This window comes from Rhizophagus irregularis, chromosome 2, assembly GCF_026210795.1.
Source record: "Rhizophagus irregularis chromosome 2, complete sequence".
NCBI classification, from domain to species: domain Eukaryota; kingdom Fungi; phylum Glomeromycota; class Glomeromycetes; order Glomerales; family Glomeraceae; genus Rhizophagus; species Rhizophagus irregularis.
The window spans coordinates 883,355-955,443 of record NC_089430.1 but is presented as its reverse complement, the minus strand read 5'-3'; the positions used below and the strand labels follow the sequence as shown (position 1 = coordinate 955,443).

At 30.7% G+C, this 72,089-nt stretch overlaps 19 protein-coding genes across 20 annotated transcripts; 8 read left to right on the top strand and 11 right to left on the bottom strand.

Annotated features, from left to right (window-relative positions):
- Window positions 1-660: 660 nt before the first annotated feature.
- OCT59_011653 (uncharacterized protein) lies at window positions 661-978 on the bottom strand (the record flags this gene model as incomplete). The annotated part of the gene is made up of 1 exon (XM_066133910.1): window positions 661-978. The coding sequence occupies one exon, from the start codon at window positions 976-978 to the stop codon at window positions 661-663; it is 318 nt and encodes a 105-aa protein (XP_065989226.1).
- Window positions 979-2,846: 1,868 nt separating this feature from the next.
- On the bottom strand, window positions 2,847-3,637 carry OCT59_011652 (uncharacterized protein; the record flags this gene model as incomplete). Its single annotated transcript, XM_066133909.1, has 2 exons — window positions 2,847-2,854; window positions 2,992-3,637. 2 exons carry the CDS (start codon window positions 3,635-3,637, stop codon window positions 2,847-2,849), a joined length of 654 nt encoding a protein of 217 aa, XP_065989225.1.
- A 1,404-nt stretch (window positions 3,638-5,041) lies between these two features.
- OCT59_011651 (uncharacterized protein) lies at window positions 5,042-6,577 on the top strand (the record flags this gene model as incomplete). The annotated part of the gene is made up of 5 exons (XM_066133908.1): window positions 5,042-5,290; window positions 5,363-5,673; window positions 5,846-5,924; window positions 6,113-6,368; window positions 6,447-6,577. 5 exons carry the CDS (start codon window positions 5,042-5,044, stop codon window positions 6,575-6,577), a joined length of 1,026 nt encoding a protein of 341 aa, XP_065989224.1.
- Window positions 6,578-14,397: 7,820 nt separating this feature from the next.
- OCT59_011650 (uncharacterized protein) lies at window positions 14,398-15,093 on the bottom strand (the record flags this gene model as incomplete). The annotated part of the gene is made up of 2 exons (XM_066133907.1): window positions 14,398-14,747; window positions 14,997-15,093. 2 exons carry the CDS (start codon window positions 15,091-15,093, stop codon window positions 14,398-14,400), a joined length of 447 nt encoding a protein of 148 aa, XP_065989223.1.
- A 502-nt stretch (window positions 15,094-15,595) lies between these two features.
- OCT59_011649 (uncharacterized protein) lies at window positions 15,596-16,009 on the top strand (the record flags this gene model as incomplete). The annotated part of the gene is made up of 1 exon (XM_025332808.2): window positions 15,596-16,009. The coding sequence occupies one exon, from the start codon at window positions 15,596-15,598 to the stop codon at window positions 16,007-16,009; it is 414 nt and encodes a 137-aa protein (XP_025166888.2).
- A 1,091-nt stretch (window positions 16,010-17,100) lies between these two features.
- On the top strand, window positions 17,101-19,220 carry OCT59_011648 (uncharacterized protein; the record flags this gene model as incomplete). The annotated part of the gene is made up of 6 exons (XM_066133906.1): window positions 17,101-17,385; window positions 17,469-17,538; window positions 17,810-18,138; window positions 18,231-18,503; window positions 18,585-18,782; window positions 18,903-19,220. The coding sequence occupies 6 exons, from the start codon at window positions 17,101-17,103 to the stop codon at window positions 19,218-19,220; spliced, it is 1,473 nt and encodes a 490-aa protein (XP_065989222.1).
- Window positions 19,221-30,253: 11,033 nt separating this feature from the next.
- Window positions 30,254-30,508, top strand: OCT59_011647 (uncharacterized protein; the record flags this gene model as incomplete). Its single annotated transcript, XM_066133905.1, has 1 exon — window positions 30,254-30,508. One exon carries the CDS (start codon window positions 30,254-30,256, stop codon window positions 30,506-30,508), a length of 255 nt encoding a protein of 84 aa, XP_065989221.1.
- Window positions 30,509-39,130: 8,622 nt separating this feature from the next.
- On the top strand, window positions 39,131-40,159 carry OCT59_011646 (uncharacterized protein; the record flags this gene model as incomplete). Its single annotated transcript, XM_066133904.1, has 2 exons — window positions 39,131-39,735; window positions 39,925-40,159. 2 exons carry the CDS (start codon window positions 39,131-39,133, stop codon window positions 40,157-40,159), a joined length of 840 nt encoding a protein of 279 aa, XP_065989220.1.
- A 59-nt stretch (window positions 40,160-40,218) lies between these two features.
- OCT59_011645 (uncharacterized protein) lies at window positions 40,219-40,800 on the top strand (the record flags this gene model as incomplete). Its single annotated transcript, XM_066133903.1, has 1 exon — window positions 40,219-40,800. The coding sequence occupies one exon, from the start codon at window positions 40,219-40,221 to the stop codon at window positions 40,798-40,800; it is 582 nt and encodes a 193-aa protein (XP_065989219.1).
- Window positions 40,801-42,890: 2,090 nt separating this feature from the next.
- On the bottom strand, window positions 42,891-43,503 carry OCT59_011644 (uncharacterized protein; the record flags this gene model as incomplete). Its single annotated transcript, XM_025311600.2, has 2 exons — window positions 42,891-43,249; window positions 43,329-43,503. 2 exons carry the CDS (start codon window positions 43,501-43,503, stop codon window positions 42,891-42,893), a joined length of 534 nt encoding a protein of 177 aa, XP_025170005.2.
- Window positions 43,504-47,571: 4,068 nt separating this feature from the next.
- OCT59_011643 (uncharacterized protein) lies at window positions 47,572-48,006 on the bottom strand (the record flags this gene model as incomplete). Its single annotated transcript, XM_066133902.1, has 2 exons — window positions 47,572-47,624; window positions 47,691-48,006. 2 exons carry the CDS (start codon window positions 48,004-48,006, stop codon window positions 47,572-47,574), a joined length of 369 nt encoding a protein of 122 aa, XP_065989218.1.
- A 442-nt stretch (window positions 48,007-48,448) lies between these two features.
- Window positions 48,449-49,474, bottom strand: OCT59_011642 (uncharacterized protein; the record flags this gene model as incomplete). Its single annotated transcript, XM_066133901.1, has 3 exons — window positions 48,449-49,049; window positions 49,115-49,235; window positions 49,312-49,474. The coding sequence occupies 3 exons, from the start codon at window positions 49,472-49,474 to the stop codon at window positions 48,449-48,451; spliced, it is 885 nt and encodes a 294-aa protein (XP_065989217.1).
- A 30-nt stretch (window positions 49,475-49,504) lies between these two features.
- Window positions 49,505-50,914, bottom strand: OCT59_011641 (uncharacterized protein; the record flags this gene model as incomplete). The annotated part of the gene is made up of 4 exons (XM_066133900.1): window positions 49,505-49,811; window positions 49,876-50,120; window positions 50,185-50,643; window positions 50,720-50,914. 4 exons carry the CDS (start codon window positions 50,912-50,914, stop codon window positions 49,505-49,507), a joined length of 1,206 nt encoding a protein of 401 aa, XP_065989216.1.
- Window positions 50,915-51,013: 99 nt separating this feature from the next.
- Window positions 51,014-53,115, bottom strand: OCT59_011640 (uncharacterized protein; the record flags this gene model as incomplete). The annotated part of the gene is made up of 3 exons (XM_066133899.1): window positions 51,014-51,375; window positions 51,724-52,029; window positions 52,095-53,115. The coding sequence occupies 3 exons, from the start codon at window positions 53,113-53,115 to the stop codon at window positions 51,014-51,016; spliced, it is 1,689 nt and encodes a 562-aa protein (XP_065989215.1).
- Window positions 53,116-56,738: 3,623 nt separating this feature from the next.
- OCT59_011639 (uncharacterized protein) lies at window positions 56,739-58,294 on the bottom strand (the record flags this gene model as incomplete). The annotated part of the gene is made up of 6 exons (XM_066133898.1): window positions 56,739-56,846; window positions 56,917-57,279; window positions 57,351-57,521; window positions 57,597-57,713; window positions 57,795-57,927; window positions 58,131-58,294. The coding sequence occupies 6 exons, from the start codon at window positions 58,292-58,294 to the stop codon at window positions 56,739-56,741; spliced, it is 1,056 nt and encodes a 351-aa protein (XP_065989214.1).
- A 1,783-nt stretch (window positions 58,295-60,077) lies between these two features.
- Window positions 60,078-60,987, bottom strand: OCT59_011638 (uncharacterized protein; the record flags this gene model as incomplete). 2 transcript variants are annotated; one of them, XM_066133896.1, is made up of 4 exons in its annotated part: window positions 60,078-60,257; window positions 60,332-60,502; window positions 60,578-60,708; window positions 60,780-60,987. In XM_066133896.1, 4 exons carry the CDS (start codon window positions 60,985-60,987, stop codon window positions 60,078-60,080), a joined length of 690 nt encoding a protein of 229 aa, XP_065989212.1. The 2 variants fall into 2 exon arrangements, with proteins under 2 accessions (XP_065989212.1, XP_065989213.1); XM_066133897.1 differs by lacking the exons at window positions 60,078-60,257; window positions 60,332-60,502; window positions 60,578-60,708 and having other exon boundaries at window positions 60,754-60,987.
- Window positions 60,988-66,409: 5,422 nt separating this feature from the next.
- OCT59_011637 (uncharacterized protein) lies at window positions 66,410-68,019 on the bottom strand (the record flags this gene model as incomplete). Its single annotated transcript, XM_066133895.1, has 5 exons — window positions 66,410-66,643; window positions 66,715-66,987; window positions 67,075-67,347; window positions 67,415-67,647; window positions 67,722-68,019. 5 exons carry the CDS (start codon window positions 68,017-68,019, stop codon window positions 66,410-66,412), a joined length of 1,311 nt encoding a protein of 436 aa, XP_065989211.1.
- A 604-nt stretch (window positions 68,020-68,623) lies between these two features.
- Window positions 68,624-69,477, top strand: OCT59_011636 (uncharacterized protein; the record flags this gene model as incomplete). Its single annotated transcript, XM_066133894.1, has 2 exons — window positions 68,624-69,351; window positions 69,465-69,477. 2 exons carry the CDS (start codon window positions 68,624-68,626, stop codon window positions 69,475-69,477), a joined length of 741 nt encoding a protein of 246 aa, XP_065989210.1.
- Window positions 69,478-71,187: 1,710 nt separating this feature from the next.
- Window positions 71,188-71,627, top strand: OCT59_011635 (uncharacterized protein; the record flags this gene model as incomplete). The annotated part of the gene is made up of 2 exons (XM_066133893.1): window positions 71,188-71,518; window positions 71,596-71,627. 2 exons carry the CDS (start codon window positions 71,188-71,190, stop codon window positions 71,625-71,627), a joined length of 363 nt encoding a protein of 120 aa, XP_065989209.1.
- Between the last annotated feature and the right edge of the window lie 462 nt (window positions 71,628-72,089).

The following is a 72,089-nucleotide window of genomic DNA, read 5'->3' as shown; positions in this document are numbered from 1 at the left end:
CTTTTTTTGCAAAATGTACATTTGTTGACATTTTCTAGAAAGATGTAACATTTTATCGAAAAATTAGATCATTTACTAAAAAAATGCGACATTATTTACTGAATATTGAATAATTTGATATAATAATCGGATAATTTCGCAAAAAAAAAAATTATTTATTATGGTAAATTTAAATGTGAAATCTTCTATTTAACGGTAAAATGGCCAAGTATTCAGTACGTTTGTATTTAAATTTTGCTGGAACAAATCTACCTAATATGTGATGAACCGGAATTATACTATCAACTGAAGAATTAAAAAACTCCTTTTTCCAAAGTTCCGGATCATTCGTAAAATCATCAGAATCTTCGCTGGAAAAAAAAATCTGATGTTTGCGGTCGCAGCGGGTTTATACCAATTCACAAAAGCCAAATAATGTTCTGTCGGACCATTCGGAAGATGAACTGTATGTTTGAAATAGAATTGTACCTGGCCGGGATATGTGTCTATATCATTTCCACGTTGTTCTATAAAATGTGCTAAAATATAAGAGCTTCTAATATACCTTTTGGATAATATTGACCCAAAATATTCTGCACCGATTCGCAATCTGCCACATTGTGTGATATTTCCAGTTACAGCAATGTAATTTTTGGTTGATGAAGAAGGATCTAACCGTGGTCAGCTAAAATTATATTCTTCATAAGCGCGATTGTAGTAATCAACTAGTAAATCCAAAATATCATCCGGTAATATGACATTCAATTTTATCGGACTTAAAAGTTCTTCAGGATATTCCTCCGTTCCTATTGCCCCGCTAGAAACCAGCTTTTCGGATATGTCTAAAAATGCCTGTAATTCCTCACTTTCGAGAGATTCATTTTCATTATCGTCAGTTGTATCATCATTTAAATCAAGTATTTGAAAAATGGCCTGATGATTTAGAGCCAATGTATTGAATCTTCGTTCAATTTGAGAACTCTGCATCATAAATCGCATAATTTCCGGTTCAATTTTTCGTCTACTATTAGGTAAACTCCCTGTATAATTGTAAAATCGTAAGTAATAATTCTGAATAATTTGAATAATATTATTGTAAATACCAACCAAAAATTCCATTCATCCTTTTAAAGGAGAAACACCAAAATAAGTAAAAAGGACCGTAATCTTTACAACATTTGTTCAAGTGTAATGAAAGATGTAAATTTGGTGTTATTGAAACTTCTCCGTAATTCGTTTCGATAAGTTTCAAAATTTCAATTAAATGTTCATGTGCGTCATCTAAATTTTTGATTGTAACAATCCTTCGGACTAATATAGAACAAGCTTGGCTGAAATGTACTAAGATTTTCCGATCTACTTGGTCCAAAAAATCCCAAAGAACGACTCTGGCATAAATCAGGAAAAAATTTTTCCATTCGTTAGCCGTTAAATTAAAAAATCCTTCCCCAATATCTATTTTATGAGGAATTTGACCGATTTCTGATGGTGGATGAATATTGTTCATGTTTTTTTGAATTTTCGTCAGATCATCCATATTTATTTTACCATGTCTTAACCAAAGCCGTTTTACGATAAATGATGCAATTCCTATAAATAAATTATGCATCGGGTCCACAGGTAAAAATCGTATCGGATCAAAATAAGACAAATGGAGCATTTCTGACCATCTCGCGTGATATTGCTTCACATGTCTTTTTCTAGCTTCGTTGCTTTTACATTTTCTCCATTCCAAAGCCATTTTTCGATGACTATTCGCGCTTTTAGCAACAAACCATTCGTCAATATCATCCATGCCACTAAAATTTCTATTTCTTGCAACCTTTAAGCATCTGTGACAGCTTACATTGGCTGAATAATGGCCACATAATTTTCTAGCAGCTGGTATATCGCAGCAACAAGCAATTACTGCGCATTTTATCAATCTTCCGGATAAATGTTCAGAAGTTCTGTCTAATCCCACTCCTTCCCAAAAAGTTTGAAATTGATCAACAATTGGCGCCAAGTAATGATTTATCTGATGTAAGCTTGGTTCATTAGGGCCTGGCATTAATCCTAAAATGAGCATATTTTCAGGTTTAAAGCGCAATTCTCTTGGGATATTGCAAATAGCTCCATATATAGCACCAGAACTATGAATTGTCCTTTCAAATGGCTGAAACCAATCGACGTTAATCATAATACCCAAATGATCATCCGCATGTTCTTTATTAAAAATCTTTGTTTGTCAGATTCATCATCCACTATTATTCCACTATTTGAGAAATTCTTCCAAATTTCACCATCATATACATCACATAAGACTCGGTCGTTGACGCTTCTATCGGCCCATAATTTAAGATTTTTTTCAAAGTTTGGCCTTTGATACATTTGTAAAAGTTGCTCTTTTATACTGGGCATCGGATAAATTAATAATGGTGCATTAACGACTTTACCATCGTCTAGTTCTTTTTGTTCTGATAATGGAGCATTGCATTGTCGAAGTAAACGATGATTTGGAAATTGTACATGACCACATTTTTTTATTGCTTTGTGTTGTTGGATTGTGTGTTGTTTAACATCATCTATATTATGTAATTTGTGACATGAAGGACATACGGAAAATTTGACAAATTGATGCTTCAATCCTAATTTCTTTTTTGCAGTATACAACGAAATAGGAAAATCTTTAAAACGATCGTAATTAAAATTTGTTAAAATATGTTTGATGAATTTAATTAATGTATCGATTGCGGTATCACTGGTAAAAAAATGATTTATCCTACACATATCTTACACATATTGGGTACTCAAAATGTAGAAAATCATACACAAATAATACACATATCATACACATATCGGGTACTAATATATATATCATACATATATCAGGTACCTGATAGGTATACTATATATATAAGTACCCGATATGTATATGATATGTGTATTATTTGTGTATGATTTTCTACATTTTGAGTACCCGATATATATAAGATATGTGTAGGATATGTGTAGAATAGACCATTTTTTTACCAGTGGTATCTGCTAGCCGAAATCTAGTTTGATACCTCAAAATAAACACAATTATCCAATCTTCAATATTTTGCAGATTTTCATTAATATTGTTTGGAAAATCATAATTCGGTCGAGAGTAATCTTCAAAAATGTTGGTTTCTTCGCCATCATCATCCCCATCATTCCCATTATCGCTATTATCCCCATCATCGTTATCATCCCCATCATCGCTATCATCCCCATCATCGTTATCATCCCCATCATCCCCATCATCGTTATCATCACTATCATCCCCATCATCGCTATCACCATAATTATCAGTTTCTTCGTTACTGTCATTGTTATCATCACTGTCATTTATATTTTGCATTTGAGTGTCACGCTCCAAATAAGTATTATACCTGCTTCGTTTTCTCCTTTTCGAAGAAAATGTTGACAAATTTTCTGATGTTGATGTGCTTTCTTGAGGGTCGATAGAGATTTCTTCATTAACGAATGATGATCCAATACTCATTGGGTCATTTGAAGTAGTTGCATCATCAAGACTTAGACTCATTGAATGTTTTTGTTTGGTTCTTGGATCAACATACTTTCTGTTGCATTTATTACAATAACATTTTTTTTTAGTTCTTGTTTTAACGCGTCTTTCATTAACATTCATCATTTTTTCAAATTTTGATTTAATTTTACAAAATGTGAATTTAACCAAAATACCAGCATTTCGCTGTAATAAATAATCAGACGATACATTTTTATTTTTTTCGAACATCAATACATCAATTGTATATACATTTTTATTTTTTTTCGAGTTTCAATACATCAATTGTATATTTTTTTCGAACATCAATACATCAATTGTAGATCAATACATAATCGAAAGTGAATATGTTACATTTTAACAGATCTACAATAAAATTTAACTTTCAGTATACTCCTTGTTTAACTTTTTATAGCCAAATTATTCTTAATTATATACTTAAATATATCAGCAATAACAATAAATTTAACTTTCAGTATACTCCTCGTAACCTTGTTTGACTAAATTTATATATTAAATACCAAATTATTTTTAATTATATTCTTAATATACTTAGCGATTGGCTAACTAATTCCAAAATTAGTGATGACCAAAATAGAACAATTCAAATCATTTAACTATTTAACTACTTTCCAAAATCAGCAATGACCAAAATAGAACAATTCAAAAATTATTAAATTATTTCAACAATTACGCGAAGAAAACATTTAATTGGAATAAATATATAAAGAGTGATTTTTTTTTTTACAATACAAACGTCGATTTTGCAATTTTTGTTCCTTTACATTAAAATCGTCTTTACAATTTTCAAATTATTTTATTTTTGTTACTTTCTAATTTTTTTTTTACTCAACTCTTTTTTTACTTTACGTTTCTTCAATTTTACATTCGTTCCTTCCACATTTCTAGCTTTTACTTCATTTCTTTTCTGATAATGACCAAAAAAAGAAGTTCGTTAACACGTCGTACTCGTACACTACATTCTCCTTTATTCATCGACGCTTCTCATGATGGACAAGGCATTCAGACAGTTCACTCTTTATCACACTTAAATTCAGCCGAATCCATCGACCAAACACTGGTAAAAAAATGGTCTATCCTACACATATCCTACACATATTTTACATATATCAGGTACTCAAAATGTAGAAAATCATACACAAATAATACACATATCATACACATATCGGGTACTTATATATATAGTATACCTATCAGGTACCTGATATATGTATGATATATATATTAGTACCCGATATGTGTATGATATGTGTATTATTTGTGTATGATTTTCTACATTTTGAGTACCCAATATGTGTAAGATATGTGTAGGATAAATCATTTTTTTACCAGTAAAATACACAATCGTAATCGATTAAATAGGTCATCAAGTCTGAATACTGAAGGTATAATTTACGTTTTGACGGATAATTTGGCAGATCATTCAAAATTTTGATTAAATAGCAAACTTAATTTAAAAATTACTATTTTTTTGTACATTAAGAACGTATTTTACGACTTGAACGGGGAATGTCGTCAATTCAAGAACAAATGTCCACTGGGTTCGGGCAAATAACGAGAATGCTAGAGCGTTCTCTGAACTCACAAGAACGTTCACGACAAAATCGACAAATAGAATATATTCAGGTTGATGATGACGATGACGAAGATGAACTTGATAAACAAGACAATGAGGAATATATCCCTGAAAAAGATCTACATTCGTTGCAAGAGACATTACAAAAACAATATAATAAAAAGCATCGAAAAGAAATAAAAGTTTGTTTTGGTATATTTTTATTATTTATGTGACGTTTAAACTCATTAATTTTATCAATTTTCATTTTATAGAACGAAATTAAAATTCTAATTTGTAGCGCAAAAATTGATGAAATTCCCATCAATTATACAAAGAAGTTTGGCGAGATTGCACCACAATTGGAAAAGGATCTGATTCCCCGTATCCAATCACTTCTTGAACAACGTGGTATTCATGCAACATTAAGTATAGTTTGGGATGTGTTCTCAGATTTGCATAAAAATGGCCAACGTAAATGGAAAGAAAGCCAGCTTAATGAGGCAGAAATAAAACAAAAAAAAATAATGAGCCATATAATCAACCGTTTATCAGAAAGTAAGTTAATCAAGTTCCAAATTTTTAGGTAATATTGAAAATTACTAATAGTTATTTTAATTTCAGAAACGAGAACGAAGGATGAAGGGCGCATTAGCCATGAAAAATCACCTCGATTATCGAAAATCTTTTAAAAAACGCGGGATCAAGGATATTAATGAAATAATAAACAAGAACGAATACCACTCTCCTGAATAAAGTGATCTGGAGAATGATCCAAACGCATCCACAGACCACAAAAACCTTTTTGTTTACAAATTATCATGGAGATCTGATGAAGTAAGTCAGACAATTCATTTTGTTTATGCGCAGTAACACTAAAATGTCTTTATCAATACGTGATTGGTGCTTCTAGTTTCGCCAAATCTCAGCATATCAATTTCTTTGCATGCTTTCGAATTTTAGAAAAATGCCAAACCTCAAAAACAACAGAAGTTTATCTATTTCTAATACACGTTTATTTTTAGTTAACGAACCTTCTACATTCAATTGACGAGTACGTAGAAAAATATTTTCCAGAAAATAAGAGAGTACGTCTTCGTATCCTTAAAGATGAATTTTGGAAAAATAAGAAAGCACCACCAAATTTAATTTGGTGGACACTTAAAGACGAAAAGCGAGAATCTCCCTCAGTCCATAAATCTATTGATGAAGAATCAGATGATGAGTCGGAATCAGAGAGCGAAGAGGAGGAACAAAGTCAACAAAGTAAACAAAGTTATGGTAATTGAGTATTACCGTTCTCTTTTTTTTTTTATGAAACGGAATTTTTTAGAAAATTTTTTAAATTTTTCTTTTAAGGTCTCAATGTCGATAAATTAGATATAAATGCTGAATCTGATGAAGAAGAAGAGGGTGAGGATGAGATAAACGAGCTGGAGCAAGAGGAAACGCCATTATCACAGACATCGGGACGACGATCAAACAAATGATCTAAACAATCCTCTAAAACCCCACCATTACCACTGCAAAAACCCCCATCATCACGGAAAACTTCTCAACAAACACGATCATCAAAAAGAATTTCAAAAAATAAAAAATCCACAAACAAAAACAACGAAGCACTTGATGAATTGCAGGAAGTTATTGACAACATACGTGATCAATCGAAAAAAACAAATAAAAAATTATCATCCAAACCATCGTCCCAAAAACAGGAACATATTCATGATAATGTTCCTAAGAGAACCTTAAAAGAAAAAGAAAAAGAACAGTAAGGGTGTAGGAAGAATATGTAGGGATATTAATGGATTATATAATAAATATCAAAATATATGTAATATTTTTGACAATTTTTATTTCAAATTTGGTAAATTTGGCGTCATTACTAAAAATTTACCTAAATTCACCACAATTTGCATTACGTTTGCATAAAATTACTAAAAATTTAACTAAATTCACCACAATTTGCACTTCGTTTACATAACATTTCTAAAAATTTGACTAAATTCACCACAATTTGCATTACATTTGCATAAATTTACTAAAAATTTAACTAAATTCACCACAATTTGCATTACGTTTACATAAAATTACTAAAAATTTAACTAAATTCACCACAATTTGCATTATGTTTACATAACATTACTAAAAATTTAACAAAATTCACCACAATTTTCACTTCGTTTACATAACATTACTAAAAATTTAACAAAATTCACCACAATTTGCACTTCGTTTACATAACATTACTAAAAATTTGACTAAATTCACCATAATTTGCACTTCGTTTACATAACATTACTAAAAATTTGACTAAATTCACCACAATTTGCACTTCGTTTACATAAAATTACTAAAAATTTGACTAAATTCACCACAATTTGCACTTCGTTTACATAACATTACTAAAAATTTGACTAAATTCACCACAATTTGCATTACGTTTACATAAAATTACTAAAAATTTGACTAAATTCACCACAATTTGCATTACGTTTGCATAAAATTACTAAAAATTTGCCTAAAATTCACCACAATTTACATTATGTTTGTATAAAATTACTAAAAATTTAACTAAATTCACTACAATTTGCACTTCGTTTACATAATATTACTAAAAATTTGACTAAATTCACCACAATTTACATTACGTTTGCATAAAATTACTAAAAATTTAACTAAATTCACCACAATTTGCACTTCATTTGCATATCATTACTAAAGATTTGCCTAAAATTTCCCACAATTTAATGATAATATACTGAAAAATTTCTCAACATTTGAATTAGGAATTCTGTAGGAATTCCGCCATTTTGACAAAATTTGCCAAATTGTAAGACCTCCATTATCCCAAAATTGTAACACAATTTACCCTAATTCACCGGGATAATTTTCAATTTGCCAGAAAAATTCCAGGCAAATTTTGCAACAATGACATCTGTTCGACCTGTGGCGTATTATTGTTCGATTTGTCGATGCGCTAATTTTTTCAGACAATGCCGTATTGCAAAGACGTGATCTGCGAACTGAAGAATTGGGAAATTTTATGTGTTGACATTTCATTATAGCAGGATTGTCCTCTTGTTTGAAATCTACCACTTCCTTTTTTTATACAATTTGTGACATTTCGGACAAGGTACAAAACTATGAAATTGGTCGTTTAATCCAAGCTTCTTTCTTGTTAAGTAAAGTGAATCTGGGAAATCATTAAAATCGTCACTACTGAACTTGCACAGGGCCAATTTCATAAATTTTATTAGAGTCTCAGTAGCTGTCTCTGCGATATTGAATCTTGTTCGAAAGTTCATTATCCAAAGTAAAATCCATAAAAATCGATCATAATTCGATTCTAAATATGGTGGGTTTTGAAATGGTTCATAACTAGGTGGTGAATAGTCTTCAAAAATTTCAGAAATTCCAGAAATTGGATCATTATCTGATTCACTGCCTATAGACAATGTATCACTGTAGATATCTTCCTCTGTAGTATATTCGGATGATGATAAATCTTCTGGATCTTCTGAAATTTCTGGACGATTTGTATACTTTCTTGCATATTGTTGAGGTAAGAAGTTAAATTCGACATCTTGATGTTCATCATCAACATCATCTTGATTACTGTTATCTGATTCTTCCGATTCTTGTCTAATAGATTCATCAATCATTCGTCCAGCTGAAGCGGGTATTGATGTTTCACCTATTTCAAGTTGACGAACTTGAGACGAAATTGTACCTTGTGAATCTTGGTATTCTTGATGTCTAGAATCGTGAATTTCTTTTGTGCGAGAATCCACCAAGTTGCCATCACAATCAGGATAATTACAAACTACTAGTTTTCTTTTATTACTTGTTGGTCTAGCAGAAGATACTATTTCTTCGTTTATTATACCAGAAATTGATCTATTTCTACGAGTAGAAGATGGCTAATTTGAAGGTGATTCTTCATCATCAAGATCTTCAAGTATACTAGAGACTGACCTTTTTCTGCTCATTTGTTTAGTGTTTGAATAAGTTTAATAAGTTTGGCAAAATCCAAATTTGTTAAAAGGCCGATTTTTATAAAATTTGGAATAACACAAAATTTGTATAATTTGTATGTATAATTAATGTAATCCTGGCTTCTATGATTATTTCAATAATTTTTTAGGATTTAATATTTTTTTTTCGCAAATTTGGCAATTTTATATAATAAATTTGCGAATTTTCTAATTAATATACTTTTAAAAATTGCAATATGATTTAAGCTTATTTTACAATAAAAAGCTTATTTTTAAAATAAAAAGCTTATTTTATTTTAAAATAACTTTTATTTACAAGATAATCACTTTATTATTCCTTTATCATTTTCGGATGCCAAACAAACTTTATCAAAAGAAACTGTAAATTTTAGCGAAAGTTGAAAAGTAACAATTTTGTATTAATCGAAGTGATATTGCTATAATAACAATATATTTTCGATTTTACTGCAAATTTCGACAAAGTATAACTTGCCGCATTAAAGTATATCAAATTTTAACGCAGTAGAACGCTAACAATTTTCGTAATTTTAATTTATTTGTCTTTTTAATTATGATTTATAATTGATTTTTCAATCGAGAAATCAACGCAGGACGCTAACGATTTTCTTATTAATTAATTGATTTGTCTTTTTAATTATGATTTATAGTTGATTTTTCAATCGAGAAATCAACGCAATAGGACGCTAACGATTTTCTTATTAATTAATTGATTTGTCTTTTTTAATTATGATTTATAGTTGATTTTCCTCGAGAAATCAACGCAGTAAAATGCTAACGATTTTCTTATTAATTAATTTATTTGTCTTTTCTAATTATGATTTATAGTTGATTTTTCAATCGAGAAATCAACACAGTAGAACGCTAACGATTTTCTTATTAATTAATTGATTTGATTTTTTAATTATGATTTATAGTTGATTTTCCTCGAGAAATCAACGCAGTAGAACGCTAACGATTTTCTTATTAATTAATTGATTTGATTTTTTAATTATGATTTATAGTTAATTTTCCTCGAGAAATCAACGCAGTAGAACGCTGTTACCCCTAGTCACGTGTAGAGTTACAATTTACTACGCCAGAAGATCATGTGGAAAATTAGGATCTACTGTGCCTAACTGTACCAAGCCGACCTAGCCGCAGCCTACTTAGCCTATTATTTCTATTATATTTATTATATTAATTATATTTAATATAATCGATATAATTATTTTATTTATTATATTTAATTTATTTATTATATTTATTATATTAGTTATATTTATTATATTAGTTATATTTATTATATTAGTTATATTTCTTATATTTATTATATCTATTATATTTATTATATCTTTATATGTAGTAACTTTTATATAAATAACGTTGGTATTTTCCTTCGTTATAAGTTAAGTTCCTTCAGTTCGAATTAGTTTACCTTTAGTTCCTTAATTCTTATTCTTGTAATTATAAAGTTCTATAATAAAGTATAACCTTTTACACTATAAACGAACTCCCTACTTTAAGCGTGTCTTGTTTGATTGGATTTCAGTCATAGTTAAACGTACTTAATCTCCCTGACTGCAAATCATAGTTAATCTATTCAACGTACCGAATCGGTTAACAAGTGGTGATTCCTGCCAGGTAAAAGGCTATACTGTGAATTAACAATTGATTTATTTTCTCAGACGAACTTGAGAATACTTGCAGACGAACTTGCAGACGTAATTTCTTTTCTCAGACAAACTTGAGAATACTTGCAGACGAACTTGCAGACGTAATTTCTTTTCTCAGACGAACTTGAGAATACTTGCAGACGAACTTGCAGACGTAATTTCTTTTCTCAGACAAACTTGAGAATACTTGCAGACGCACTTGCAAACGAAATTTACTTTCTCAGACGTACTTGAGATATTAGCAGACGTACTTGCAACAATTTGAATTTTGAAATTGAATGCCCTTTGGTTTAGCTTATGCGCCTGGAACTTTTCAACGACTAATGAATAGAATACTTCAAGAGTATCTAGGAAAGTTTGTGGCAGTATACTTAGATGATGTAATCATTTACTCAAAGGGAACCTTGGAGCAACACTTGGATCATCTTAGACAAGTATTTGAAACTCTTAGACGAGCAAATTTGAAGATTAAACTTAAGAAATGTTATTTTTGCCTTGGAAATATTCATTTCCTAGGACATGTAGTAGGATGAGAAGGTATCCGACCTGATCCAGAAAAAATTGAGAAAATTAGAACTTTTCCAGTCCCAACAAACCTAACGCAACTTCGCTCAGCATTAGACTTATTCTCCTACTATCGAAAGTTCATCAAAGATTTCTCAAAAATAGCCAAACCAATGTTATTACTTTTAAAGAAGGAAACCCCTTTTCATTGGACTGAGAAACAGCAAACTGCATTTGATTATTTGAAGGAAAGATTAATTAAATCTCCGATCTTAACATATCCTGACTTTAAACAACCCTTCATTATCCATACAGACGCATCTGGAACTGGACTTGGTGCTGTATTATCACAAATAAGAGAGGATGGAAAAGAACATGTAGTCGCTTATGCCAGCAGATCTTTGAATAAGGCTGAGTGCAATTACCCTATAACTGACCAGGAATGTCTTGCGATAGTGTGGGCTATCAAACATTTCCAACACTACTTAGGATTGAAACCTTTCACAATTGTTACCGACCACTCTGCTCTAAAATGGTTAAAGACATCCAAAATCCCAAAAGGTCGCCGTGCAAGATGGGTCATGGACCTTCAACAGTATGACTTTAATATTAAGCATCGAGCAGGAAAAGCAAATGCAAATGCAGACGCATTATCCAGAATGTTTGAAGAAGATAATCAAACTCTTAGTTGTTTCATGATTTCTATCGAAAAAGAAAGACAAACTAATGCAAATGAAAGCTTTACTCCAGTACATGAAGAGTATGATGCAGATTCAGAAGATGATTATACTGATAGACCTGCTCAAAGAGCCATCGATTTGTTAAATCATTGTGATAATTTATTATACGATATGCAAAGCTACATTGAAGAACGATCAGGAAATAGTTCTCCTATCAATATTATTTCAGGAATTCGATATGAGTTTGACAACCTCAATGGACCTCATTCAGAAGATTGTATTTGTAAAGATTGTCAACCTCCTCCAGCCCGTTCACCATCACCATATAGTTGCTGCAATGAAATTATTTGTCAGTGTAATGAAGATAACTATTCAATTGATACAGAAGAATATAATAATTCGTGGGAAAGACAAATTAATGGAGAGGCATTCTCTGATTATTCAGAAGAAAATCAGATCAATATTGAAGAACATATCGCTTGGACCATGTGTGGTATGGACCGTCAAGCTCTAGAAAACATGTATTTAGAAAACATCAAAATTAAACAAGTAATCGCTGGTCAACCAATCAATCATGGTGGAAGTCGTTGTACCATGGAATGTGATACAGAAAATCATCACGTGCACACATATTGTACGATGTGCAAGAAGAATTTATTTTATGGAACTACTATACATAACTGTATCATTGGATTCACTTTAGGAAAAATCAGGCCAGATATGAATCCCAAATTTCTTATTAATAATCAATGGTGGAAAGAACCTCAAGCAGTACAACTTGAAAATAATATCAATTATCTTAAATATATCGAACGATTAATGAATAATTTACCAGTTTACAAAGTATCTTTGGAACCTTTCATTGCCAATTTGGACTAAAAGTCCACCTCTTTTACATATTATAATTAACAAAGTATCAAAAATGTGAAAGCGAAAGTGTCCGCATCGTGACGAGACAGCCTAAATTTTCAAAAATGGATATCGAACATTACAATAACATATATAATTATTTAAAATATAATCAATTACCTTCTACATTAAATAACCAACAACAACAACAAATTCAAAAACAATCAGTATATTTTATTATCAAAAATAATTTTATTTATAAAAAAGATAAAAAGAAACAAAATAATTTATTACGAGTAATCAGAAGACATGAATTGGAACCAGTTCTTTTTATGTTCCACAATGATCCTACTGCTGCGCATTTTTCAGTTGACACAATGTTTGATAAAATTCAATCAAGATATTATTGGCCACAAATGTATAATGACATCAGATCTTATGTCATGTCATGTGACTCTTGCCAACAAAGAGGAAAACAAAAGACAAAGTTACCTTTACATCCTATTCCAGTAGAAAGTCCTTTTCATCAAATAGGAATAGATTTTGTAGGACCTTTACCTATAACTACAAATGGAAATAAATATATAATTACAGCAATGGATTATTTAACAAAATGGCCAGAAGCACGTCCTGTAAAAGAAGCTACTGCAGAACAAGCTGCACTTTTTATTTATGAAGAAATAATTTGTCGACATGGATGCCCAGCAAAAATATTATCAGATCAAGGAACTCATTTTAGAAATCAAATAATTGAAAAATTAATGGAAAAATTTCAGATAAAACATTTATTTTCAACGCCATACCACCCTCAAACAAATGGACTTGTAGAAAGATTTAATCGTACTTTATCAGAATCTTTAGCAAAATTATCAACAGATCATATTGATAATTGGGATAATTATATTGCACCAATTTTATTTGCTTACCGTACTACAAAACATTCGACTACAAAAATCGCACCTTTCTTTTTATTATATGGACGAGATGCTAAACTACCAACTGATTCATTAGAAAATAATGGAACTCCAACTTTAATAAATCACATAGAAAATTTAGTTGACCAACTACCTCAAGAAATCGAAATAGCTAAGACAAATATTGAAATATCTCAACAAAAACAAAAAGAACGACATGATAGAAAATTACATCATCAAATAAAATTTTCTATTGGAAATAAAGTCTTATATTATGACGCAGCAAAAGAAAAGCAATGGACTGGAAAACTAAATCCAAAATGGAAAGGACCATACTATATTCATCAAGTTGGAGAAAAAGGAGCGTACAAATTACGAACTATAGATGGAAAAGTCTTACGAACTCCTGTAAATGGAAGTTTATTAAAATTGTATCATGATCGACAAAATTGGGAACCAATAATTGTAGTATAATTAGTCACGATTAAGATCTACAACTCGTGGCAAATAGTTAATTTTATTTACAAGTGTTACAGACGATCAAAATGAATTTGCGACTCAATGCCCCAGAAAAATTTATTAAAAAGATGGAAAAATTTTAGAAATTTTATTGTGAAAAACTTAATGAAAAATTTATTACAAAATATATTAGAAAATTATAGAGAAAATCAGAAAGAAGAAATTTTTTTTATTTAATCAACTTCTTCATAACTAGGATTAGAAGTAGAACCGTTTGACAAAATTATATTACATTCCTCAAAAAGCATTTGCTTTGTTTCTTCAAATGCTGCTTCAGCACGACTTCTACTACTCTGCAAGCTTATATTATGTGAAATTAATTGACAAACTCCTTCTTCCAGACCTTCTATCGTTCGTTGCTGATCGATGATTAATTTTTGGGCTTCCCATAATTTTCGCTGCTCTTCAGCCCAGAGTTTATTATGGAACTCAGTATCGAGATTCTTATGAGTCCCCATTTCAAGCAAGCTTTCAAATTTCTCTTGAAGATCTTCTTTTTCTTCCTTAGCCTTCGTAAGATCCTCTATTAAAAATAAAAATGGAGATTTATGGTCACTCCAAGTTAGTTAAAAACTAAGTGGATAAATCGATAGCACAAAAGAGTTCTACAAGTAGAGGCCTTTCAAGACTTAAATATCCTAGAAGTACAAGTACCCCGTCTACAAGCTGCGCAAAATCAACCGTTCAAGAACTGGATATAAGGTCGAAACCTTGTCTACAGGCAATCATACCGTTCAAGAAACATCTTAAGAACCTTGCGTACAATACCCACCTTCAAGTTGACGAACTTTCATCTTACGCGCTTCTTTAAGCCTTTGAAATCTTGCTCGAGACTTCTGACGTGAGGTATTAGATCGACGACAAGTCATGATAGATAGATTGGTAGATAGATAGATAGGTAGACAAAGAAAATTTTGGAAAAAATTTTGGGATAATATCAAAGATTTTACGTGAAGATAAGATAAAGAGAAAGGGAAAAATTTAGACTTTATATAAGAAATAGGCACGACGCGAAAACACGTTAAGATCAGGCACAACAAAAATATTATGAAAAATCACGACGCGAAAAATTATGAAAAATGTGGATGCGTAAGACGCGCAAAAATCATTTTTGAAAATATTTCTGGAAAGTTCTAGAGAAAAATGTGAAGATATTTTTAGAACAAGGAAAAATAATCTTAAAATAGAAAAACGCGGTTAAATAATTTAAGCGCTAAAAATAACTGATAGATGTAGTGAAACATGATAAGTAATACAAAAACCTCATCAGAAATAAACAAAAATCTAATCAGCAAAATGATCTACAGGAATTTAAAACATATATATAGATGTGGATAAGTTGACAAAAGAGTTTAAACCGCTTGAAGAAAAATGGATTTTTCAGAAATATTAGAAGATATTCAACAAACAACTTCAGAGGAAATTAATTTTCCACCACCGCCCTACATGGAAGAAGAAGATTTCCAAGTTAAATTCTCTGCAACTCTGAGAAGTGTAACGAAGTCAATACGACTAAAAGATACACGATTGGCGATGATTAACTCTTTCTATTTAGGACAACTCCTAGACCAACTACCAACTCCTAGCGAACGATTGAAATACAAGCATAAAATGTCATTACATTATGCAACAATTGTAGAAAAGACTTTTGATATTTTTGAGTTTTTTCCAGAACAAATCTTAAGGACGAAGAAACTAGACGTCCAAGTTATTAGAAAAATTACCAGACCTCAGATAAGGAGACTTAGAAATAATTTATTGATTTTCACAGGAGCTGCAAATTAAGAGGAGGAACCTGTTACCCCTAGTCACGTGTAGAGTTACAATTTACTACGCCAGAAGATCATGTGGAAAATTAGGATCTACTGTGCCTAACTGTACCAAGCCGACCTAGCCGCAGCCTACTTAGCCTATTATTTCTATTATATTTATTATATTAATTATATTTAATATAATCGATATAATTATTTTATTTATTATATTTAATTTATTTATTATATTTATTATATTAGTTATATTTATTATATTAGTTATATTTATTATATTAGTTATATTTCTTATATTTATTATATCTATTATATTTATTATATCTTTATATGTAGTAACTTTTATATAAATAACGTTGGTATTTTCCTTCGTTATAAGTTAAGTTCCTTCAGTTCGAATTAGTTTACCTTTAGTTCCTTAATTCTTATTCTTGTAATTATAAAGTTCTATAATAAAGTATAACCTTTTACACTATAAACGAACTCCCTACTTTAAGCGTGTCTTGTTTGATTGGATTTCAGTCATAGTTAAACGTACTTAATCTCCCTGACTGCAAATCATAGTTAATCTATTCAACGTACCTAATCGGTTAACAACGCTAACGATTTTCTTATTAATTAATTTATTTGTCTTTTCTAATTATGATTTATAGTTGATTTTTCAATCGAGAAATCAACGCAGTAGAACGCTAACGATTTTCTTATTAATTAATTGATTTGTCTTTTTTAATTATGATTTATAGTTGATTTTCCTTGAGAAATCAACGCAGTAGAACGCTAACGATTTTCTTATTAATTAATTGATTTGTCTTTTTTAATTATGATTTATAGTTGATTTTTCAATCAAGAAATCAACGCAGTAGAACGCTAACGATTTTCTTATTAATTAATTGATGATTTTTAAATTTATAAATAGGACGATATGACGATATTGAACCCGCTTCGATTTTTTAAACGAATATTGAGTGAATATAAAATGTCAAATAATAGCAATAATAAAAAAAAACAATAAAAAAAATAACAAACAAAAGCAACAGAGGTTTCAAGAACAAACACCTGACAAAGGATCTAATCATCAACAAGAAAGAACGGAAGCAGAAAGTAATCCGAATGAGACGAGTGACAAGACCAATAAGTCGACTAGCAAATCGTCACCCACCAAGTCAAACAAACAAAAGCAGCAAAGGTTTCAAGAAGAAACACCGAGCGAAGGATCTAATCGTCAATGGAGAAGAGCGGAAAAAGAAAGTGATCCAAATGAAACGATTGACAAAACCAATAAGTCGACTAGCAAATCGTCACTCACTAAGTCAAACAAACAAAAGCAGCAAAGGTTTTAAGAAGAAACACCTGACGAAGAATCTAATCGTCAATGGGGAAGAACAGAAGAAGAAAGTAATCTGAATGATACGATTGACAAAACCAATAAGTCGACTAGAAAATCGTAACCCATTAAGTCAATCCTCAAATCTGCAAAGTCGACTAAGCCGACTCAAGAAGAGTCTGACGATGAGGTTATTGAAATTGAACCGCCAAATATTCCTAAAGGTAATTGAATTTTGGAAAATTGCTGATTGACATGTACGATAATTAATAATTTTTATAGATCAACAAGAGATGTTATCGGAAATGAAAAAATGATATGGGAATATTTGAATTCCACAAAAATTCGTATTAGTGGTTAAAAACGATCAAGGTAATGAAAGGATGATCGATGATGACGATACTGATTTAGAAGCAGTTACGATTTTGACTTCATTCGTATAAATTCAGAATTATTCGTAAAAAAATATTACTATTAATAAAATTCTTTATTTAGAAAATCTAAAATTAAAGAAACAAATTGAAGAAGTACAAGTAGAGAATGCAAAGCTTCAACGCGAAAATAACCGATTATTCGATGAAAATCATTTTTTGACTCGAATAAACAAGGCCTTTGCAGACAAGAATGACGATCTATGCGAAAGCTTAAACAGGTATTCGAAAATCCATCTGCCTAAAGCCATTCATAGGCAGACGGATCTCGAACAGCCGGCAAAATGTCCAAAAAGAATTAAGACAAAAAAGTCTGAGCGATACGAGGAAGAATCGGAGGAAGAACGGTCTGATTCTAACAATAATGATGAGTACGACGAAAAAGAAGCTAAAGTATATTAATTTTATTTGTCTGATTCAGTTATTTAAAATTGCAGTATTGAGTAATTAAGTACCGGTTATCATTATTTGATTGTTATATTTAGGCTGAAATGAAGTCTATTTTGAAAACCATCAATGAAACTCGAGGACTAGATTACAATAAAACGTTCAATAGCGTGAAAAATCTCAAGATTTGTCATAAGCTAGTCCCTGAATTGCGTTCAGCCCTTTCTCCGTGTTTTTCCGCTTTGAATAAGCAACTTACAAAATGGTTGGGTTATCTCCACAAGTCTCGTCATTCTCATCAAAGATTAATGGATAGGGGAAAAGCCGATGAAAATAAACACTGGGTGCACTCAAACAATCGAGTACACGACGTTAGTAATGATTTATAATTATTATGCTGAATTTTATTCCGATTATATATTGAATTTTATTCAAATTATAACGTATTTTAGAAGAAAATCTGCCGAATGAAGACGGCAAAGAGATTATATAGTTTTGACGATGAACAGACAACAAAATATGATAAGCGTAGATTACTAAAGATGTTATCCAATCGCTTATTTCATTCTCCAAAAATAAGCGAGACAGACGAAGAAGACCCAACAAAGTCCATAATCGCTATTTACGACTATTTGTGGAGATCTGATGAGGTTAGAACTTCTGAATCTTGATTTTTCAGACAAATCACTGGATTTAATTTTTATATTTTATTGTTTCTTCAGCTTAAAAATTTGCTATGAAATGTACTCGATGTACACTCGTCAAATAAGTCAAAATTAATACGCGAACGTAGATACGATGATGAGGTACAAAAATACGACCGACCACATCCATCGAATGCTCCCGAATGGTCTTATATCGTACAACAACAAGATTTAATATTCGATACTGATATCGATCAGGGTTTAATCACTGAATATGATGAAGAAGAAGAAGAAGTTAGTAGAGGGACAACACCAGCAACTGGCAACACCACTGAAAATGATGAAGACCATAACAAGGAAGGAGAAGAAAAACCATCAAAATCAACGGTTGGTGACAATCATAATAATTCAGATTCTGATTTACATATGGACGACGCACAATGAACGAATCTGAATTAATTTGGTAGAAAACTTTCTTTTTTTCGTCAAAAATCTATATATGGGTTTTGTGCTAGGAAAATAAGGGTTAGAGATATTTTTTACCAAAATTGAGATTTTTTGTGCATCTGAATCTGAGACATATGAGAATCATTTGGTGCAAATTTTATAGCATATTATCTTATTATCAAAATTAATAAATCGAAGTTTAAAAATCATCAATTTTTTGTGTAACAATCAGCCATAAAATCTAAAAATAGATTTGGAAATGATCGACATACATTTTTTTGAAAAATCGAAGTACCGTAATTCATTACCTATCGATCATACAAAGACAGATAATAGCTTATTAGACTTATCTCATCATAATACATCTAATATTAATCAATTCAGCATTGATAGGTAGTTATTTCAATTGATCAATAGGTAGTAAATTAATTTTTTAAGGAATTTATAACTTTAAATTAGTAATTTCTTTTTTTATTTAAGAAAAATAATAAAAAATACAAATATATCAAAGATAATAAACATCTTTGTATGGATCTTCTATATGTTGACGAATTTTTTGATATAAATATTTTTTTCTTTCTTCAGATATATGCATAACATCCAAAATATCTAATTTTTCATTTATATTAAAATTATTATCATCACGTAAAAGCTTATGGCAAATTTCAACACCACCAGAATTTTCAGAACAATAAACTTTTTCTAAATCTTCTGATAAATTACTAAAACGAAAATGATAATATTTTGTTATATGGAGTAAATTTATAAAATTATTTTTTGAAAAAAAATTTTGATAATCAAACCACTTCCATCCAATTCCACCATTATACCTAAGTCCTTCATTACCTTTTGATGAATTATTTACAATATCTTCAATATCATCTACAGTATTAACTTTTTGATTTCGATAAGTTTTTTTTATATGTCCAAAAAATGAATCACAAATGAATTTTGTATGACCTGGTATCATAAAGTTAATTGTTATATTATTATACCAACCTAACATACTCAACCAAGACCAAAAAAAAAGTGATAAATTGTTTTTATTTTGTGCGATACAATTATCACATGTAATATGTAAATCTTTTTTTCCATCTTTAACAAATGTTTTAATTGCTTGATAAACCATATTTAATGTTGTATTAGCCCCTTTTGACACACTTTTAGGAAATTCATCTTCCGTAATAACAAAATTTATTTGTCTATTTTCTCCACCTTCGGTTTTGCAAACACCAAATAAATGAATAGCATAGGCTGTTTTAAAAAAAATTGATCCAACTTGCTGTGGTGAATATGGAATTGATACATTTTGTGCCCAATCATAACAAATATGTGCTATAGATAAATCCTGTTTGCTTTTTTCGATATTATCATTATAATGTTTTCGTTCAAGATCTGCTGCTTTATGGTGTTCTTCATATTGATCTTTTATAATATTGTATTTATCAATATCACTTTTCGCTGCTTGCATTTTTGCTTTGAATTCTACACACTTTTCACAAAGATCAGATGCAGAAGGTTGGAATTTGAGATTAAGTATTAATTCGTGCCAAAGTCTACGAAATGTAGAATAAGAAATGATAGTTTCACTTTCATCATGTTCAAGATAAAAATCTTCTTTGTATTTCTTATATATTGAAGTATAATTTTCACCAGTTGGAAGATATATAAAATTTCCAGAATCATTACGATGTCTCATAGGAGATGGTAAACCATAAATAGTTCCATATTGTACTAAATATTCTTTAACAGAAGATGTTATATTGAAATCAACAAAGACTTTAGAATTTCGCCTTGAAACACGTCCAGTATTGCCATGAGTATGCTCAATTAATCCATTTTCTTGAAGATGAGTTTGTAAAGTTAAAAGTTTATAATCATTTAAATTGCATAATTTCATATAGGCAGGTTTACAAAGTGGTAAAGATATATTAAAGCTATATCGATATGAATGACGTGATTTTTTATCTTTTTCGTTTTTTTCATCTTTTTCATTTGAAATTTCAAAGACCATTAATTGGCTTTTTATATGAAGTTCAAATTCATGTTTTTCTAATGCTTTTAATTCCAAGTGTCTTTCAAAAAAACGCTTAAATCCTACTTTTTCAAAACAGGTTCTTAGATCTTTTTTATTAGAAGAATTTCGGCAAGTACAGTTTGTAAAATCTTTAAAAAATGTTATTAAATCATGTACCACATCAAGTACCATTTCATTTTCCTTATATTCTTCTAATCCTAACTCGATAAAATTATAAACAGGCGTTGCGGAACTCATTGAAATTGTGATAAATTTTATTAAAAAAGAAACCAAAAAAATTTCGTTAAAAAATAAAAAATATCTGTAAAATAAATATTTTTATTAAAATAAACTTTAAAAGTAAAAGTAAAAACAAAAAAATAAAAAAAAGTAATCCTTTTTATTAAAAAAAATAGAAAGAGCTTAAAAAAGAAAGAATTTCCATAAGGATTCGGAGTATTATGCTTCATAAAGTATTTCCTTTCCTTTTTCATAGGCTGTTTCATGAGATAAACAAATTTTCATTAAAATAAACCCTCCCAAAAAATAAAAAGTAATGATGTTTTATTATACGGAATATTATACTCCCATAAGTAAAGATGTACCTGTATTTCTTTCCTCTTTTTATAAAAAACTTCTGAAGTGGAACGCCAGCACCGTTCCCACAATAACCTATTCTGGAAAGTTTAGACTTTTAGAGGTCCAGCCTATAAAAAAAGTAGAATGTTAGTACCATTTCTATAATAAAAAAAAAACAAAAAAAAAAAGAAATATACCGTTCCAATAAAAAAGGAGGCCATTTGAAAAGCTCTGAAAGTCTATAAACCTATAAAAAAAAGAAATAATAGTTAATAATAACGAAAGAAAGCAAAAAAATAAATGAACAAACACAAAAAATGATGCAACACCTACCAAAAATTTTTTGGTTTAGGTTCAAGTCGTCCAAGCCATTAAAGAAAAAAAAATTAGTGTAACAATGTTTCAGAAGGTTAAATTGATAGCAAAATTCTCTGTAATACAAAACTAAATCATGTGATGTAGATCATCATACCTAAAATTAGAACCATTTTTTATTGGCAAAAAATGCCTGGATTGTGTAATGCTATTGTTTATCATTGTTTATCTCAAATTATACTGCGCCTTTCGTACCTCGATTTTCCTAGCACAGAACCCATATATATATAATTAATATTCCAAATTATTAGTATTAGAATTTTCCATAATTCAAAATAAATTTGTCTTAATTCAGAAAAAAATTAATTACAATTCGAAATAAATTTACTGCAAATTTACCGCAATTCAGAATAAAATTTACTGCAAATATACCATAATTCAGAATAAAATTTACTGCAATTTAGACGCAATTCAGAATAAAATTAACCGCAATTCATTAAATTTTTACCGCAATTCAGAATAAATTTACCGCAATTCAGAATAAAATTTACCGCAATTCAGAATAAAAAATTTACTGCAATTCAGATTAAAATTTACTGCAATTCAGAATAAAATTTACCGCAATTCAGAATAGAAAATTTACCACAATTCAGAATAAAATTTACCGCAATTCAGAATAAAATTTACTGCAATTCAGAATAAAATTTACTGCAATTCAGATTAAAATTTACTGCAATTCAGATTAAAATTTACTGCAATTCAGATTAAAATTTACTGCAATTCAGATTAAAATTTATCACAATTTATTAAAATTTATCATAATTCAGAATAAATTCACTGCAATTTGGTAAATTTATGAATATATTTTTTTAAACAATTCGGATCAAAAATACTAAGCAATTCAGATACAATTTGGATATTCTGATCGGCATCGATCGGCCTGCCAATCAGAACTTTACCTAAATTAATAAATCGGCCATCTTTATCACCAAATTCGGCCTAAAATCGGACATCCGATTTCTAGCCGATTTGGACTATTTCAACCAGTGATATGTATGGAGAGATGAGTGGCTTTAGCCAGTTCCACTAAATCATATAAATACATTTTATATCAAATACCTTTAATATCTCGCTACAACATGTACAGTAGAGAGCATTTTTTGGGCGGAGCCTAGTTCACCATTAGTAAAAGTAGAACTCCTTCAGGAATTTCCCTCATTATTTTTCTTGTTCCTTGAAAAATCACGACAGTCTCCTCATAGTAGTTTGTGTTTTTCAGAATCAGATTTTTCTACCATGGTCAACGGATTTCCTTTTAACAGTAAAATTTGTTTGTTGTTACTGGTTATTATTGCGATGATGATAAAACATGTAATTTTTGTTATCGATTATCATCAACTATCATTTGTCAGAAACTACTGAGTGTGTTTATATTGTCATGTCGTCATAAACCCTTTTTTGATAACATTTTGCGTGAGCTATCTAAGACTAGGCATAAATGCCGTAACTAGTGGTTATATGGTCAATCATTATTTAATAGCAATGTACAGTTATTATTTGTCAATGGCGACTTGAAGAATAGTGGAATCACTGCCATGTTTCCTTGTGATCAATACAATAGAAATTACAAAAATGTAAAGTTGAAAGGACATGAAATGGTAACAATAGTTCAACAAAATACTGTCAGAATCACAGACTCCATTTATACATGCTGCCCAAATTATTTTGGGATGCCATAATTATAATTTGGGATGCCATAATTCATTCGGTTTATATATAATTTACTATGTAAAGTGCCAAAATAATTTGGGATGCCATAATTGAATTTGGGATTTTACTTATAATTACGGCAGTCCAAAATAATTTGGGTGGCATGTATAACTCCATTGTATATTTTTTGTTTAAGCGATAAGTGGAGAGTATTACAAAGCAATTTTGTGAAACTCATCTCTTTGGGATTCAAATTTTTTACACACAGTCAACGTATTTCCTCTTAGCTATCACATTTGGTTTTATGCTTATGAGAGTTTTTGGGAGATGCATTTCTTCATAGCTATGATCTAAAAAAAGGATAGAAGTTAATATCTTGATTACCCCTAGAAACAATGCAGGTATATATGTTACCAATGTGACAAGTTTTTATGTGCCACTTTACTTGGTCCCACAGTGTGAATAGAATTACAAAAAGAAAAATGAGATAGCATTATCTATCTATACCTTGGTATTATATTTCAAGAATTCCCATGCAAATACTATAGATTACCAATGTTATTCATATGAAAATGATTACAAGCAATCATTTTGCTAGAAGCAAGAGAGCACTTGGAGAATACTTATATGTATACTCATACACGTGCGCACACATTTCTTATCTCAGATGGTGTTGTTTTGGAAGTTTTACTAACTACGGGTCATACTATAAAATCCTACTTATTGGAAATGGGAGATAAGTCATGTGGTTCATAGACGTAATAGACATTTTTGAGATAGTGTTAGTCTCTTGTCATATCACAGCAAAATTACTTGTATGTTAAAATTAATGTATTTACAGTCTATGGACGCAGTAGTCACAGCAGAATACCCTGCCATACGAAAGCATCATTTTGATGATGTGTATTTTACCTCCAATCTCACTCATGTATCATATTCCTTAGTTTGACTACATGCGTAGAAAATAAATGTAAGCGCAGCTGTTCCACATGATCTTTGGTACCAAATTTCTGGTTCAATTTTTTCCAAGAGACACCCTCTATTCAAGTTTGGATTTATTTTCTGCGTAAATAGTTGTGATCATGACAGCAGAATTTATTAAGTTGTCAATGTTACGGTAACGATAGCTGGCTCACAAAAGACAATACTTGTATTACAACGGTAATATACTAATCGCTGTGAATCGGTTCTGTGAACAATAAAAAATGAGAATTTATTTTCCCCGCATTTGTAAATTCTTACATCTCATCACGAATGCTCATAACTCTATTACCTAACTTCGCTAGAAAACTTGTACGAACAATGAAATTACTTTACAGAAACTTACCATTTTTAATCAATATAGAATCGATATCGTTAAGTTTATTTTAACGATATCATTTCAATATCATTTCAATATCATTTCAATATCAATTTAATATCGATATGATATCAAAATAAAGTATTATCACTTCGATATCATTTCGATATTAATTCGATGTCGAAATGATATCGAAATGATAATTAAAATGATATCGAAATGATATCTTTAAATTAAACTTAAAGATGTTGTTTCAATATCATTTCTATTATCATTTTGATATCATTTCAATATCAATTTAATATCAAAATGATATCGAAGTGATAATACTTTATTTCGATATCGTATCGATATTAAATCGATATTGAAATGATATTGAAATGATATCGAAATGATATCACTTGAAAACTTAAAGTTTCTGTAAAGTATTAATATGCTGCAGAAGTTATACGTAACTTGGAAAATTAACGAGGTTCGTATTAGTAATATTGTAGATAGAATTACTGACTAATGTACATCGCATGCCAGAAGTAGGGATTAGGAACAAATAATCTAGTTAAGCTGAGGTCCTCCCTGTACTCATTCCATTTTCGTCAACACTTAATAGTCAAGACAGAAACGTTGGGATTAACTGCAATGGACAGAGACATTAACAGAGCTCTGGATATTTCTCTGAGCATTATTAATGGGACCTTGATGTAGGAATATAACAGCATGCCTATGTTTTTTCGTAATCCAGCATTGGATTGGATTACAAGAAGTCAAGAATTTGTGTTAACCGCTAATGATAGTCCAAAAATAGGAATGTACATGTAAATCAAGAAAACATGACTCCGGTCATCTATTTGTAAAATAATGTGTTACGTGAGAGACTGTGAACTGAGTTCACAAAAAAAACCAGTACCGCCATACGCATGCCATCAATCGCCGCAAGATGTGCTGTTACTCTGTGTTTTCTGAGACTATTCATATATGGGCGTTGAAATTGTTGAATATGCTGCTTTCTGCAACGTTAACTAAATATGTGCCCTACTCACATACTACCTCTTCACAAAGAAACAAAAACTATTTCTTTGCAACTACGTATTTGTATGATGTAATTAATATCAGACGGATAGGTTTTCCCACCATATATCACATTATTATATTTGTCTTTTGGTGACATTATTCTTAGCATTCTAACCTATTGCATTGGTGAATCCGACTACAGAAATGAAAATTGTTCAGATTGACACATTTCTGTTACCATTTTTGAATCACAACAGTTAGTCTTTTAAAATCCACTAATGTTTTTACCATAACGGGAACGTAACCCTAGATTCTACTTCGTACCAATAAGTAGATATGTGTTGTTGAGAAAATATTTGAATATAGTCGAATGACAGCTTTTCACATATTGTCGTATGCATTAAAACTTCTTCCGTACATATGAAGAGGATGCGGAACATATTACTTTTCATGAATGAAGTTATAATAGATCCTGCACAACTAGCATGTTCAAATATAATGCGATTGTTATTGCATAGAGCTCTGAATGGGTCAGGTCAGGTCAGGTTATATCAGGTTGTCTGTTTGACCTGACCTGACCTGAAACCTGAAAAATTTCAGGACTATTTTTATTAAAGTATTGAAAAAAAACAGTACAAACCTTTTTTTTAATATAATATTATGAAAAAAAACGTTTTTGCAACGTTTTTTATTAAAATATTGAAAAAAATATTGCAAAACGTTTTTTTTAAATGTTTTCGCAACGTTATTATTGAAATATCAAAAAAAAATGTTACGAAACATTTTTTTAATATAATATTATGAAAAAACGTTTTCGCAACATTTTTTCTCGAAATATTGCGATTCAACATTTTTATATTAAAATCATATAAAAAAGTAAATCCCAATACTGCAATTCACTTTTTTATATTGATTTTGTATAAAAAAAGTGAGTTGTGGTATTGCGTTTCACTTTTTTATATAGATTCTATATAAAAAAAGTGAGTTGCGGTATTGCGATTCACTTTTTTTATATAGAATTAATATAAAAAAGTGAATCGCAATACCGCAACTCACTTTTATTATATAAAATCAATATAAAAAAGTGAATCGCAATACTGCAACTCACTTTTATTATATAGTAGAATCAATAGTTTCAGGTCATCAGGTCAATCAGGTCAGGTCAATCTTCATATCTGACCTGAATTTTTTTTAAAAATCTCATACCTGACCTGAATTTCAGGTCAGGTCAGGTCAGGTTACCTGAATTTGGCTGACCTGTTTGGAGCTCTATTATTGCATTTCTTTGTGAATGTTGTGTTTGCGTGGTGACATGTGATGAAACTTCGATTATAAAAGGAATAAGAATATAACTAATCGATTAACCTTTATTTTGTTATTGGCCGTTCGTGACAAATACTAACTTTTGGTAACTGTCATTCAAGAAATGTTCATAAAAATTGTCATTAGCTATGTTCTTTATATTTTCGGTTACAAGTAACACCATCCACAAAAAATGAGTGTTACTTCCTGTCTTGTGCCGTTCAACTATGACACACACGAACATTTTGGAATTAATGACATGATTATCAATGTCTTTAACCAGGACTAAAAAGCATAGAATAATTTTTTGTGATTGCGTTGCTAACAGTTGTCGATACTTTGTACTGTGTTACTGACGATTTGTTTCAATGTATTATCTTTAGTAGCAATGTTCGCATATCTTTTGGTAATGACGTTTAATAATGTTTACGTATTTTCTGCAATGTTGTTTACGATTTTGTAACTATGAAGTATATGTTTGTTGGCATGGCTTTCTGAAATACTGTAATAATGAGTGTAAATAACATGTTAATACCTTTGATGGGAAAATCTTACAATATACTTCAGGGTCATATAGTAACGATTGTATTACAGGTAGTACAGTGGTGAACATAATTTTTTGGAAAAAGAAAGAGGCAAAATACATAAAAAACGCATTAAAAACTGTCTAATATGACCATTTTCTTATATTTGTCATTCCAAATAATTTTGCTCTTCGAGCCTATAAACCTAGGTTCCTAGAACCTCCTCTACTTCGTACTATCCAGATTCACAAATTTCTTACCGTAGAGGATTAATAGACCAATTGTATACCAATTAATCTCCAGTCCATGTATGAACCTTCCAAGGGAAGTGATTTTTCGAGGAACGAGGAAAATAATGGAGGACTGATCACCACTGTATATTACAAAATATCAACAAATAAACAATAACAGCTAACTACTAGATTGACTATCAAGACCTTATTTACTCATGTATTACTATTGACAAAAAAATTCATTCTGCTGTTGCTCGCAAAAATACCCAGGTATAGCTCACAGAATTTTCACTAATAAAATTATTATAGTGTATAATCTATATACACAAAAGCTTCATAGCAGACGCCTTTGCACCGTAGGATACAATAGCATTGTATTTCGACTTTTGAGACCCGTAATATTTTATTCTTGTTAAAAATAAGTAACCTTTATCGCATCATTTCCTAGAATAACGAATTCGCAGACTTCTTTTATCATTTCAGGTCCACATTGGCACTGCACAATTTATTGGCATAATTCCATTTTTCCATTTAAGTGATAAAGCCCAGAGTTTCTCATACTGGCGATACTGTTATCATCAAATAACATAGTCAGTTCATTATTTAGTAAAAGGGAAATAACGTATGTGTCTTTTTTCCTTCTGCTAAAATTTCAATGACCGAAGTTGCTTAAAGTCACGTGATGAAAATTCAGTCAGAGACTAGCCAAAGGGCGCAATTTTGATAAAAGTCACATGATAAAATTATGTGAATAAAATTCTGTGAATAAAATTATTTCATGATTATATAATGCACAAGAACATATAGTTGCTAAATAACTGAAACCTCTGTCAGCATTGTTATTAAAAGCATGGTAGGTAACATCATTACCAAACGGCAACGCTAGGTAGCAAGGAGTACGAATACTTATAACATTTTCTCATCATTGTTAGTGGGACAATGATCCGAAAACAACTAATCTGCCAAAAAAACACTACAGAGAATATATCCTTACTAGTGACCACACAATGGCAAATATTGTGCGACTCTCTATTACACGGAATTACATGGTCATGTATGTATTATAAGTCAAAACGATTGAGATTTTCACAGCGGGCAGTTCTTTAGGAAAACAACTATTTCACATGACTATGATTGTATGTACCTGTGTTGGTAACGAAGGTTACCCGAGTTTTTTTGGTAACCCGTTTCTTTGCAGCCCCTTATAGCATTTTCACTTTTCCTCTAAAGAGCAAATTTGGATTGCATTATAGTGTTAAGCCATCAATGACTACCTTTGATAAAAGGTTTTCTTTAACATAATCCTTGATATTATCATCTAGTTATGATACTAGACACTGTTCTGTCCATTGCCTAAGAGTATTGCCGTTCAATCACGTTTTTTATCTTTTTTTAACTCTCCTTACAAATATTACTGTAGTCTATTTTACTGTAGATGATAATAAACAAAAAATCATACACGCTTCTCTTAAAAGTTCCTCCTGAATAGCGCCTTTAGGGATTTTTCTGCAGACATGGTCAATGTATTTCATATACGTCCATTTCTTGTAAAAATGGAACATTATTCTCTACTTTATACTCTCTGTACTTCATACATAATCTCTCCAGTTATACGCTATGACTAATAAGCGTGGTTATTTGGCAAGACGATCAGGACAAAGCCCAGTTTTACTAAAATAATGAAAACGAGAAATTACTATTTTTCCCCTTTCTCCTGTGAAAACAACGGTACCACAGTATAATTTGTTTCATTGTCCTATTTTCTTGCTTCTATCATGCAAAAACATTTGGAAGATTCATTTTCATTCCTGTTTACAAAAAATATGTTCCATATGAAATCTGTTTCGAGTAACATGCTCTATTGTGTCATTCCATGAACACTAGTCCTAAGTCCTAGCACGTATGCTGTTCTTATCTCTCACGATTGAACCCATTTTTTGCGGCTTTCTTTTACTGTAGAGTTTGGCTGAGATTGGTTAGCGTTTCCGAAATTGAACACAATAATTTCTTTACTAGCTAGAAGTACAAATATTATGACGAAAATGGAAGTAGAGTCTCAGAGGGAGAGAAACAGAAAAGCAGCCACTCGGCATAGAGCAAAGAACAAAGAAGAGAAGACCAAAATTATAATCAACCTTAATGCTCTCGAAGAGACCCATAATTGCTTAAAACAAGAAGTCAGTAACTTGCAAAATGAAGTTATTCAGTTAAAGGAAGTATTCTTGTTCAAATCCGGCCTTTGCACTCCTAGCACTTGTCAACATTGTCTAGATTATATTAACCTATATTTGCCATGAAATTATGTCACAGGTTCGTTGAGTGTAAAAGACTGCACAGAAAACAATAAAATCCATTTGTGCGATGATCACATTCCTAATCCATAATGTTTGCATAATTACTTATATTTTTGGGCAGAACCCAGTTCCACTGAATATATGCATTTTTGAAGTGAGACATTATGCTTCAACGAAAAATCTAGCGAAGTGGGTTAGCAGACGAAATTATGTTAGATGAATATGTAACAACTATCCCAACGGTACCCATTATCTATGGTACTACAGTAGACGCAAATAAATTTATGTGTAAATGACAACAGTGGAGCTTCGGATAAATTTTTTAGAAGACTAGTAAAGAAAATCACGTGATAGTGTTATGAAAAATGAAGTCAACTACGATGAAGAATATAATTTGACAATACTGGTAATAATGTGAGCGACGGATATGTGTGGACAACATGGAGAAATAAAATACTAACATCGATTCAAAAATGATCTCGTAACAGGGGATGTTGACGTACAAAATTTTTTTCGTATTCATAATCTACTTATTTATCGTGTAAAAACCTTACTGAGGGTTGGTAGTTGTCAAGACTCCATCCTTTGTGAGGCCCATTAATATGGTAAGGATGTCAGATTCTACAGGCTACAGAAATGAAGAGAATATTGCTGCGTGTGCAGAACCCTCCTGCGTTGAACTATCTCTCGTGATTTATTATTGCCGTCCATGGGTTATAATCCATACCTTTTATGCCACCGGATGAGCATAACATGCGTACAAAATGCCAACATTAATAATCATGTGAGGAGACTGTGAACTCGGTTCACATACCTTTTCACGTGTTGCTACGCCAAAATGAACCCACTCTGGTATGCATAAAATAAATATATCAAATACATTATTGGAACTCGAACTCCTCAATATCGAGACTATGACAGCGTCACAGCTGACATTTAAAAAAATAGTTCTGCCGCAACTTTATGGTAGTATAACGAGACTGGAGTCCAAGGGATACAACCCACACTAATTGAAGATAAACTAGCAAGTGCAGCCTAAATGGTAATATACAAATCAGTGGACTTGAAAACACTTCTAATTTAGAATTTGTAAATGCACTGGACATAACAAATCCTAGTTACAAAGAGCAAAAGTAGAAAACCGAGGCATGTATGATTGGTCTTCATGGACAAAATTACGGGACTACTTTTGGCCGGCACTATTCCATAACTGTACCATCTTATACTCCTTAAAACTAATGTTATCAAAACACAATAGTTATATGGATTGCTCAAAACATTACTATTGTTCACTTATAAATTGTATACATATCATATCATAAAAAATGATAATGTATCCGCTTGTTTGCTGGTAGGGAGGGATGTAATTAATAAATTGAAACAACATTACGAGAGGAAACACTATGCGAGTTCTAGTTCTTCCTGCTAAAATTTCCTCTTCGGTCTCGTATGTGCCCATAGGGGACATGAGGCCGATAGAATAATACAATAACTACCAAAGGCACTATAACAAGATATTGCGCACAAGTAGCACAACAACTATTAGGTTTTCTACAGAGTACCTACTAGTATGTTCGTATTGTTTGAACCCGGACACTCCAGTAAATAAGTATCTGTCACACGCTAGAATCTTTTGTCCACAGTATGGGACCGTGATAATTAGACACATAACAGATGAGACGGATGTCCCAGAATATTTGCACTACAGTCTACAGGATTTGGTTAGTGCGGGTTAGTAAGGAGTGGTTACCTGAACGAAGACAAAATAAGTATTATCGAAATCAGGTTTCGATGATAGCAACTACTATTCATGGGTACAAGGAAAATTGCACGAACTGACTGGAGTCATTGGTGCCGAAAATCAGAAAAAACATGACGTTCTGCACTTGTTAACGCTGTTGTTTACTTCTGTCATCAACTTGCAGAGAACATGCAAGGACATCCTCAAAGGAACAGATAGGAGCAAAGGTTTAGTACGGATTCTGAATTCTTTAGTGCAAAAAAATGCAGAAAGAGCATCTTTACTGTAGAGTACAAATTGTTGTAGTAGACAGGTGATACCATTTTTTCAGTCCAGAGATTGGACTTATACACTACACCAGTCATCTACCTTAGGAACACATTACGAAGTAATACCCTCCAGGTATTTCCTAAGACCATTGCGTAGTTGAGCGGCAAGACGGTTAGGTAGAACCTGTGGCAATATTTTCATGAATTCATAATTAATTTGAGCAAGTAATCTAGTGAATATTTTGTGTTATGCCATTAACACCCATCAGAATATTTGTGCATACACTCATATGCATTTGGGCATATAGGTTGTCACTACTCTTGCAATGGTGTTACTACGTCCTAACGTTCTGTCCACTTCATACCGTGTTATCATAGTAAAGGATTCAGGCACCTCGCCCAATTCAACTACACGTCCATCATATGTAATACAAATAATGCCTAGTAGCAGTCATTGACGATAATAGGTTCTCCTCACTGAAATGCTAACCGTCTTTATTCCACAAATCTATGCGTCTTTGCTTATGAACAATGTTAACATTTTTCTATGCAATAATTACGAATTTTGTTCTTCGAGCAGTATCCGACTGATAGTTAGGTCACCTCGTCAATAAAATGAAAAAATGGACTCTGCTGTTGCATGACATAGTAAAATAAGTATATTAGTGAACAAAGTTAAGCGAATCCCTGGATTCCAAGCGTACACATAAAAAATTATTGCCACTTAAGTCATCTCTTAAACGTAGAGTTAACATGTAGAGGAACGTCCGAACACATACCAATGCACTAGGATGGTATAACGCAATCGATTAGTTTTGCATAATAGCTCTGTTGGTTATCATGAACTTTATACAGTATATTATTACACACGTGGAATCAAACTAATAAACATGATAACAAAGAGGAATAGTAACCATGTCCTACATATTTATTGGATGACAAAAGAGGAGTTCATTTCGCAAAGGGAACTGATGACCAAACAATCTAACTAGTAGTATGATTGCTAATTACTCGACTGCTTCCTCATACCATATGTTGTAATTATTGCCTGCATACATACTCTTTTATGTTATTACAAAAGGATAATATCTATTACCTGTCATGTTCATCTTCTGTCCCGGTATTACATGGTATATTTTTTGCTCTTCGAGCGGTCACCGACTGATAATGCAATACTGAACGGTGACCCATGCTATGACAAATGCATTGTTGTTGAAATCAAGAACATCCTGGGTTTCACAGTACGTGAATCTGATTGTGAACAATATTTCCTGTTTTGCTATTTTATTGGCTAATGGGTATGATCGTAAGAATAGTTACGAGAGTACAATATTTTGAAAAAATTCTGATCTATATGAATCTAATACTACGTTTGTATTATGCGTTGGGACAAAAAGAAGGATTTGATATAATGCCACTCATGCAAACTTTGGATTTAGTAGACGTCACAAAGAGAATGATATAGTGGTAGAGTTTGTCTCTTTCTTAAATGACGTTACTTTTCTGGTAATGAATGAATAAAATTGTTACGTTTGCTTAGTTTCATGGCATCCAGAGATTTCAATGACCAAAGTCGTCAAAGTCACGTAATTCTGGCGAACATATTCGCCGAACTACAAAACATCCTGCCTGTTAAGAAATAGACAGCGATGTATTGAGTTATAAGTTTGCCTTTTATTCAACAGAGTATATTCTTGAACTGTAATGAAATAAAGATATCGTGACCCACGGGTCACAGTCTCTTAGTTGAGCACTTTCAAATAGGTTGTACTACATAAGTGGATTTGTCCATATATGATATGCACAGTAGCTTATTCTAAACTGTAACTATAATTATGGGACATATACTCTATACTCATTGATCGTTTTTCTCGTTTTAGGTATCAGATTGTTACTCAATGTAGTCATTCACTTCTTCATAACTTTGGTTATTCGTTTCTGTATTCAAAAAATTTCACGTTATTTATTCTATGAACTTTAGTTAATGCACATTTGTTATACCAGTTACTTACGGGTTTTGTTAGTTACCCCTAAGAACGAAAATTCCAAGAAAGATAAACTACAATAATTTGTTGCAATAAAAACAGTACTTATAGTCTTATATTGTATCTACCTGGATGCTTGTCCAATGTAAACTTTTGTTCACGCTAGCACAATAATTTTGCTCTTTGAGCAATCTCCGACTGATAGTAGTTTGGCATACTTTTTGTATTTTCCTACAGCTTGAAAATTCGTATTGTTGATTATAACCCATGATATGTATATTAACGCATTTCATGCTGCGTAGCATACCCTATTAAACTTTTACAGTTCAGTCCCTAGATTCCATCTAGAACTGGAGAGACCCTTCGGGGGGATAATGTTTCCATAGTTTTACAAGACAATAACGTAGATTATTGTAACACATAATTAATGTTAACGAAAAAAAATCTGTATGATTTTTGCTTTTTAAGCAGTCTCCGACTGAGCGAAGCGAAGAAATTATACAGGAAATCACGTAACGTTGACGACTTTCTGTTGGCCAAATTTTGTACTTCCAAAATCACGTGAAATAGCTGCGTCGAAATATCATATGACACTCTGAACATTTGCGTAGAGTGTCACATAACATGCTACGTCATGTCTTATAGATATATACTTCAATGTTTTGAGACTTATCCGATTTTCTACGCATAACGGAACTCACTTCTTAGCTCCGCCAGAATTATGAATGACCAGTCCATTATGAAAGAATAAGTAGCGCTTAGTTCAGGTTGACTGTAGACAAATATATTACATGATCCATTTTAGCCAATCCTCTGGCCAAATTCAGTTAACTTTGACAACTTCAAGTTATTCAATGGAACTGCCCGTAGGATAAGTATGCCTTTCCATTTCTGATTAATGTGAAACTACTTTCACCATAATGTCATTCATCGTATTTTACGAGATTGGACAAAAATGATATTCATACATGAATATTGTGGAATTGACAGGATTCACCCAAGTTTTTCGTATTTATACCTTCGGATAACAGTTACCAGTAATTGTACTATTTCCATAGAAGTGCATAAGTACGTACCCATAGCTTTAGCCTGAACTCAACCACACGTTTTTATTTATTCGCTAGACTTGTTAATTTCTACTAAAGTAGATATAAATGAAATACATTCAAAAAATACTGTCTTAGAACACTTTTGTGGCTTCGCTAGTTCTCAATAGTGTAACAAAATGTAACGATTGATCCCATTTTGTTGGAAAAAAGATACAATCTCGAACTTTCCAAGTGTCCTGTTATCCAAACTTGTATCAATCAGTGAACGTACATGTTTTATGCAGAGGAAACTAGTTGACATATGTTATATAACAAAAGTAACATACTAATTATGGACTTACTACATGAGCGAGATTATGCATTGCACCTATGATTGTTTCACTACGTGGTTCCATACTAATCATATCCTCTACATGAACTATGTTCATTGCCATGGATAAAAAATTCTACGGGTTTCTACTGTAGTCCCGCCTAGACATGCCGTTGTTTTGTTTATTTTACTGAAGAGATTCGCCTAAAGAGTGTCAAAGACAAATGGACGAAACAATCATAATGGGAAAAATATGCATGAAAAGCTTTCGGGTTATTGATGACAACTGATCTGTACTGCTATGGGATGAAAACTTTCAATTATATCACAAGTATATCTACTGTCTTGCATGATAACAACTCTGATCGAGGGTACTGAACTTCGTTACCATTTTTTCCGAACAAAGAAATAAAAACAATATTACCACATGATTTCTAAACTCCCATGGGACTTCTAATATGTAAAAAATATGCTCATTGTTATCTGACAAACTATTTTAACTACATATTGTCCGCTGTGATGAATGTGATCTGTGTGTGTTTTATGAGTTACTACTGCGAGTTGAATATTAGTGGACAACTGTTACCTACTGTAAAAATACATGATACTCTACACTGATCATGGGCTTTGCTCAGCCAAGGGGCTTTTGCCCTACTCTCTGGGAAAATTATCACATTAGATGCTTCGTGACCAATGATGTAACTACTCAAGTATACTACGCCTTAGAACTGACTCATCTTTTCTATATAGGTTTGTATGAAATGATATTAGTGCTAGATTTGTGTAGCGAATCCTTTCAGATTTTCATTTCATTACACAACCCCTACCTTCACAAAGTCTATTTATGGACTAGTTTTCTCCTAGGACCACTGTAACTATGTACTGTTGTTATGTTTCCAAACATTCCCGAGAACATATCCTTAAAACCCGTTTTCTTGGAAAACAATAGCAGTATATATATTTGTCCAACAGTGCAAAATTTGTTTTTTGTAACGATGCAGAACACATTTGTTGTAATTTGTTAGTAACAGTGGGCTACGCATTTTTGTAATGATGAAATATATCGTTGAAATCTGTTGGTAACGATAATGTTCTGTTTGTGGCTGTAATCTTCTGATAACTACGGTATATATTCGGACGATGCCCCCTGTATAAATTTCTTCATTACGCTTACCTCTTCGACTTTTTATTTTCATGGAATAGGCCAAAGGCTTCTTCGTTCCTCACGCTTTAGCGACTTACAAGGAAAATCATGGAAGGCATTGCCTGTTACTAGTTCGTATGTATTTTTTTTTGTAATGATGACTTTCCGTATACTGTGTATTGTTGTGATCTGTTAGCCTGGAAGGCATTTCTTTTAGAAATGTAACGATAGTTACGAGTTCGTATATATTTTTTGAAACAGCTGGGTATATTTGGTCTGGATATATTTTTGTAACAATGAAGTATATATCGTATTATTGCAGTCTGTTGGTAACGATAGTGTATATTTGTTACGAGTTCGTATATATTTTTTGTTTGGTAACGGTAACGATGATGAATGTATATATTTATTACAAGTTTGATACGTTTTTGTAATGATGAATGCATATGCTGTAGATACTATTGATAATAGTGACGTATATTATTTTTTGAACGATGAGATCCCCCAATTCCCTCTGTCATCAATTTACAGAGTTGCCACATCGAATGGGCATTCTCATGGTTGAACGAACGAATAATCAAACAAACGAATAATTAAACGAACAAGCAAATAATCAACGGCATAATTAACAAACAATATAATCAACGAACAACATACAACAACATATAACAACCTTCTTGGTTCACAACATAAATAGCGTTAGTAATATAAAACATCAAGCGATATAAAATAAAATTTAACTTCTCTAAATTTTTCCCAAATTATATCCACTTTTACCTTTAATCTCAAACTTCGATAGCTCTCGCTACGAATTATTACTTTTCAAAGGTGTATATTTAATTCATCTTAAATTTCCATTTTATTCAATTAAAATTAATTAAGCGAACATTAATTAAAGTTTAGGGCGAATTTATTACCTTTAATTAATATTAAACTTCACTAACAAATAATTAAATGAAACTTATATTTTTATTGAGTTCTGTGGATGAGAACTGTGGAATTGCTTTGAATTCCGCTCTCTATTTATACAAATTTTATGCTACTTTCTATTCTATCTATATATTATCTTTTATGTTCTTTTTACATATTATCTTTGAACTATCTTTCTAATATGCTATCTATATTTTAAATACGCTATCTTTTAATATGCTATCTTTCATATATGTTCTTTTTAATATATTATCTTTTATATTCCATCTTTATACTATCTTTTTATATTATCTTTTATATTATTTTATGTTCTTTAATCTTTCTGACATTATTTTATATGTTTTTTCAATTCGCTTTATGTGTTTTGCTTATAATCTATCTTTTGTGGCTTATAATTATTCTTTCTAATTGTTCTTATTGTTAAAGATTGCTAAGCCGCAATTGATTGACTCCCTACTCAATCTATTGGTTCTTTGTTAATCATTTGATAAATATTACATCATGTAAATCATTACTCTTCCTAAATGTTTATCCTTTTCGGCTAATTATTTATCCATTCACGCTGATTCGAGATTAGTTCGTTCGTATTTAGTACTTGACGTTCATATTTGTCCATTTGGTATATTATTTGCTCTCGCTTAATATTTGTCCATTTACAACGATGCTGTATGCATTTTGCTACATCACCCATTGGATGTCTAATATTATAATGTTAATGTACTGAATATATTACGAGTTTGAAGTATATGTTGTTGCATGGCTACTGGTAACCATGTCCGTATATATTTTTTTTAACAGTCTTGTGTATATTGTTACAGGTCTGTATATATATTTTTGTAATAAATGTTGTATATATTTTTTCGTAATGATGAATGTATCTTTTGTTGCAATGCATATATTTGTTAATAATGAAGTTCGATTTTATCTTTGTTCATGAATGTATTTCGTAACAGAATATGTGTCGTTAGTAACAAAGTTGTACCACATGGCCAAGCAAAGCACACAATATTACGTTCATGGTACAGTGAATATCATATCTAATATACGGTCTATGTCATCTACTTCGTATCATCCGAGTAAAAACCTCCGCTTATATTCTTGTATTACTTTCGCCTCTTTGAAAGGTACGTAGCACTCAGAAATGTAGCGCTGATGCATATCTATCGATTTGAACAAGGGTTATCATATAAAAAAGATATGGTCGAATACTTTTATTCTGTAACAGACGAAAAACAATCCTTGAATGCTGGTGCACATGAAAATAAAAATTATTGTTTTGAACATAAGCCTCTATATAAAAAAGAAATGGCCGAGTTTGATTTTTACACTCCTACTGCCGAAAAACAGGAGATGATCGACCAATATCTTGCAAGGACAGACGCTGAGTACCGTGCCAGGAATCGTGCTAATATAGATTCATCTGTGAAAAGGTTTAACGCCGAACTCGTAGAGAAATACGGTGCCGAGAACCTTAATCCTGAAGACTTTCTTGTCATTCCCAAAGAGGGTTATCATGATGGTTTGTTTGAAAAATATTTCAGAGCATGTATTGACAGAGTCGAAAAGAAATTCCAAAATAAACAAATTCATATCAATCAAGAGTCTGCGTTTTTACCTGTTGTCATGAATGATGCTCTGCGAGAAATGCTAGCTCACCCTGACTATTCGGAATGTATCGCTTCTTTTATAGCAAGTATTAATAAACATTCTTCTGACACTAAAGGAGAATCGAAACCTAATACAACTGACCATTTCAATGGGGATACTAATAATTCATGTTCATTGTCTCCAAGCGAGTCATGGTAGAAAGGGAGGGAGAACAAAAAAGTGCCACAATCAACGCATTCACCTCGTGAACAACGCCCAGAATTTGCCAATAACCCAAAGTGTGATGGTAACGAGCATGCTAGTATTTCTGTTATTTCATCCTTCACAGACTATGCAATAACCAGTAATATCTCTTACTGCTGTCCACATTCATCAACTCACAGTCCTATGAGATGTGCTGTGGAGTCTCGTGGTTACCTGCAAGAATCTCACCTAAAGGAATTAGTACACTGTAATGCAGAGCACTTTCCACAAACAATGTTTGCACATAAAGATCCATCTGGTTCACTTCGTGGGCAAAGTCCAGAACTTATCAGTTACCGCCTGACTACAACTCCACTCTTTCTTCTCACGTTAACCATGATGATCCTGGGATCACGAACTCTAGGCAGAGTCTAGTCCCGTGCTATGCCCATGAAGTGAAAGGAGGAAAAAACTTGTCTTCGCACACAGAGTCGATGGATAAAAATAGACAGATAATGGGGATGATGTCCATGACGAGTGGAACGCAAGGAACAGGCACATCGTGTGGTATGGTACTAGCTATTCAAGGAAATAATAAAATATTTGTTAACGATATGGGGATAAAAGTATGCCATCATGATGAAGATAAATGCAGCCTAACCTTTGAAGGACCCAGTATTGGCAACATCATCAAATCTTTTGTATCGAGTATATCAGTACCTGTTGTACTTCGTTCATTGTTACTTAGTTCTGGAGGGACACATATACATAGAATCTCAGCTAATCCATATATTTCTGTAAGCACACAATCGTTAAAACATCATATGGCAGAGTGGCTTTACCTGTGTTGGAGACATATGAGAATAAAGAGAAAAATGTCGTTAATATTTGGTTCAATTGTCGTCAAAAGCAAAACTCTTACAGTTCCATCAAGTCTCGATTATTCATTGTTTCATCACATCAGCAAGATAGTTAATGATACTCTGGGATCAAAAAAATTATCTACACTAACAAACTTATTCTACTCACGTACAGTCAATCATGTACATCTACGTTTGTGGATAAATAACGGATAGAGATTTGTAGGTCATATTTAAGGGAAAACATGAAACCCGACATAGCCTCTACAATTATCACGTGAAAATGTTCTCTGATTAACAAGTACAGTAATACAATTTGTTTGTAAACTGAGTTCACAGTCTCAGCTCGTAACTTTTAATACACAAAAAGTCATAACTATACAAGGGTGTATTTATCTAAAAAACATGGGGAGACTATACTTATCACCAAAATATGGGGAGAATATGATTGTTCGCAAACATGGGGTTTTTGTGTTATCTGAAAAACACGTAGATGAAAAATTTCTCATTAGATATTTTTATCCCGATATTGATGGCAAATGAGACAACAATATATGTACCTAAGCATACATCCATAATCAAAGAATCCATTCTGAATGATTAAGAATAGCATGGTGAAGATGAGTAGTATACTGAGCATACAAATGATTGTTATCGATAAAACCATCTATCAGAGAGGACAGTTATACTGTGGATAAAACAAAAAGCTATGATTAACGTTGAAGAACGTATAAAATAAGATAACGAATACTTATTGATAATATAGTATTACAAAGTAATTGAGAGTGGTTTTTGGTGACACACGCTTAGTTACTGATATTGATTGTGGGACAGATTATTAGTGGACAACAGGTATCAAACGTAACATCGATACCCAAGGGTCCTATGTGGGTGTTGCCCAGCCAAAGGCTCATGTGCTCTTGAGAGTAATAATTCTCCCTTTCGAATTAATATCTAGTGATGAGCATAACTATTTACGTATTTTATTTTATGGAATATCATTTGAGTACAAAAAATTGTTGCCGTATTAAGTCTGGCTTTATGCGAAAAAATATCAGTTCACAGGGTATCATTCGATCAAAATGCATTATCGCCATGTATAATAGCTTTAGGGATACCTATTAATCATTTTACGAAATCAAAAATTTTTATTACTTAAAATAACAGTTACATCAGCAACAAACAGTAAATACTATATAGAGATATGATTTACATAATAGTTGTAACCCTTTTTTTTCTTCACAAAGTCAAACCCATCATCATATTGCGAATTAAAGGTCTTATCTGTTTTGGGTGTATATAGATTACCTATCAAATTAAACTTTAGTTTTGGATCAATGATACTTAGAGCATAACCAATGACTGCTAAACGTAACCATAACTGACGATATCCTTTAGTTACCATTTCTGTACTATCAGACTTTTTTATTTCTCCAATCTCAACGTTTCAATATCACCATTTGTCGTCAAAGGTGTTAGCAGTCCTCGCACGTCTATCTCCAATTTTTCTACAAATGGTGCTTGTTTGTATTTTATGGCGCTTTGTAAACTCATTACCATAGAAGAAAAAAGCATGATGGTGAACCTGGGTTCATGGATTAAAAAAGAGCGTTGTTTAGAGATCCTGGGCAAAACCTAAATATTTAGTCATTTGACTAAACCGAAATAGTTTAGACATTTAAAATTAAAAGACGAAATGCCAAAATTCAATATTCCATAGTATTTCCATGGATTTTTTATGGATTTCCATGGATTTTTAATTATAATAATTACTTATAAAAAAAAAAATAATAAATTTATATTAAAATATAATATTTTTTAAAGGAATTTATAAAACTATTTTATGTATAATATAATTTAATATATTTTTATAATAAAATTATAATTTTATATAAATAAAATTTAAACTTAAAAAATATTACTATATAGTTTAGTCAATGACGAAACTGAAACTAGTTGGTGACGAAACTGAAATTTTTGGCAAAAAGAGTTTAGCCAGGTATCACTAGCGTCGTTCCTTACTTCCTAACCATTGACAAATATGTAAGTTTCTCTGTCGATGTACTATCTTACTTATAAATGATAACATCCATTACTCTACCTTTTCTTTCCTTAACTTCTTTTAACAGTTGAGTTTATTCACACGAAAATAAAGATCATTCAAATTTGAATTTGGATACACATCCCTGGCCCTTTTGAGATTTTTCTCGAACTTGTCAATTAACTTGATTTCCTATCACAAAAATAAATACATTAATAAAAAGCTAAACTCCAAAAGTGCGTAATTATTTCAGGAGAAACAAATATTACGAGTCATCACTTACAAAAATGTGGTTTGCTATTTTATTCGTTCTATGTTCCAAAATAGAAGCCTGGTTTTCATATTCCAACTCTTCAGACGAAAGTTTTTCTTTTGGTGTGGATAACCTAACAAGGCCATTTATATCAAAGACTACGAAACATTCCGAATAATGTTGTCCATGTTTTTTAGCAATCTCATTTCTAGCTATCATTTCAAATATATGACCATTTTCTGTTCGCAGTTTCTCTACTTTCTCATCGAGCTTTTCTACTTTGCCTTTGACATCTTTTACTTCTCCTTTAATTTCTTGAATGGTATTCTTGAGAGAACTCAATTTTTGTAAGATTATAGCTAGACTATAGTCTGTCATTATTGTAATAATGTAAACAATTTAACGTAATTATTAAACAAGAATTTAATACATAACATTATAAGGTTTTACCATGACTATTTACTTGCTGTGGATTCTCGTCTGAGCGTTCCAGCCCATCTACAGTATCTGGTTCAACTGTTATTTCATTTAAATTAGCGTTTAGAGAGTTAGTTTGATAATCTGTTTTTGTTTTATTATTGTGTCGTGAAAGGAAACTAATGTTGAAAAATTTTTTAAGTTTCATAGTGGTACATAATAAAGTATTTTACCTATCTTTAAAGTATTTATACAAACTCGATGATTTTGCAGACTATGATATGGTCAATAACGATTCTATAATCTGATGTTTGGCTAGTGAACTGCAAACTCAGCTTGTAAGAGATTTCCTTGAATATCGAAACAAAAATAGTAATAATTTGAGCGTAGACCAGTCTCCAACTGCACCTTACTAACAGTATAAAACATAAAACTTCCTTATCGAAATCCAGATTTTCTCATGAACCATACCGACTTTAGGAATCTCCAAAAGAAAAGGCAATGAATGGCAAGACTATCAGGGATCTGTTTTACAAATCTGAATTATAATAATATCGTAAAATGGCTGTCTACATATAAGCAATAATCCTATTGTATACAGATAACCAGAATATATTAGCACGCAAATGATCTAACTGTAATTATCCTATAACTCGGCTAATATATTGTTGATCTAACGGCATTTCTGATTTCTGATTTCTAGTTTCGGAGAAACGATCCTTCATATCACAGATCATCGACAACATAACGCACCCCTAAGTTTATCAAATGTTTTAGTTGAAGATCGACTCTATTCACAATAAACGGTGGAATATTATTACTCCAATAAGTAATTTCTACCCAAAGGGTACGAAGTAGAATAAACATGGAAAGGGTAATATGTGTTAATGTAGGAACTAAGAATTTGTATTAAACTGCGTGTATACTGGTTTACATGAGTCACTTTTCGAAAGGGGTTATCAACAAAAATATAACATTCCGAAATACCTAATAATTCACAGGTAATTGAAATTTGACTTAGGAGTAAACTATTCCCACTTTTGTAGTCAATTGAAGACTAATTAACTTGGGATAATATGAAACTATCAAGAAGATATACTATGGTATAGGATAGTTAGATATCGGACATTGTTCTTGTTTTCGATTACTAAAAAAATGATTACTGCATTCACACTAGTTACACTTCTCTTTAAAGTCCCTCCAGAATAGCACCTTTAGGTAATTTTCTTATTGCCATTGATATTTGTAGTTAAGTGCTTACTATCAATAATTGTATCCATCATTACTTATCTGGCGTTTCGATTATTGAAAACAATAATCACCAGGAAATAAAATCATTCCGCATGATTTTTGTCAATACCCCTGTTCTATTACTAGTTTTGAGGAATCATCCCATCAAAAATACATACGTGATCGAATTCCTTTATCGAAATCTTGTTTGCATGTTGCATGACCAACGCTTGTTTCATTTCTCTCATTTCTCTCATACGGATGTTAATGTTTCGATTATCATCTATTTTTGTTTTTGTCTTCAGTCCAGAATCACATAATCACCTTTATCATACCATGTTGTTAACAACACGTAAGTGTGCTCCTCTAAAATTTATGAGAGAAAATGTCCGTCCATAATAATAATGTTTTAAACGTGGCTATGTTCTTAAACATTAGGCCATAACAGGGTTATTGATTATAACACATTTGTATTGTTCTACACATCAGTAGAGGTCAATTCGACATTGCTCTTAAACAACAAATAGATTCTCGAAAGAAATTGTCCAGACGGATGGTAAATAGATAAGGATAGTAAGATAGTAATCGAAAACAAAATGTGGAGCATCCCCAAATCCAGTTCCATTAATTCATTATATTTATCGAAACTACGCATAACCCATATAGAATAAATATTTTGTCAGTTGCGAAAAAATAATAATAAAGAATAGGTTTCTTGTATTTTACATTATTTTTTCGACAGAATCAATCTGGATAATTAACAACAATATAGAAGATAAATGGTATGCACTGAGCGAATAAGTGATTGTTATTGATAATTGACCCATCGGAGTGGATTTGTGAACAGATATATGGTTGTAACTGAGAAGAAACGAAATGATCCATGAATTCGTAACTATGAAGGAACGTGTAAAAACAAGATAACGGGTATGATAAGTGTTGTGATCATTTCTCGTAGTTGACATCAGTTATTCATATTGTCCACTTGTATTCTGTTCTGCAGTTTCACACCATCATTCATGTTGTCCGCTTGTATCTTGTATTCTCTCTGCAGTTTAATGAAATTTTATTGTTTAATCATATTCATGTGTTTTAGAATGAATCACAAGAGATGTTCTTTAATTTCTGGAGGATATTGATCTTAGTCAAATACATATATCAACTCCGCTTTTGTTTTGTATATTATGAAAAATATATGTCCTATAAAATTTACCAAGGGTATTATCCAATTATTGTTATATATTGAGATTAATAGTGTGATTAAGTTAAGAGTGATAAGTCTTAAAATGTTGATCTTATTTTTCTTGACATATCCAATGAATCGTTGTGAACGGCTAGAGTTTGATACAGGTCGAAAAGTGAAAAATCAGGCACCAATCGGTCACCAATCAGGTAGCTGATTGGTGCCTGATTGGTGACGGTATTTGGCGAAAATGCCAATCAGGCACCAATCGGTCACCAATCAGGTATCTGATTGGTGACCGATTGGTACCTGATTGATGCCTGATTTTTACTTTTTGATCTGTGTGAGTAAGCGAGATAGAATTCGTAAAATTTTATGGTATCGGGATGCCATAAATCACAGAAAGCATTTTCTGTAGTATAAAAAATAATAAAATATAGATTATTTTGATTGTTAACGTCACATCTTATGTTGTTTGTACCTTCAAATATTCTTTCTCTGTTTGTTTCATTTGTTTCATTTGCTTCATTTGCTTCGTTTGCTTGACCTACGGGATGATTTTCATTATCATGTTCCAAGTGGTTAGTAATCCCTATAAAAAAAATTTTTACTTAAAATATATTTAAAATATATTTAATTTTCTTTAAAATATACTTAATTTTCTTATTTTATACTTAAAATATACTGAAAATTGAATTTTTGCAAAATTTGAATTAAATTGTATTTAATATATACTTAAAATATATTTAATTTACATTTAAATTTTGCCCATTTCAGTATATTTTAAGGATATTTAAAATAAGAATATTTTAAGTATATTATTATATACTTAAATTATACTTAAATAATATTTAATTTTTGCCTATTTCAGTATATTTTAAGTATAAAATAAAATTTTAAATATATTTTAAGTATAAAATAAAATTTTAAGTTTATTTTAAGTATATTTTAGCAAAAAATATTTTTTATAGGGAATATAGACATCAAGTAGACTGTTGTTATCCATTATGGTCTGAGGAATTGAAAAGCGAAGTAAACCACCATTTATATTCATCAACGGTATTGCTGGAGAGATCTGGATTAGCAAAATATTTATTAACATTGTTGGCATGAAAATAGCTAAGTGCTAACCTAAATAGGTTAAGTGTGTGCATTAAGTATTTAATTTTTGACGCAATGCTGTGGTAAGCATTACTTTCAAAAGAAAATGTAATAGTTTGAACATATAAAATGAGTATTTTTAGATTAACATAATAACAACATTACCAAGTTCATTTTTTTGCGATATTAAGGCTATACCAAGTAATAATGTAATAGAAAACACTTATTATATTCTAGCTATCTGTACAGCAATAAACAGGATATTATATGCAAAACTACTAACCAGAGATATAATAGGCAGAAATATTAAAGTTCTTTGTATTTCATTACAAGTATTGTTAATCATAAAATCTATCCGTAATCCAAGAAGGTAACTGTTTTTTTGTTTGAGAACTTTTTAAACATATACTAACAAAATATTGGGGAAAGAATGGGTCACGCTCATATTTTGATTTATGTTATCCAGTAGCATTAGCTAGTTTTACCGATAACATAATTTTGCTTTTCATTATATATAATAATAGTCAGAAAAATAAAACATTGCCACGTAACATTACTCTTTGAAAGGTATAATAAACATTTATTATTTTTTCGTTATAAGGACAATCTCAGAACAAACTGTTCGTTGTTATATAAAGTAAAGACTGTAAATTACACTAGTATAAACCTCTTTCCCGTTCTAGCTTTGGCATGATCTAAAATTACATGAATGGGAATAACAAAAGCTTGACTGCTATTTGGATAAACTCCCTAAAAAATACTCTACAGTCTATCAATGTTATCAAAAACAGGTGAACCCGAATCTCCATAAGTACCTGTTGATGATATAATATGCCATTAATAACTAGTCCTCAGACATTATTAACAAAATCAGGACTTACCAAAATTTCCCCTGTTTTCATAGACGAATAGAGCAGAGGCTTCTCTAGATAAACTCTTAGGCCTAAAATATTTCCATTTATCTAACACATACCCATGTGTATGGAATGTTGTCCTACCAACCTTCTCAACTTTAATAAAGTCGAGCTTTTTCTTCTGATTATTTGGATCGTTTTCAACGGATTGTTTATGTTCTTTAATAATAACTTCAGTTCCAAATGGAATGTTACTAGGTATTGATATTTCTCGTTTGTTGATCTTGCAAAAAGCATAATCAAGAAAACGTCCTTCTTCGTCAACACCATAAAAAGTATACATAACTTCAGCGCAATTATCCCTAGGTGTCATACCCTGATCATTAACAGTAGAGAAATCGCTATAATTAATTTTTATTATAGTAAAATGTCCAAAAAAAAAAAATTCTGTAATACGATTTTCATTGCAATACCAACTTTTGGTAATACTTAACAAAAAAGGATAAAATTTACATGGTTAGAAAGCCACGGGTCTGAACTACTATTTTTTAACTTAAAAAGATATATTCGTTTAAAAACTTTTTTGAAAAACTTTCGTATGAAGTTTTAAAATGGTCACAAATGTCTATATGTTTTTGGCGAATGTGAAATAAAGAAAATTATTGGGTTCCACATTTTTGGTTCATTTTTGAGTTGACGCGTCATATAAGTCTTTTCTAATTTTAGAAACAAAGTTTATTACATTATTTTATACATTATTTTATAAAATATACATATATTTATCTTCAAGAATGGCGAAGCCACATTTTCCAATTTTTTTCCATTACTATTGCAGTTACACCTTCAATAACACCAACTATGTAAATATTTGTTTGCAACGTATTTCCATTTGGATTTGGCCGGTACAAGTTTATCATTATTTTTACCATTCCACGTATTATAAGCCAGTCTAGCAAGTGCTGAGTGTCTGCTTTTGTACGGACAATTTTTTTTCGTGTTTCACGATAAATATTCAATGAGGTAAGCTCTTCATTATCACACTTGAGTTGACAATAAACCTGTATGATATCTTTTGGTAAAATTAATTTTCCACTTTCACGCAGCTTATTTATTATTTCTTCAACCACCTCTACCATTTTGATAGCATCAGTTTTTACATCAACTTTATGTACTAGCTCAGCTTGTACGCATAAGCAGTTGTCACAATGTGCACATGGAGGACTTAAATTATCACCATTCCATGCAAAATATTCGGCAAGCATTTGCTCTCTACAGATATATTGTTCTTCACAAAAATGAACAACTTCAAATATTTTTTCACATGCTTTGGCCAGGTATTCTTTTCTTTTATTTGCCTCAAAACTATCATTCATATCTTCAGTTATACTACAAAATATATTTTTAATTAAATCATAATATTAATTATATTTCTTTACACAATTAATACTTACGATTCTCTACTTTGTGTTATAATTGTATAATTAGTGCAAATATCATGGCGGGTATAAAAAATTATACACTTCGCGGAATTATGGTTTCTTCCCGCTCTTCCAGTTTCTTGTACAAGATTGCCTATTTTAAAGGGTAAGATTAGTTTTATTAATAATGCTATTATATTTATTTCTTTGATATAATAGTAGTGTCTTACCTATACTCAATGGAAATGAATAATGTATTACCAAACGAACTTTTTTATCATTAAGACCCATACCAAAAGCATTAGTTGCAATCATAAGTTGGATTGTATTCTCTTTCCATGATTTCAATTTTTTTTTTTCTTCACTGTCTAAGGAACTATAATACACAGCCATTGGTAATTCAAGGCCAGATTTTTCCTGAAGTTACTCATAAACATCATCACATATTCGTACTGTTGGACAGTAAATAATGCATTTCCCTTCATTTAATTCTTTTAATAGTGTAATAATTTCTCCAATGGTTTTTTCCTTAGTACTTTTAGGGTGCATTTTCATTGTAAGTTCTGGACGTGAAAAAGATAACCCTTGAACAAAAGCCACATCATTTGAAGCAAGTCCGAGATTCTCCAAAATTAGATAAGCATCAGATTCCTTGCAAGTTCCCGTAAGCATCATAATTGGACTACTTGGAAAGAATGTTGAAATTTTTCTTAATTTACTCCAGGATTCTCTATATAAGTTAAGTTTAATATATCAAATGAAATTTTTAAATTAATATTTGAATTATATCTTACCTAAAATGCTTGCATTCTATAATGCAATGCACTTCATCTATTACAAATGATACAGGTGCATATTTTGCAAAATTTAAAAGCATTCTGGTAAATGAACTATTGTTGATAAAGCTTTCTGCAGTTATATATAAGATTTTAATCAACCCAATAGCGATCTCAGAAAAGACTTTTTCAAAATATTGTGGAGGTTGATGCTTTCCGATATAGATGCTAGCACATCCAATTCCAGCAGCAATTGTTTCGATCTATAGAAATATTAAATTATAATCTTTCTTTCATTAATTGTAGTAAATAATCAGTTTAACTTACCACTTGATCATCAATTAAAGATACTAATGGACTTATTACAACAGTCAAACCTCCACGTAAAATTGCAGAAATCCAATAACACATTGTTTTTCCTGCACCTGTACGCATTGAAATAAAGGTATGTTTTCCATTTACATATGATGATATTGCTATTTCCTGCATATCTTGAAACTCTTGATATCCAAACATTTTTACAAGTATATCATATGATGTAGGTGGATTAGCTATTAAATTTTGTAGTGGTGGTATATATTGTTTATTTGGAAATTCCTGATACCATCCATATTTGAAACAAAATTCATGGTATCGACATAAGCCTAATGGAGAATACTTTGAAAATGCTTTACAAGCCAAACATTTCTGAATTTTTTCAAAATCAAGTATATGTTTGGCAAATGTAGGTTCAAATTCTTTAGCTTTGATTTTTTCTTGAGCATTACGTCCATAAGGTACGAAATCCTAAAGAAAATATTTTTTATATTATTTATTTATTTTATTTATTCAATTTTGAATTAGCATATGATGCTCACTGTACCTTATCCCAATCAAATGTTTCCAAGTTAGTTTTTTGTTCTTGGATTTTTTTGCCTTGTTCTTCATTTCGTTTAGCAATATCATTAGAATTTCTTTGGTTTTGTTTTTTTCGTTCTTCGGCTATTTTACTAATATTTTTCTCATCAGTTTCAGAAAAATATGGAATATTACATGCTGATCGGGCAATTTTCAGCATATTTAACAAACCATTGTTATATTGAAGAACAGCTAGAGCATGTCGAGTACTATAGGTTTTCCAATAATCAATTTTTTTATCTTGAAAGCATAATTTAACTCAGTTGAATGCTTCATTATATGATGTTCTAATGTGAGTAATTAAGCTCTGTTTTGTTGGTATATAAAAGCATTCTTTGAGAAATTGACGAAACTTCTCTCTTTGATTAGATGTATATTCTTTTAAATGTGGTGCTTTTAATTGAATATTAGGATTTTCTTTTCTCCAACATACTTCATCCCAACAAAGACTATGATCATCTGAAAGGTGAGCAACAAGACCATCAATTTGTACTTTTTCTAATTCAGCATCGGATACAGTAATTTTATTTTCATCAAGTTTTCGTCCACTTGCTGCATAGACACATGAATTGTAATAGGTCATTATCGTATTTTCATATTCTTTCCATATGGAACTTTTTGCTGCAACATAGAATAATTAATAATTGAGAATCAGAATAAATAAAACATTTAGCAGTTTATTAATTATTTATAATTAAAATGAAAATAATTACAACTTTTTACATTCTATTCTATTACATAACTAATGTAAAATATTTACAATTATGAGTAAAAAATATTTGCAAAAAAAAATAATTTTCTATCAAAAAAAAAATATAATAAAATAAAGCTTAAATGATCAGCTAGCTGCATACTAATGACAAAAAGATAATCTAAAATCGTTAGTACTTAAGATTGTTTGTTACGTTAAACTGTTACGTTAATATTATGTTATTGGTAAAAATACTTAAATTACCTTCAATAACTTACCAATCTTTGCTCTAATATTTTTGCCAATATGTTTTAAATTCGCATATACTTTGCTCACACATGGAATATTATTTAAAGTCTTATTTGAATTTAGATCACCATCTACTCCAATATCTAAAAGTACTTCAGCTGCTTCTAATACTGGAACAATTTTTTCAATAATTCGTAATAATATTGCATGTTCCATTTGCCGTGACGTCTTTTCATGATTGCCATGAAAAACCTCATATTCTTGGCCATTTCTTTTTTTTAATTTACGTGGTTTTTCAGCAGTAGCAAAAGCAATAACAGGTTTGTGATCATATCCTATTATAAAAAAATTGAATTTGTTTTTATTTTATTAAATATTGACAAAGTCTTTTTTCTTTTACCATCAAGATTTCCTTGATATATTAGTTCTCCACTAGCCTGGTTTGCATTCCGACAGTGAGACCAAGAGCAATCAAAACTAGTGAGTAATATTCTTTCCCCTTTTGCTTTAATATGTGCAATAGCTTTAGTTAATGCAATTTGTGCACTTATCTCCGCTTCATCATTTATTTTTTCCAAATGTTCATTTTGTTTATTATGATAATGACCTTTTGATGATTGTGCTGTTATACCTATTATAGAAAATATAGTTTGAAGTTGTTGCCTATTAACGCCACCAACAAGTCCTGCACCTGCTGCAAGAGAAGAGAATTGTGCATTAGGTGATTCATTACTATATTCCGTAATTCCTTGACAGATCTTACACTTAATTTTAATTTGAAGATTATGACCGATTCTATGAACATCCAGTTTTTTTTTAGACAAATCAAGGTTGTGGCACGTTAAACAAGGTTGTGTATATATGCTGGTAAGATACTGATCTGTACTAATGAATATAGTAGATCCAATATTCGTTTCCTCCAATGTTTTTTGTATCCAATTATTTAATAATTCTTGATCTTTTTCTTCATGTAGCTTATATTTCAAGTTTTTCATATATTCATTATTGGTCTTAGCTCGCTTGATCCGTTTACGTGATGTGTCTTCTAATTTTTTCAAAGCTTCATATTCAACTGCAAGTGCTAAAGTTGCTTCTGGAGTTAATTGCATTCCTGGTTCTTTGATTTCAATTCCATGACAAATTATTGGCGGTTGGGAGATTACTGATACTTTTTTTAGTAGTTTTTCTCCTTTCTTTTGCATAGTAGTAGTTAATTTAGCAATTTTATTTTGAGATTTAGTTGCAGTAATGTTAAAAAGATGTGGATAAATTGAGTTTACTTTTAATTGTATATCATAAATTATATTATGATCACGCAAACCAAGAACGTCAGGAATAGAGATTTCTCCTGATAGTTTTATGTATTTTTTCATGCTTACAAAAAAATCAGAATTTGCTCCTGAATATATAAGTTCAGACATTTCCACATTTTCATAAATTTTCCAACTATATATAAGGTGTTCTCCATTATTACTTTGAATTTCTAAACGTATATATTGACCACAACATCTGCAAATTGAATACGGCATAATATTACGAAAATTTACGCCTGCGAAATACTCCGTAAATTTACATGACCTTCGAAAAATTACGCAACAGTAATATTTCGTAATTTTAACGCAATATTTCATAAGTTTACGCGTAATATTTCGTAGAATTACAGTGTAATATTGCCATGTATGTAAATTTTACATCGTAGAATTTCTTAGATTTACGGTGCAATATTTCAAAACTTTTCGAAAGTGTAATATTTCGTAATTTTACGTCGTGGGATTTTCGTAGGTTTACTGGTGCAATATTTCGAAACTTTTCGAAAGTGTAATATTTCGTAATTTTACGTCGTAGGATTTTCGTAGATTTACGGGTGCAATATTTCAAAACTTTTCAAAAATGTAATATTTCATAATTTTACGTCATAGGATTTCGTAGGTTTACAGGTGCAATATTTCGAAACTTTTCGAAAGTGTAATATTTCGTAATTTTACGTCGTAGGATTTTCGTAGGTTTACGGGTGCAATATTTCGAAACTTTTCAAAAATGTAATATTTCGTAATTTTACGTCGTAGGATTTCGTAGGTTTACGGTATAATATTTCGAAACTTTTCTGAAGGTATAATATTTTGTAATTTTACATCGCAGAATTTCGTAGGTTTACGGTATAATATTTTGAAACTTTTCCAAAATATTATTATTTCGCGAACTTTTTTCACAAATTCAAGTGATTAATATATATAATTACAAAATAACATTTTTCACTGTAACTTACACGTAATATTTTATAAATTTATGTAATTTTTGTATTTTTATTTGAAATATAGCTACAATAAATAATTTGTATTTAAAACTATCATAATATTGCGTTCAATCTCGTCAATAGAATTTTTTTAATCTTATTTGTCGCTCATCTTTATTTATTTGACTCTCGTTCTTTGACTTTTTATTTTTCAACTTCACTTCTATTTCATCTGTGATTAATATTTTGCTATATCTGATATTATAAAATAAAAGTCATTTGGATAACATTATTTGTTAATATCAAAAGGATGTGTTGTAAAGACAAATTGTTATTAAAACTTAACCTATAAACATAATTGTAATAAAGTTGTACGAACATTAACGAAATTATGAAGTACATACCTTCAGTCCTTTTACACTGCTATGTTGATAGCATGCGTTAAATTCATTTCTGCATCAACGAATATTACAAGATCAAAAGTTAGACCAACAGTTATCATTATGCGTGATTATTAATATTTTTTATAAAAAAAAAAGTAAACTTACGAACATTAACGAAATTGTGAGGTACATACCTTCCACTCCTTCTACACTATTACGTTGAGAACATGCGTTAAATTCATCTCTACATCAAACAAACATTACAAGTTCAAAAAGTTGGACTAAACAGTTGTGATTATTATTAAAAAGTTGTAAACATACGAACATTAACGAAATTAAGGAATACATACCTTCCATCCCTTCTACACTATTACGTTGGGAGCACGCATTAACTTTATTTCTACAAGTTCAAAAGGTTAAACCAACAGTTTCAATATGCGTGATTATTAATATTTTTTATAAAAAAGACGTAAACATACGAACATTAATGAAATTGTGAAGTACATACCTTCCATTCCTTCTACACTACTACGTTAAGAGCGTTAAATTCATCTCTATATCAAACAAACATTACAAGTTCAAAAAGTTGGACCAAACAGTTGTGATTATTATTAAAAAGTCGTAAACATACGAACATTAACAAAATTAAGGAATACATACCTTCTATCCCTTCTACACTATTACGTTAAGAGCACGCGTTAACTTTATTTCTATAAGTTCAAAAAGTTAAACTAACAGTTTCAATATGCGTGATTATTAATATTTTTTATAAAAAAGACGTAAACATACGAACATTAACGAAATCGTGAAGTACATACCTTCCATTCCTTCTACACTACTACGTCAAACAAACAATTACAAGTTCAAAAAGTTGGACCAACAGTTGTGATCATACCTTCCATCTCTTCTACACTATTACGTTGAGAGCACGCGTTAACTTTATTTCTACAAGTTCAAAAAGTTAAACCAACAGTTTCAATATGCGTGATTATTAATATTTTTTATAAAAAAAGACGTAAACATACGAACATTAACGAAATCGTGAAGTACATACCTTCCATTCCTTCTACACTACTACGTTGAGAGCGTTAAATTCATTTCTGCATCAACAAATATTCAAGTTCAATAAGTTGGGCCAACAGTTGTTATTTTATGTGATTATTAATATTTTATAAAAAAGACGTAAACATACGAACATTAATGAAATTATAAAGTACAAATACCTTCCATTCCTTCTACACTACTACATTGAAAGCACGCGTTAACTTTATTTCTACAAGTTCAAAAAGTTAAACCAACAGTTCATTATGCGTGATTATTAATATTTTTTATAAAAAAGACGTAAACACATTAACGAAATTACAAAGTACAAATACCTTCCATTCCTTCTACACTACTACATTAAGAGCACGCGTTAATTTTATTTTTACTTTATAAGTTCAAAAGTTAGACCAACAGTTATAATTATTAATATTGTATAAAATAGTTAAATTATGGAGTATAAATACTTTCCATACCTTTACCATTATATTGTACGCAAAACTTTCCATGAACAATTATTAATATTATGAAATAGTCGTAAACCTACGAATATTAATGAAATTATGAAATATAAATAACTTCCATACTTCTACTATATTGAAAGTACGCGTTCATTTTTCCAGCAGCTGTTGCAAAGCTTTTTCATGTATAATTTATTAATATTATAAATATTCATAAAGCCTATGAATATATATAAATACTTTCCATGATACTTCTGCTAGTCTTCTGCTACGCAAATGTACAATGAGCGGTCCTTGCAAAATAGAGCGTATAGAGAATATTAAGTTTGTTTATTTAATTCGTGTTTAGCTATTTTTAGATGATCACATGAACACATGTATATGCCATAATAGGTTAATTTATCAAATTTACTAGATTTATAAAATTAATTCGTAATCTGTGAGTCAAATTATATAATTTTGGTAAAGTCCTAAAGAATTCTGACCTCGACTATTAAAAAAAAATTCTTGCATGATAAATATAAAATTAAGAGAAATATGCATGACGTGTTGATAATATATACTATATAAATAATATAACAAATAACTAGAGGTTAATTTGTAACACTTTTCACAAATTTATAATTTCTTATGGTCGGCACTCGGCATCAGACTTGATAAAAATAAATTTAACTTTCCAAATATTGCGAAAGAGGAACAAAAAAATGAATTTTAACAAAATTGATAAATTTTGTGCGATCAAATTCAAAATAATTTTGTGTTTCATGGATAAAAATTCTTTTATTTGTTTAACAGTTATCAGCCAAATGAGAAAAACTCAAATTAATAAATTTTATATACAAATTAATCGCAAAAACATAAAATTCACCAGTCCTGCCACACCAATAAAAAAAAAATATCTTATGCATACAATAAAATTCACCTTATTATACATCATCATCTTCATCTTCAGTTTCATTTCCACTTTCTTCTTCCTCATAACTATTATCTTCAAAATCGGAATATCTTATGCCCGTTTGACTGTTGATTTTTTTCTTTAAAGAATAATATGATTAGCCATAAAATGATATTTTATTAAATGCTACTACAAAATTACAAACTTACTAAAAATTTTTTAACTTTTTGTTTCATGATATTCTTTTTACACCTTATTTCGTCATGATTTGGGTTTAAAATTGTTGAGCAGATCGCAAGAACATATGCAAGTTCTGCATTAGAATGGTCATTTTGGAGGGCCCTGTCAATAACGCTTACTAAAACAATCGAAGAATTTTTGTCCTTGGGATTCATTTTTTTGAACAGGCCTTCAAAACAATCTTTAACTTCGGGTTTTCTCTTCCACTTTGCTACTTCAGACGGCCCGGCATTTGTGTTTATAGGTGGTAAACGGGATCCGAATATAGAAAAAATAGCCTCCCTTGATTTCGAGAACAATGTTCCTCTTATGGACCGTACTTGTTTTGTTAACTACGAAGAAAGTTAATACTTAATATTTTATTTTATTTTATTAAACATTTTGTTATCGAATAAGGACTTACTTGTTTATGTATATTCTCGTTGTAATACGTGATCCAATCGTCTTCAGTAAAATTAGAGAAAAAACTCGCATGGTTCAGTACTAAATATCCTTCAACCGCTCCATAACATTCATCTTTTATTGGGTAAATTGATACTTTTATTAATAATTTCGAAACATTTTTCACAACATCCTAAAATTAGTCGAAATTCAAAATAATTAGAATATAAATAAATAATAAAACTAAATATTTCAAAGATATTCCTACCACTATGAATGATTCTTTAACGCTTGATGACAAATTTATTTTATCAGAAAGTAAAGTTTTTAACTCAGATTTAAACTCGTGTATTTCTTTACTTAAAGTATCGATTTTATTTTCAATCTTTGTTAATCGATCTACCATAATTACAATAAATATTAATTACAAGATAATTTTATTAATTTCTTAAATATTTGCGAATACCTTCAATTTTTGAATTTGCAGGAAGCCATCTCTTAGTTTAAAGAACGCTAACTTCGTCATTAATGGTTTCGTTGGTGTTGATGTTGGTTTTACTGCTGTTGTTTCTGCTTCAGCTTTAGCTTCTATCACTGCGCTTATGATTCCCTTCGATTAGCAATTCCTCAATTTTCTTACGAGAAGACTCTCTCAATTTATTTTCTGATTCCATAATGATACTTTTGAAAAAGTGGGATTTCTTACAATTTAAGAAAAAAAAATATTTCTGAAGGAAAAAAATTGACCATTATTTATGGAAAAAAAAAACTCTTTAAACCCAAATCAACCAATTTTTCGTACCAGTCATTAACAGAAACTTTTGAATATTCAATAATTACATCATGCAAATTTTCGTACCAGTCATTAAGCAGAACCGCAGAAACTCTCTTAGTAATAATTATGTCAGTTGAGGAAATAAAAACATATACACATGAACATAAGGATAAATTCGCATAATTACTCATTATTTTAAACCAGGAAATTTTTTCGTACAATTCGCATAATTACTTATTATTCTAAACCAAGCAAAGAAACTTTCTTAGTAATAATTATGTCAGTTGAGGAAATAAAAACAAATGCACGTGAACATAAGGATAAATTCACATAATTTCGATTATTTACTCATTATTCTAAACCAGGTAATTTTTTCATACCAGTCATTAAAGTAGAACCGCAGAAACTTTCTTAGTAATAATTATGTCAGTTGAGGAAATAAAAACACGCACGTGAACATAAGGATAATTTCGATTACTTACTCATTATTCTAAACCAGGCGTACCAGTCATTAAAGCAGTAACCGCAGAAACCTTCGAATATTCAATAATTATATCACTTTATATGGAAATAAATAATTACGCGTGAACATGAGTTTATCCTTGTTATTATTATGGATAGAACCGCATGATTTCGATACTTACTCATTATACTAAACCAAGCAATTTTTCGACAAGTCATTAAAGTAGAATCCGCAGGAATCTTGAACCTTCGAATATTTAATAATTATATCATTGTTATATCATATATGGAAATAAAACATAAACACGTGAACATGAGTTTTATTATTATGGATAGAAATTCGCATGATTTCGATACTTACTCATTATACTAAACCAAGCAATTTTTCGTACAAGTCATTAAAGAGAATTCACAGGAACTGCAGAAACCTTCGCATACTTAGTAGTAATAATTATGTCAGTCGTATCTTATATGGAAACAATAAACATTAAAGTTTTTCTTTGTACGATAAAAAATTTATATAATTTTGAAAACATAAGCATGCATACACATTATAAAAAATCTAATGATACCACTCCTGAGTGAAATAAAATTCCAACTCATTATATATTAGTCAGGGTTGTTTGATCAGCATTTTTTGATCACGAATTTATTAGTTGGTGTGACCGATCAGACAATGAACTCCAGTCTAACCAATAAAAAATAGAACAATTTTACACATTCAATTGTAACTATGAATTTTAACAAAATTGCGATCAAATTCAAAATAATTTTTTGTATTTCATGTATAAAAATTCTTTTATTGTTTAACAGTTATCAGCCAAATGAGAAAAACTCATATTAATAAAATTATATATATAAATTAATCGCAAAAACGTAAAATTTATTGATTTGTTTTTGTTTTTTGAAGAGAGATGCTCTTTTAAATGATTATCAAATAAATTTAATTTATAAAATTTAGAGGAGTGGGGGTATTTTTTTTTTTTGAAATTGTACATATCAATTACTAATTCGTAATATTATATATATTATTAATATATTCACCAGTCCTGCCAAATCAATAAAAAAAATAATAAATTTATTAAAACAAATAAACATATATATAATTATCTTATGCATATAATAAAATTCACCTTATTATACATCATCACATCATCATCTTCATCATCTTTAGTTTCATTTCCACTTTCTTCTTCCTCATAGCTATTATCTTCAAAATCAGAATAATTTATACCCGTTTGATTATTGATTTTTTTCTTCAAAGAATAATATGATTGATTAGCCATGAAATGATATTTTATTAAATACTACTACAAAATTACAAACTTACTATAAATTTTTTAACTTTTTGTTTCATGATATTCTTTTTCAACATTATTTCGTCATCATTTGGGTTCAAAATTGTTGAGCAGATCGCAAGAACATATGCGATTTCTGCATTAGAATGGTCATTTTGGAGGACTCTGTCAATAACGCTCACTAAAACAATCGAAGAATTTTTGTCCTTGGGATTCATCTTTGTAAACAGGCTTTCATAACAACTTTAACCTCGGGTTTTCTTTTCCATTTTGCAATTTCAGACGGCCCGGCATTTGTGTTTATAGGTGGTAAACGGGATCTGAATATAGAAAAAATAGCCTCCCTTGATTTCAAGGACAATGTTCCTCTTACGGACCGTACTTGTTTTGTTAACTACGAAGAAAGTTAATACTTAATATTTTATTTTATTTTATTAAACATTTTGTTACTATCGAATAAGGACTTACTTGTTTATGTATATTTTCGTTGTAAAACGAGATCCAATCGTCTTCAGTAAAATTAGAGAAAAAACTCGCATGGTTCAGTACTAAATATCCTTCAACCGCTCCACAACATTCATCTTTTGTTGGGTAAATCGATACTTTTATTAATAATTTCGAAGCATTTTTCACAACATCCTAAAATTAGTCAAAATTCAAAATAATTAGAATGTAAATAAATAATAAAACTAAATATTTCAAAGATATTCTTACCGCTATGAATGATTCTTTAACGCTTGATGTCAAATTTATTTTATCAGAAAGTAAAGTTTTTAACTTGGATTTAAACTCTTGTATTTCTTTACTTAAAGTATCGATTTTATTTTCAATCTTTGTTAATCGATCTACCATAATTACAATAAATATTAATTAATTACAAGATAATTTTATTAATTTCTTAAATATTTGCGAATACCTTCAATTTTTGAATTTACAGGAAGCCATCTCTTAGTCTGAGTAACATAAATTTCGTCATTGATGGTTTCGTTGGTGTTGATGTTGGTTTTACTGCTGTTGCTTCTGCTTCTGCTTCGGCCTCTATCACTGCGCTTATGATTCCCTTCGATTAGCAATTCCTCAATTTTCTTACAAGAAGATTCTCTCAATTTATTTCCTGATTCCATAATGATACTTTTGAAAAATGGGATTTCTTACAATTTAAGAAAAAAAAATATTTCTGAAGAAAAAAAATTGGTCCTTATTTATGAAAAAAAAAAACTCTTTAACCCCAAATCAAGCAATTTTTCGTACCAGTCATTAACAGAAACTTTCGAATACTCAATAATTACATCATGCAAATTTTCGTACCAGTCATTAAGCAGAACCGCAGAAACTCTCTTAGTAATAATTATGTCAGTTGAGGAAATAAAAACATATACACATGAACATAAGGATAAATTCGCATAATTACTCATTATTCTAAACCAGGCAAAGAAACTTTCTTAGTAATAATTAAGTTGAGGAAATAAAACCAAATGCACGTGAACATAAGGATAAATTCACATAATTTTGATTACTTACTCATTATTCTAAACCAGGTAATTTTTTCGTACCAGTCATTAAAGTAGAACCGCAGAAACTTTCTTAGTAATAATTATGTCAGTTGAGGAAATAAAAACACGCACGTGAACATAAGGATAATTTCGATTACTTACTCATTATTCTAAAACCAGGCGTACCAGTCATTAAAGCAGTAACCGCAGAAACCTTCGAATATTCGATAATTATATCACTTTATATGGAACATGAGTTTTTTCCTTGTTATTATTATGGATAGAACCGCATGATTTCGATACTTACTCATTATACTAAACCAAGCAATTTTTCGACAAGTCATTAAAGTAGAATCTGCAGGAACCTTGAACCTTCGAATATTTAATAATTATATCATTGTTATATCATATATGGAAATAAAACATAAACACGTGAACATGAGTTTTATTATTATGGATAGAAATTCGCATGATTTCGATACTTACTCATTATACTAAACCAAGCAATTTTTCGTACAAGTCATTAAAGTAGAATTCGCAAGAACTGCAGAAACCTTCGCATACTTAGTAGTAATAATTATGTCAGTCGTATCTTACATGGAAACAATAAACATTAAAGTTTTTCTTTGTACGATAAAAAATTTATATAATTTCGAAAACATAAGCATGCATACACATTATAAAAAATCTAATGATACCACTCCTGAGTGAAATAAAATTCTAACTCATTATATATTAGTCAGGGTTGTTTGATCAGCATTTTTTGATCACGAATTTATTAGTTGGTATAACCGATCAGACATGAACAGTCTAACCAATAAAAATGGAACAATTTACGCATTCAACCGTAACTTTACGGAAATCCATAAAACTTACCTTATCAAAAAAGGAAAAGTAATAGTCATATTTTAGATCAGTAACGTTATACAAGATATTAGTATCGCTGTCGTTAAATATAATAAACTTTATTAAAATATGTATTTATTTACAAAATATTCATTTGTTTTATTAAACCGGGGTACTATATGTACGATATCTTGTATTGCTTCTATATCAATAAAGTTATAGATTTCCATAATTTCTAGTAAGAGACACCCATAAAGATGTGGTTGATTTTGAAATTTGAAGTCATACCACTGAATTAATGCGAGATTTAATGGAATATTTTGATTCTTAAGTTCTATTTTCGCTATTAATAAAACCTTAATTTAAAAAATCATTTTTAAATTAGCAATATTATATAAATATGTAGTATCAAATCAATTAAAAAATTACCTGCCCGTAACAAATGCCTTGATCAGAAGCATAATCAAATAATTCATCAGAATTCATACGAACGGACACATTACTATACCAAGGTCTGCCATAATAACTGTTAGTAGCACGCATTATTGCACCATTTTCTATTATAACTGATCTGTATATTGTCACTTGGCTTTCATTTACAATACTTTCGTGATCCATATACAGATTTAAACATTCCAAAAAATTGTCAAATTCAGATCTCATTTTGTGGTCTATATTAGCCTGTTCTACAAAAAAATCATGGGCATCTTTTAATAGAAATTCGAAAAGTATTGCTGTAAATTTAAATATATGAGGGATAGTAGCTGAATTTGGTAATCGATGGGTTATATTTGTTATTGATTGTCGCCGAATCTATAAAAATTAATTTTTTTTAGAAATTTAACATAGTATTGTGTATTTTATATAAATAATACTTGCTATTTTCATTATTTGAACTTCAATATTTTTTTATTACTTAATCGGTAGGGATTCTTAACGTATTCTTTGTGAAGGCTTTCGTAAGTCTCCGTAGTGTATCCATTAACTGCACCAAATGATCGAATCGAATCAATTATATGATATGCCCACGAATGCAGTTTTGGTAATTTTAACTCTGAGGGGGACATACATTGGAGAATTTTTATGAACATTTGAGACCAATTGTTTATAGATTCCTGAAATTATAATTTTAAGTATTAGTGGACAGCGTTGTTTTATAATAATTATGTAGTACATACCCTAAATTTGGCCAAATCACTTTCTTTGAAATTTTCATATCGACTAATTGCATACATTTCATTCCAAGTTTCGTAAAGTTTTGCCAGATCTTCATTCTTTACAAAATTTTCATTATCCTCATTATTTACAAACAAATTGTCCACTACAAAAACCATTACTTTCATCAGATTGCGATGCTCATTAGCTGTTAATCTGGCTATTGATTGTATGCCATTTGTAAAGATCTTCAAACTGGGAAATCTTAGTATTGCGGCTAATCGATGATCTACTTCATCAACTAAAGTTTTGCCACATTGCGCCCCTAAAAGTTTTTTCGTATAATCGATTTGATAATGAAAGAGGCCTAAATCAAGATGATGCATTCTATCAGGCACTGTGGCTTGATAGATATTTATATTACTTAATATAAATTAATAAAAATAAACTCATGTTAGTGTAATGCTTGTAATGCTTACGTGATTTGGCAAAATGGCTGGATGCCTAACAAATATTATGTAAACTTACGGCAGATTCCAAAAAAAATTAGATATATTTTCAATGCAAACGGAATTTCCTGAGTTTTGATTAAAATACTGCTGCATATTAACATGAGTTCGTGGGGTTATATCATCAATTTGTAAATTAAGATCAGCAAGATTGTCTCTTATGACTAGACAAAAATGACAAGGATGTTTCGACATTGGTGATTTGTATGTAAGACAGTACGTTGCAGCTTCCGGCCAGTCAGATATTATAGCTGAAACTCTAGGATAAAACCAAATCATTTCGTTATTTAAAAATAGATCAATGCCATTTTTATTTAATTTTAATAAAGGGTCTAGTAACAATTCCAAAGATTTATGGAAGCATTCGCGAACAGCAATCTTAAATGTTTCAGACTTCCTTTCAGTAATATTATTAGATTTTAAGATCGGCAGATATGCTAATAATTGCTTTGCATCTTTCTTATTACGCCTCCAATTTTTAATATTACCAATAGACAAGTAAATGGGATGGAGTTGACTTTTTCCTAGTGTGTCAACATTTGTAGCGTCAGAATATAATATTAAAGATAAAAGCCTGGCACCAGGTGGCAGGGATTTTTCCGCATTTTCCCACTATATCCCAGTATTTTGTTCGCTAAACTCCCTTTCACCGTTATGCTTTAAGTTTATATGAAGATTAGTAAATATCCTATAATATTAAGTTGTATATTTCATACGAAAGTATAAAATAATTACCTCAACTTTCTCAAAAGTTAACGCAAAATTTTGTGATATGTCCGAAATTGACAAAATATTTTTTATACAGTTTATTAAAGACTGATGATAAAGAAAATACTCATTATTATTATAATTCATTATACTAGTTTTAGTATAATTTAAATTTGGTAGTTTCATATTATCCATATATTTGCGGCCTTGTTCGATAGATCTTGGAAGAAGTGATTTATCTAAATTTGCATGTTTATTAAAGAATTTAATTATAGCATTTCCTGTCGCATTGTTAAGTTTATGTTTCGTAACTAATGCCATTAAATCACCATATGCTTCACTTGAGTAATTAACATTAATTTCTGGTTTGGATTCTTCTTCATTCAATTCTGAATCAGAATCTTCCAAGATATTTTCAAAGACATTTTCATTTTCATCGTGGTCTATTTCTTCTATATTTTGATCAATTTCACCAACCTCTGAAATTGACATCATACTTTGAAAACTCTGATTATTTATTTCCGAGTCTGTACTTTTATTATCAGAAAGATCTTTGCATGAATCTTCACAGACCATCTATAAAATTAATTATGTTAAAAAAGAAATTCAAAAAATTTTATAATTTCCTATTTTCTTTACCTCGATATCATGATTATTAGTTTTATGTTCAAATTCTTCTAATTCTTCACTATCGCTACTATCGTTATTAGGCGGAGTACAAAAATTCTTATGTTGAGTGTATGCAGATCTTGTGCTGAAGTACCTTGGACAAAAAGGGCATTTATATGACATTTTTAAGAGTATTTTATTTACTTGAATTTAAACTTTACAAATTAATTAAAAAATTATTTGCTCATTTATGTCAATTTATAAACGTTTGCATAATGGTGTAGTTAGCCAAAAAATAATTAGCCACAACATGATCCGGCTCAGGCGTAGATCATTGTGAAAAGTTTACCTCTTTTTAAATTTTTCTACGAAAAGTGACGTATTTCGATAATCATAAAGTGAGTTTCAGGCGAAGCTATATTTCAAATTTGAAACAAGCCTCGCCTAATATAAGCCAAAATCTCTAAAATCCTATTTTTGAAACTCTATAGATCAGATCATGTTAATGGAAACATAAGCCAGTTAATCAGATCTACAAAAATTGGTTTTCCCTGATCGATTTTAATTTTATAATAAACATAAGCTATTATGGATATATAACCAACACTGGTCGAATGACAACATATCAGAGAAAATTCAGGTACCCGATTCTTCACTAATTCTTCACAGATATATATATTATACAATCCCGATACTTATTCCCGATTGGGCTCAGGTTCTTGTTGCATTTCTGGATACAACCGGGCATAAATACTTCATAAGTATTGGATTTCTATTGGTGAAGAATCGGGTTTCTGTTATTTTACAAATAAACGCCCAATATTTACCAAATTAATAACTGAATCTTTTGAAGTTTTAATAAACTATAAGGTGCAAATCGGATAAATATTATGTTAATATCGGATTTCTGATATTTTACTTATATTTATATAATATTTAAGTATTTATTTGGGTTATCATAAAGTATCGTTAAACGATACAATACACGCCGGGCAGTAATTGAAATCACGATATTTCAAATTGTTTTAATCAATTTATTACTATTCGTTGCAATATATTATATAGCAATATACTAATCAATTTTACAGTAATACATTTGCTTGCTATATTTAATCGTTGTTATATAGAAATAAACTACAAATCATTCTTGCGTAATAAAAATATAAACTACAAATTATTATTAATATACGTGCTCTTTTAAATCTAACATTGCATTAATGCATTAATTAAACCTGTTCATCAAGTTCGTTAGGTTCATCATTAATATTATCGATATTATCGATCTCATCTTGTGGTTGTACGTCGGATCCGTACGACTGTGATATCGACCAATCAGGGGCACCTTCAGGCGGTTTTGACTCGTCGATCCACGTTTTATCATCATACCAACGATGTCGTGAAAGTTTTACATGACTTATTTTCTCACCAACTCGGTCAGCCAAGCGAAGTAATTTACGTCCCTATAAAAATGAAAAAGAGATAATAAGCAAATGTATACAATAACTATACAATTGTTTTATTTGATACTTACACGACGTGACCTCCAGGGCTTGTCATAAACATGAAGAACATGTTTATCCGTTTCAATTTTATTCTTAGGACGAACATGATCTTCGATTTCTTTTTTGGTGAGCTCTTCATCAGTTTCAGAAACTTCATCACTGTGGAATCCTCCTTCATTAAATATGGTTTCACAGTCTTCCTTGAATTCTTCCCAAGATAATGATGACGGTTGAAATTCTTTAAGCGAGGCATCATTAATATTGAACATATGCTCGATGCCTTTCTGACGTCGCTCTTTTTTCTATTGCAATCAGATATTAGTGATTAGGATAGAAAGGAACAAGATCAAGGATTTTAATTTCATATTTCGGATGTCTTCAGTACTTACATCTTTTCTTCGAGAATTCGTTCCTTTTCTCTTCTTTTCAAATCTAGTCTTATCCGGATCAAGGCTAACCATCCAGCTTTCTCTACGATGGCGGTGTAGATTCTGTAAGACCCATTTCAATTCTATATCTTTGTATTGAAACCTTCCGGTCAAGACTCTAGCGATCTCCTTCATGATGTGTTTTGAAACGTGTGGTGCAATTTCTACCCATTTTTTGGTATGATCCAATTGCAATGAATCATCGAGACCGCTAAGTATCTGCACGACCTCATCCTTAATTTTATAAAAAAATATCGATTAAAAAATTTTGCTGAATAACCAATAGTTACTTGATACTCACATGGAACAACTTATATTGATCTTCGTCCATATCTTCAAGCAAAACCCGAGCACGTCGACGATATCCAGTTTCTGGTTCTGGCGTGAGTGATGTATTTTGTCTACTCCTTGGAACTGGTGTTGTCTGAGGGGTTGATGGCCATTCAGCTTGTAGGTCGTTCCTTGTTTGAGATTTCTTGAGGGTCCGAACTTCTTCCGTAAGTGCAGTGATAGCTCTGCTTAGGGCTTCGATATCTGTAAATTGAAATCATGACATTATATTCAAAATATGTAAAATAAAAAACATAATTATTATATTATAACCATACCATCATTCCTATTATATCTTGTAGTTGAACACCCTCCTTGTTGACTTGGTGAACGACTATCTGAATAATTAGTCCTATTATGTCTTGTAGTCGAACGTCCTCTTTGTTGACTTGGTGAACGACTATCTGAATAATTAGAATAAGAAGAACGTCTAGACTTGTTCCTTCTTGAACGATAACGGTGACGACGATGTGGTGACATTGAGTTTGTTTGATGATGGTTGTAAGAGGTTAAATTTGTTGTAGATAAGCGTCTTAAGCTTATTTTCTTAATTTTGAAAGGTCTTCTTCCACGCATTTTTACCAAAATTTGTTAAAGGATAAAAAAAAAACAATACAATAAGGTAAAAGACGTTCTTTTATACCTTTATTTATTTCCACAATTAAAATATTATGATTATTAATAATATTTTTTTTTTCCTATAATTAGATTAAATGTAATGATTACGATTTTTTTTTAATGATTTAGATCAAAGTATAATGATATGGCAGAAAAAAAAAAAAAAAAAAAAAAAAAAAAAAAAAAAAAAAAAAAAAAAGAAAAAAAATCAGTTCGTGGGAAGAAAGGGGTCTTTATATATATTTTTTTTTGTCATATGAGGACCGATAGGTCTGTCGAAAGTAACGAAATAGTCTATTAAATAAGCTTTTTTTGATTGAATTTTTTTTTCCTTTTTTTTCATGCCGATAAGTCTATTGAAAATAACGAAATAGTCTATTGAAGTATAAGCTTTTTTTGATTCAAATAAAGGAACTTATATTGATTTAAATACAATAAATACAATAAATTGATAGTAACCTAATATGGTCAACAATGTCAATTATCAATCATACTAATATATCCGTTCATCGAAGAACCGGAAATTCATTTTTAATAAAATTTTTTTATATTATTATTTACAATGACGAGAAAATACCGAAGAACAAAAGCTGTCTTTGTAAAGAAATCCTATAATTTTAAACAGAAAACATCAAATAAAGTTCCGTGTCATTGCAATAAATGTAAAGGTAACATGGTTGATCCACGTACAAAAAATAGTCATAGTTTAAAAAGGGATATTAGACCAAGAGGAGTTATTGAAGAAATTATAGATTTAAATCAAGTTTCATCTGATGACCTAAACCAAGATACATCGGTAGACCTCTTGAATGATCCAATGGAAATAGAATCACATAATTCAGATGATGGTCATCATGAACCTATTGTTGATGAGGAAAATTATTCGTTTCTTCCCAAAAAATCGAAATCATCAAAAGCCAAATCGAAAGATAAACGAAAACATATCGGTAGTGGAAATTCCAAGAATGTATCATACCCTATTGTTGTTATTGAACAAAGTATTTCAGATGATGATACTAGTGATGCTGATGATGAAGAAAACGATCAAGTTGATAATGACTTTGATCCTATCGAAGAAATACCAAATGAATCTTCATCCGGCTGGTTTGACGCACCGGAAAATACATACGGTGATGATCCAGAAGCCTCCTTCATTGATTTTACTGAAGACTTTCATTGGATTGTTTTATGGATCTTATTATATCAAGAGAGATATAAGTTATCCGATGTCACTACCGATTCTTTAGTCAAATTTTTTAGATATCTTTTGGTTCTTTTGGATGCAAACACGTACAATTCTTTTCCTACATCTTTGTATATGGCACGTAAAAAACTTGGCGTCTGTGCTCATATTGTCAAATTCGCATCGTGTGAAAAGTGTTGCAAATTGTATAATGTAACAGAAGTATCAACTAACGACCCTTACCAAGTTCCAGCCACAATTCATTGTACCTATGTAGATTTTCCGGATCATCCGATGGCAAATCAAAGAAAAAAGTGCAATGCTACACTTGCTAAGAAAGTTCCGGTTACTAACGGAACAATCTATCGACCTTCTTTAACGTTCCCTACTGTTAGTTTAAAACACCAATTACAATTAATGTATAATCGAAAAGGATTTGAGAAATTATGTAGAAAATGGGCGGACCGTAACGATTCTCAATTTTTGAATGATATTTATGACGGAAAAATCTGGAAAACCTTTCAGGATCATCGTCAAAATATACCATTTTTCCGGAAAGATGTCTCAGACCGCCACTTAGGCATCATGTTAAATATCGACTGGTTCCAACCATTCGATAATTCAACTTATAGTATAGGAGCTCTATATGGTGTAATATGTAACCTGCCTCGAAATGAAAGATTCAAGCCATCAAATATTTTGACAATGGCTTTAATTCCGGGGCCAAATGAGCCTAGTTTACATCAACTAAACCATTATATAGCTCCCATCATCGATCAATTAATCGAGTTATGGAATGGGATTGAACTATCGAAAACATACGAAAGCTCTACCGGAAAATCTATTCGAGCCGCAGTAATATGCTGCTCATGTGATATTCCAGCCGCGAGAAAACTCTGCGGTCATATCTCTGCGCGAGTGGCTTGTCATAGATGCTTAAAAAAGGCTCAATATGATGATCGAAATCAACCGAATTTTGGCGGATTTGATGATATTGATGAATGGTTTGTCGAAAGAGATATCAACCAGGTTCGAAGGGATGCGCGAGAATGGTTGAATTGCAATACTAAAGATGCTAGAAATAGTCACGTCCATAATACTTTAGTACGGTGGTCAGAAATGTATCGACTTCCGTACTTTGATTCAGTGCGATTTCTCACAGTGGATCCAATGCATTGTTTGTTCTTGGGTATTGCTAAGTGGATCGTGACCAGACTGTGGATCGAGGAGGGCCGATTGACACAAAAAGATTTAGAAACAATGCAAAAAAGGGCAAATGCAATAAAAGTTCCAGCAGATATCGGTAGAATTCCCTACAAAATTGCTACAGGTGAAGGCTTTTCAAGGTTCACCGCTGATCAATGGAAGACTTTTATCTTAATTTATGCCACTTCCATAACATGGGATCTGCTTCAAGAATCGGATAAATTGATACTCGCCAATTTTGTCCGTGCATGCAATATTCTTGTATGCAGATCTATAACAACGAATGGGTTAGAAGAAGCTCATAAAAATCTTCTAGAAGTGGCAAAGCTCATTGAAGAAAATTACGGCGCAGAAAAATTACGCCGAATTTACATTTATGCTTACATATTTGCCATTGTGCGTTAGACTATGGACCATTATACGCGTTCTGGTGTTTCAGTTACGAACGCATGAACGGTCTATTAGGTAATTCCAGATTTCCGAACTTATCAATATAATTAAATCAATTTATTAAATAGTCTATATTTATAGGATCGTATCATAGCAGTAATAGAAGAATCGAACCAGAATTATTAAAAACCATTCAATTCAACTCTCTTCTTGATCAGTTTTCTTCATGCGCCCAAGACCATCAACATTTATCGACTTGTATCACACTAATTACACCGAAAGAAACTACCGGCAGTCTTGTAATTCATGATGAAATTAATGGAATAGATTACCGGGAATTTTTATCAATGTCTAGAAACGTGGAAGAAATGGCCGGAACAGGTTCGGAACCTTTTCCAGGTACTTTTCTTAATCCTAAAAGGATAGACACCAACCTTTCAAAAGAAGTATTAGATTTGTTGGTTGAATATTACCGCAATGCCTATGGAAAAGATTTCGCAGCACTATCAGATATCCATGCTGCTCCTTCTGCTATACCGGTATTACCAAAAGTGAACACTTATGGACGACTAAAAATTGGATCCGAAGTTTTTGGGTCAATGTATTCTAAAAGGCACGTCACATCGGCCAAAATATTATCCCAATTTCTCCATGATAATACTAAAGATACTTATCCCGGTATTGTTCAATTTTATTTTGAACATATTATACATTTTCCGGAAGGTTCTGTAAATCATTCCCTAGCATTTGTAAAGTGGTACCTTCCGGCAGAAAATCACAAGACTAGATTTCATTGCACAATTAATGGCGATGAAAATTTGTGCAATATAGAACTATGGAAAAAAGAATTTTATGATCTTAGCAGGGATTGTATTATCCCTGTACATAGTATACTGGGTCGGTTTGTTGAAGGTTCTTTTTCAATAGGACGAAAAGAAACCCGGAAATATGTGTCAGTAATACCGATCAATAGAAAGTTTCATATTTAAAATTTATAATAATACTGTAATATCAATCATGTTTTATATTATGAATATTATAAATATACAAATAAATAAATATATAATAATTATTATTAAACCTTTAAATTTCTCACCGTCTAATATCAATGTTCTATCAGTATTATTATCGGACATGTGATGTTTTACCGATGCTTATTTATAAATTAATGACAGATCATGACAGATCGGGTGTTTATTTATTAGTCATCGGGAAATCCGGAAGGTAATCAATTTGTTACTTATTATCA